The sequence below is a fragment of the Helicoverpa zea genome, chromosome 15 (genome assembly GCF_022581195.2).
Source record: "Helicoverpa zea isolate HzStark_Cry1AcR chromosome 15, ilHelZeax1.1, whole genome shotgun sequence".
Classification (NCBI taxonomy): domain Eukaryota; kingdom Metazoa; phylum Arthropoda; class Insecta; order Lepidoptera; family Noctuidae; genus Helicoverpa; species Helicoverpa zea.
The window spans coordinates 3,532,574-3,592,123 of NC_061466.1; the positions used below are offsets into that span (position 1 = coordinate 3,532,574).

A 59,550-nucleotide genomic window follows, 5' to 3' on the forward strand; every position below is an offset into this window, starting at 1 on the left:
GACACCACGGGCGCCAAGGGTCAAGAGACGACTCCCGGCCACCGTAGGCGTCGGTCTGTGGGCGGTGAGTTCGGGTGGCTCATCGTTCCACCGTCTGCATAGATAACAGACCAGTGTCAGCAGCGCGCGTTGTTCCACGGGCTCCTCAGGGAGATGTCAGCAAGCTCAGTGGGGCCCAGCAGGGCCAAGGCCTGCCGGGGCCGCGGGATTGTTCGAAAGAGTTACCGCGACCCTGGTCCATAAAACGCCTACTAAAAAACATGGGTTTTAGACAGAAAGAGTCTGTCATTTGATGATTTACCATAAAAAAGGGCTTTCACTTCAATGAAAAATATATTTTTTTACGGTAATTCTTAGCGTTTATCCCGTCTTGTGACGGGGTCGGCTTTCCGTATCTTCCTTCTTCCACTTCGCTCTATCCTCCTGAATAGACATCTTCCTCTTCGAGTTCGCAGATTTTCATGTCATTCATTACGACACTCAACCACCACGGTTTCGGCTTGCCTTTGCGCCTTTGACCGGGTATATTGAGATTGAGTATCACATTAACACTGCCGATGTCCTCAGGTGTCATTCCTTTTTACATTTTCGTACCATCGCAGCCGTTTCTCTTGCATTTTGTCGGCGACATCGCGTACGGATGGTACTGACTACTGACATGTTTTTTGTTACGGCCCACGTCACAAAAAACGTTTACCACCTTATGCTTTGCATATTTATTTAGGTTTTGCTTTAAGGCTACCCAATCTTATTGATAGGGTAAACTCACCAGTAACTGGCCACTTAAGGACAGCGAGTTGTTCATTTAAGTGCCATGGAGAAATGTGTCCAGAAATTAATATTCTTGTATCAACTTTAGTTAAAGCAAGTATCCATTTATCGTTATTAGTGAGTAAAAAATGAAACAACATAGAATTATGTAGTAATATTTTAACAGAATGAAAAAGTAGTATTTTTTAGTAGTAACTGGCCATTTAAAATTAGATATTAGCCACCATAATACCAATAACTGGCCATGCAAAAATAATATTTAAAATCAATTAAAATATATAGAATAAAGCAACTATATTAGAAATTAAAAACTTAAAAAACATAATAAAACAAATTCTAACAAGGTGGTTCTTAATTCGTAAAAAAAAACTACAACTTAGCTTAATTTAATGAGATCAGTATACCACAGTTCGTTTGCACTTAAATCATAGTATGGTAACGAGGAACTTATCATTTGTAGTTATTGACGTGCTTAAATTAATTAATTACATCATCATCATCATCATCAGATGTAGAGTAATCTCTCTCTTTGTAACAATTATGGCACAAAAAAGAATCACATTCAGCCTCAGGAATATGAATCCTGTGAGACAATGGTATTCTCATGAAATTGTTTGTTACAGAGCCTACATAGGATCACCCTTCTTGTTATTAGATTCAAACAATAGTCACAACAAGTAACACATCGGTTTTTCTTATTTTTCAACAGTTTCTTGGACTCGTCTTGACTATTTATAATTTTGTTAGTAGCAGTCTTTTTTGTTTTATACTTTAGTTTTTTATTTGGTACATCATTCTCTTTTTGACTTTTTTTCTCTTCTCGTAATCTCTTCCTTTCTTCTTTTGCGGCATCTTCTTGCTTTTTTTAATTGTTTTTCTCTTATCTTGTCAACATATTGATTGGATGTTTCGCTCAATTTGGCGCTTTCGTTGTCGTTTGGGAAAATCGGGCAACTTTTGTTTCAGGTATTCAGGTATTTTGTTTCAGGTAGGGGAAAATTTACAAGAGTATTGTCAGACCTGCTGTCTTGTATGGATCAGAGTGCTGGCCCACAAAAGCGACGAATGAAAGACAATTGCATGCGGCAGAGATGAGAATGTTAAGAGGTACATATGTGTGGTGTTACGCAAATGGATAGAGTGAGGAATGAGTATATAAGAGGAAGTTTGAAAGTAGCGCCGGTATCAGAAAAACTGCGTGGAAACCGGCTGTCATGGTATGGGCATGTGATGCGGAGGAATGAGAATCATGTTGTGAGGAACATGATGAGTATGAATGTGGACGGATATAGTGGAAAAGGAAGACCAAAGAAACGATGGATGGATTGTGTGAAAGTAGAAAGAATGTTACTTGTGAGATGACGGCAGATAGAAGAGTATGGAAGGAGAAAACATGCTGCGCCGACCCCAAATAAAATTGGGATGCAGGCAGGATTATGATTTTGTTTCAGGTATTCCGAGAAAGGTATATTTGAGACAACAGAAATTGTTTTATTTGGATTGGATACCTTCATTGTTTTCAATAAATTTGATAGCATTTTCTATTGCCTCTTTAGAGTATTGGCGTTTTTTAAAAGACATTTCAGAAAATCTGCCCAACAAAAAAAAATCCGTCAGTAACTGGCCATATAAATATCAGTAATTGGCCACCCATGCCAGTTACTGATAAACGTGTATATTTTTATCTGGATTTTTTTTACACGATAGTGTGCCTTATACTCATTCTAAATATGTTTATTTTTTCGTAAAATTCGGACATTAGCGTATAATTCAGTAACTGGCATGAGTGGCCAATAAATGAAAATACACAAAAATGAAAATCAATAACTGGCCACCCAACTAATCTCGCTTTATTATAGATACTGACAGAATAAAACCTTAAAAAACGATCGTTTACCATCTATACAATACCACAAACACAATCAACTCACGTTTACTACACGAAGTATTACAAAATTCACTTTTAAATTCAATCATTACCTTAAAAAAAATTTAAGGATTTACCGTTCACGTCGGAACTCGTACGCGTGCTGTCACAAAATGACCGATATTTTTGGCACTAGTGTTCATAGAGGAAAAAACTGTCACTATAATGAAAGCTAGTTGAGTAGGTAATACTAAAAATAAATAATAGATGGCGTTCTATGAGAATAGTTCTTAATTTATGCAGTCAAAGTGAATAGTGGCTAATAATTGAAAGTGGCCAGTTATACCTCGGTTTACCCTATCACATTTTTAAAAAATTACCGTTTTACCGGTTTACCTGTAAAAATATTTTTATTACCGAATTTTTACCGGTAATTTTTGTTTTACCGAAATTGCATGCCCTAATTGTGATTACGATCTATCTGCAGAAAAATGTAGCATGCAGTAGTAAAAAATGTAAGCTCAGGGGCCCGATTCTCCTAAGTTAATAATGTCAAAATTGAATAGAAATCGAATCGCAATATGATCGCAATAGCAGTTTTGGCTTATATCGGACATTCTGCTACTAATATAAGACCAATCGTATTCCAAGGACATTCGATTGGTCTGCTATTTTGTTGATTTTGGTCTATACCAGTGGTTCTTAACCGGTGGTCCGCGGACCACTGGTGGTCCCTGGAGGCATTCCAAGTGGTCCGCGAAGCTCAGTTTCGCGACGTTGCTATACGTTATCTAACTTAATTTTTATCGACTTATAATTGCGAGCGAGGGTTTTCGCGTGGACGTATATCGGTTGTGTCGTACCTAGTCCCCCCATTCATGAAAATGTATGTTTGGGCAAAATTTTACGTAATTTTTGTTTTAAGTCCGATAAAAATTTCGCGCTCGCTTCGCTGCGTATTCAGAAACTATATGCCCTTATTTTTGCATTTGTCAAGATATAAAAAAATAAGTGCGTTTGGGCTACATTTTACGTAATATTTGGTTTAAGTCCGTTAAAAATTTCGCGCTCGCTTCGCTCGCGCATTTGGAAACTACATAAACAAGTTTTTCTTTATTTGCATTTGCTTACCTACACAACTGCCGACATGCGTTTAGCTTTGAGTAGAACTGACCCAAAAAATCATTTTTTTTTTGATAAATAATAAAGAAATGAGTGCTAATTTATAAGTAAACCGATGAGGTGGTCCCCGGCAAGACAAACTTTAGTTAAAGTGGTCCCTCATGTCAAAAAGGTTAAGAACCACTGCGGTAGTTTGCTCTACAATCAGATTGCAATCGTAAATCATTTGCAGACAAAATGATTAATTATTGAATGACAGAAAATGATAAAAACGTTTATATCAAAGAAAAAATTGCGGAATGCCACATATGCTTCAATCGAAATCGAGTCGGGATTGGATCGCAGTCGAATGTGAATCGTATGTTTCTTAAGTAAAATTAGGAGAATCGGGCCCCAGTTATGAAGCTTTTATGAAGTTAGCATAAGCTGGGTGGGTGGCGATTTACCGGTAAAAACCACCAAAACCCATTTTTGCGGGTTTTAAATTACCGGTAAAAATAATATGAAACCGGTAATTTACCGGTTTTTACGTTTTTCTGATAAAATATAGCAATTGTTCATTTAACGTCAAATCTTTGTTATGTAGCCTGAATATAATGTAATGTTGCATACATTACGTATTATAAGAGTGTTAAAGTTGCTGTTTTTTAGGAAAGTAAACTTGTGTGTCCTTAGCTATCTCTAGGTTAGATACACATCTTCTTTCTTATCTTAATTTATAAAATCTAAACAAATTGTATTCATTCGGTTATTCTGTTTTTCCTCATAGCTGTCAGCTCATACTAGGTACAAATGTAGCTAATGCTTATTTTACCTACTCTATGACCTTACTGAGCAAGGGCTTTTACTTCACCACCATGCGGACAGCTCTGAGGACACGGTGGAGCACACAGTCCAGGTGTGCACTGCCTGGGAAGGGTACCGCCGTGTTGTCGTCGAGGCAATAAGCAGCGGCGACCTTTCGCGTCCTTCCCTGGTTCAAGCCATGGTCCGGAGCTAGAGGGAATGGGAAGCCGTCGCCTCCTTCTGCGAAGTAGTCATGCTCGAGAAGGAGACGGCGGAGCGACTGCGAGTAGCAACTCTCATCCCAGCCGCTGTAGTGGACCAGGAAGACACCACGGGCGCCAAGGGTCAAGAGACGACTCCCGGCCACCGTAGGCGTCGGTCTGTGGGCGGTGAGTTCGGGTGGCTCATCGTTCCACCGTCTGCATAGATAACAGACCAGTGTCAGCAGCGCGCGTTGTTCCACGGGCTCCTCAGGGAGATGTCAGCAAGCTCAGTGGGGCCCAGCAGGGCCAAGGCCTGCCGGGGCCGCGGGATTGTTCGAAAGAGTTACCGCGACCCTGGTCCATAAAACGCCTACTAAAAAACATGGGTTTTAGACAGAAAGAGTCTGTCATTTGATGATTTACCATAAAAAAGGGCTTTCACTTCAATGAAAAATATATTTTTTTACGGTAATTCTTAGCGTTTATCCCGTCTTGTGACGGGGTCGGCTTTCCGTATCTTCCTTCTTCCACTTCGCTCTATCCTCCAGAATAGACATCTTCCTCTTCGAGTTCGCAGATTTTCATGTCATTCATTACGACACTCAACCACCACGGTTTCGGCTTGCCTTTGCGCCTTTGACCGGGTATATTGAGATTGAGTATCACATTAACACTGCCGATGTCCTCAGGTGTCACTCCTTTTTACATTTTCGTACCATCGCAGCCGTTTCTCTTGCATTTTGTCGGCGACATCGCGTACGGATGGTACTGACTACTGACATGTTTTTTGTTACGGCCCACGTCACAAAAAACGTTTACCACCTTATGCTTTGCATATTTATTTAGGTTTTGCTTTAAGGCTACCCAATCTTATTGTTATAATATCACATTTTTTAAAAATTACCGTTTTACCGGTTTACCGGTAAAAATATTTTTATTACCGAATTTTTACCGGTAATTTTTGTTTTACCGAAATTGCATGCCCTAATTGTGATTACGATCTATCTGCAGAAAAATGTAGCATGCAGTAGTAAAAAATGTAAGCTCAGGGGCCCGATTCTCCTAAGTTAATAATGTCAAAATTGAATAGAAATCGAATCGCAATATGATCGCAATAGCAGTTTTGGCTTATATCGGACATTCTGCTACTAATATAAGACCAATCGTATTCCAAGGACATTCGATTGGTCTGCTATTTTGTTGATTTTGGTCTATACGGTAGTTTGCTCTACAATCAGATTGCAATCGTAAATCATTTGCAGACAAAATGATTAATTATTGAATGACAGAAAATGATAAAAACGTTTATATCAAAGAAAAAATTGCGGAATGCCACATATGCTTCAATCGAAATCGAGTCGGGATTGGATCGCAGTCGAATGTGAATCGTATGTTTCTTAAGTAAAATTAGGAGAATCGGGCCCCAGTTATGAAGCTTTTATGAAGTTAGCATAAGCTGGGTGGGTGGTTGATTACACGTGCAGACTAAATAACAGACGAGCGCAATTAAAAGTCATGGATCTTGGTTAGTTTGCGAAATGACCCTGACCTACTGATACAAGTTTGAGTTTTATGGAGATTCGGCTTCGGCAACCTAAAAGGTTGTCTTTAGCATTTTACCTTTACATTGAAATAACTGTTCAAGGAGCCTAAGAAACCTAACTCTTTCCTCAAGTGTCTGGAGACTCTGAAGAGATACTGAAGAGTCTGAAGGACATTATTGTACAAGTAAACTATTTCAACACACAGGCGGCCAGTGAGTTCTTTATCAGCTTAACAGTGTAGGTGTTAGTTCTCTACCTTAAATAAAGCAAGCGCTTATTACCTGCTTTGCTCGCTTTTAGCCAACAGCGGTTTATATCCCATGGGCGGGCGGGCACTAGTGCATTGGCGTATGGTTGGTGCCCTAACTGCACTCAAAAGTTGAACTCGATGGTCTCAAGTAAAATGGTTTTAGGTGCTCAGTGTAGATTTTTATTACCTTTCATTGAATTTTGCACTGAGTCAATCAAAGTCCATAGGAAACCTTTTTGCAAATGTAGGTACCTACCTAGACTTTTTGGAAACCTATACACAAACAGTAGTACCAGATGGGATAAAAATTTGACACGACCAAATTCATGGATTGACTGCAAAATAGAGCAGCATTTTTTTTTAAAGAGCTTAGTGTAACATACGAGAGTTAGTAAAAAAATGAAATGGATCAATAGTAAAGATTGATTTAGAATAAAAAATTGAGGTGAATAGCAAAAGCTGTATCCGAATAGAATACCTCAGCACCTAGATGATAAATCTAAGAGCACCTACGTAAGTACCCGCTTGCGGAATAACTGCTTTGAAGCGGATAGGTGTAGTATTAACCTGAATTAACATTTGAAACGCTATTAATGTTTTATTTACTTCTGAATATTAATAATTGAGTTGCATAATCATATCGATATGAATAAAAAGCCGTGACGGAGATGTATGAGTAAGTATAGCGAGGAGAATATAGAACGCAAGAAAAACTAAACTACTTACATATTATTATGTAGGTAGGACTTATGTACCTAGGTGTTCTTCGATAGGCTACTGGCTAGTGGAAATAATGATTGAAAGAACCTCCTGAACCTGTTTCATGTTGTTTACATAGGTACAATCATGAATAAAGACGTGACTAATTAAGATATACGACATACAAATTAATTGCAAGATCATTTCACTAGCGTGCCTCAGCGATGAAGTCAGATAGTCAGCTCATCAGCTGAACTGCCGTCAACTGGAAATTAATAATTAATGACGGTATTGTCATATGACTTGTTACGAGAACTAGACATTTTGGGTATGAATCGCAGTTTCTATTCCGTCTAGCAAGTTTTTTTCAGGATATTCTGGAACTGTAGTACCTACCTATTTACCCTATGGTGAGTAGGTAAGGTCAAGGAATAAAAACGCAAAACTTTTAATCATTGAATTTAAGCAATAACGTCTACGTAACAGAAAATCTCCTTGTGATGCTGACCACCAAACGAACACCTTTCTACAAAGTAAACTAATATCCAGGTAATCGTTAAAGTTGGTACATAAATGGTTTATTTTATTAGCCCAGAACTCGTAAACTGTTCAAATATAATAACCTTCCTACAGGGGCCCGATTCTCCTAATTTTACTTAAATAAAAGCAACATACGATTCACGTTCGACTCGATTCGACTGAGATCCGATCCCGACTCGATTACGATTGAAGCGTATGTGGCATTCCGCTATTTTTTCTTTGAAATAAACGTTTTTATCCTTTTCTGTCATTCAATAATGAATAATTTTGACTGCAAATGATTTACGATTGCAAAATGATTGTACAGCAAACTACCGTATAGACCAAAATTACCAAAATAGCAGACCAATCTTTTATTAGTAGCAGAATGCCCGATATGGTTAAAACTGCTATTATATTGCGATCCAGTTTTGACATTATTAACTTAGGAGAATCGGGCCCCTGGTTGCTTTTTCTTCAAGATAAATTCAAACGCTTATAGGTCGAGGTGAATATTACAAAACGTAAGTGTGTTCAAATGATTCGTAAGTCCATTTAGGGTGTTGGTTGTCGAGACAAAAAGGGTCAGTCGTCAAACAAACGGTTGGCGCGATGATGCGGCCGGGGATCGTCGGAACGAAGCGGATCGCTCCGGTTTCAGCCAGTTTCATGATGTCCAGCCAAGCACGATGTGCCATGCTGACGGGTAATGCACTTCTATTAACCCCAGCAATGTGGTTACACGTCACAGGCAGCCTTTTAATTGATACGAAGAGTTATAAAATTGGCAAGAAGTCTGTATGCTCCTTAATTTTGAGGTCAGACAAATTTTCTTTTTAGAATACTTTCTTTACTTTTTCTGTATATTTTACAAAGTATGTGCAAATTTTTGTACAGTGAGCAAGACAACAACACAAGAATATCGACTGCAAGAGCTGTGTTCAGGGATAGGTGTGTGTGATTCTCTATTTTGATGCGGCAATGGTCTTTTGTTGCTGATCTTACCATTTACTTATAGGGCTTTCCTATTTGCAGTAAATCGGTATACTTAATAGACCATATATTGTAAATAATGTTCACTACCTATACCATTTAGATCCTATTTATCGAGTTTAGTAAAGATTGTCTGGCTGGCTAAGTGTATTCTAAAAGTCGTAAGTGCACTTTTTATTATTTGGATTAACCCCTAATATATGTACGTATATATACGCGAGACTACAATATATGTGCGTATATATACGAGAGATTTTTAACCGACTTCCCAAAAAGGAGGAGGTTATGAATTCGGCCGGTATGTTTTTTTTTTTTTTTTTTTCTATGTATGTACATCGATTACTCCGAGGTTTATAGACCGATTTACGTGATTCTTTTTTTGTTCGACTCGGAATAGCTGCCAGTTGGTCCCATAGTCATCAGGTCAGGATCTGATGATGGAAACCCTGAGAAATCGAGGGCAACCTTCGAAAGCTGTAGGCTTACATAGGGTAAAAACTTGACACTCAGGTGTACGCCTAAAAGCACTATTCAACTGTGAAGATTTGGAGCTGATCTGATGATGGAAACCAGAGAGGGTCGAGGGAACTCGACAACTGAATATGTAAACTACCTCGTGTTTGGGCTTAAATTATTTGTATTGACAAGACCTTTGCAACAGTGAAGGTTTGGAGCTGATCTGATGATGGAGACCAGAGAAAGTAAGTCGAGGGAACTCGACAACTGAATATGTAAAATACCTCGTATTTGGACTTATATTCTTTGTATTGATGAGAACTTCTCACTTGTATGGATAGTGACAACTATTCGTATCACTGAAAAGCTTTAAATAAAAAACTTTTTTACAAAAAAATTAAACCGACTTCCCAAAACACTAAAAAGCAAAAAAAAAAAAAACTATTTTTAGGTGCATCGGCCTAGAAGTCGGTGGCAAAATTAACTTAGTAACATCCATTAGACACCGACTTCTAGGCCGATGCACCTAAAAATAGTTTTTTTTTTTTTGCTTTTTAGTGTTTTGGGAAGTCGGTTTAATTTTTTTGTAAAAAAGTTTTTTTCTATTGTTCTCTTTAGCGGCATTCAAGAGGTTAAGTAAACTGGTGACAATGATGGGGTGACTACTAGCCAAAGTGATAGACTTTTTCTCCAGCTATTCACTGACACTACCAAAATGGCGACTTATATATACATAATTCTCATAGTTCATTCATATAAATCATTTGTTGTGACTTAGAATTTGCGATTATTACAGTTGAAGCATCTCTGCAATGACGAAATGCACATTTGACCATTATTTATGAAAGACATCCTCATAGTGTGTGATAGATGAGGTGAATTTTATTTGGTGCAACTATTTAAAATATAATTAACCTGTGAAATATTAATGTAAAGGAGTCATTAATAAAAAGCAGAAATTGACACAAGATACTTTTATTGTACACTTGTGTACATTTTTTGTTTTAGACTTAAGCCTAGGTGTTGGTCAACGCACTACTTGAGTGGGATGAACCGGGAGCTGTGGGTGGCACCGATACCGGGCCTACCGTGCTTGACAGGCTTGTATGTGACTGAGAACTCGCCGAGGTAGTGGCCAATCATCTCAGGCTTGATTTCAACCTGGAAACAATATTGAGTTCTTGTTAATACAGTGATAGGATTATCAATAATACTGTCTGCTAGTATTTTTTTGTAAATTGTACTAATTTGTCTACTATTTGCGTATTTGACCATAAATAAACTTGTCTATCAGATAAGAAATAAGGAACTTGTTGCCCAGGGTTAAGGTCAAATAGGCAGTCAATTAAAATTATGTTAATTAATTTTAGTTGTGAAATTGACATACACAGAATAGCAATGGTCACTTAAAATTCACTCCACCTCCGAGGATAACCTGACCAATTTTTACTGGCTACATTTCAAAATCCCAATATTCTATTTTTAAGAAATTCTCAGTAGTTTACATCAATTAAATCACCATAAACTATCATAAACAGAGGAACTAATATACATATCCTCTTCACAAGTCAATAAAAGTTTATTATTATGTTTGTATTTATAGTCTATTTAAGTAAAGATATTTTGTATTGTATCTATTGTGATAATCTTTATATGTTTATAAGTTCATATACATATAGTATTAATAGTATTATATGGGTCATTCTAAGTTAAGAAGTACTTTCGACGGCAACAACAAAAAAATACATTTTTTTTCAATAAACTTTACAAATAACCTATTTATCACTTAAAATTAAATGTTTCCTATGTGGTCACTCAAATTTATTGCAGAAATGTACGTAATTAAGTCACAATAAGCTCTAATATAAGAAAAATGTCTCTCCCCTGGTCTGTCCCCCAACCGACTTTATTTGTAAATCAGTAATTATGAATGTATTAAAATTCAATAATTATTTTAAACTCTTTAATTTTATAGGTACAGTAAACTTAGTAATAGTATCTTACAAGTAAAAGTGCTTTTATTCCAATTCTTAAAAAAAAATATGAACACCGAAATTTGTCCACCGAGTTTCGTGTCTCGTCCCCTGGTCTTTTGTTTTCGTTCAAAAATCAGTTTTGCTCTCCTAGTCTGTAGAAGTTGTGACCTTGAATGCATAGTGTGTAACGTGAAATTAGCAGCAAACGGCGCATAAGCAACTGCGCCGCCTTTATTGTCGGCCATTTCGATCACGCTACTTGCTGGGTGCAGAAGAGTTATGTGAATGCAGTCTTTCCTCTGGTAAGTTTTACATTGCAATTTTTTGTTAAAATACTAACATATACTTCAATATTTACTATGAATAGTGTATACATTGTTATGTTTGTGTGTGAATGACGTGCGCGAAATACTTTTACGGCTATTTTAGATTTCTATCGAAAATGTATCTCCCCTGGCGTATTTCCCCTGGCTCTTTTGATGGCAGGGGAGATACTTAATGTCCAGGGGAGATACATTTTTACGCGTTTCCATTAATACTTCTAGTTTTCTCTAATCCTTTACTTGGCGTTATGCTTATTTTAGCTTTACAATACAATATTACGTTTTATTTACAGAAAAATGGCTTGAAAAGAAGAGGATAGCAAACGATTACGATATCAAAGAATTAAAAATGACCCGGATAAGTATTTCATCGTTGTACTTGTTTTTTTTGTAGCGTTGGACTGCACAGATTTAAGTGGATCTATTTCTTCCGCTTGTTTTTTTATTTTCAGGTTTCTTGCTTTTCTTGCTCGAGTGGACTTTTGCTGCACGATCTCCCGCGAAGCAGCTAGCCTACTGCCGGACTGCCACCGTGGGATCTGGAGGCGAGAGTCTTCTTGCGCCTGTACTACTGGCGCGAGGAGCTCAGGGCCGGGAGGGAACTCCGTTGCCGCGGCAAGTTGTCGAGCAGCGGGCGGAGCTCCGGCGCGATCTCATGGTAGCCTGGAGGGAACGACTGTCGCAACCCAGTGCAGGGCACGCCACCATAGTGGCGGTAAGTCCCCTCTTTGAGGAGTGGCTCGGGAGGAGTCACGGCGCCCTCACGTACCGCATGACGCAGGTCCTCACCGGACACGGTTGTTTCGAGAGGTACCTGCATCGAATCGGTCGTGAGGAGGCGCCTGGGTGTCACCACTGTGCGGACAGCCCCGAGGACACGGTGGACCATACAGTCCAGGAGTGCCCTGCGTGGGAAGGGCACCGCCGGGTCCTCGTCGAGGCTTTAGGCGGCGGCGACCTCTCGCGTCCGGCCCTGGTTCAGGCCATGGTCCGGGGCGAGAGGGAATGGGATGCCGTCGCCTCCTTCTCGAGCATGACTGCTTTGCACCTCTCATCCCGGCCGCCGCGCTGGAGCAGGTAGACACCACGGGCGCCGGGTGTCGCGAGACGACTCCCGGCCACCGTAAGCGTAGGTCTGTGAGCGGTGAGTTCGGGTGGCTCATCGCTCATGTCCATTTTTAGACAACAGACCCGTGTCGGCGGCGCGCGTTGTTCCACGCGCTCCTCAAAGAGATGTCAGCATCCCCAGCGGGGCCCAGTAGGGCCAAGGCCTGCCAGGGCTGCGGGTTGTTCAAAAGAGATACCGCGGCCCTGGCACATAAAAGGCCTGCGAATTTTGATGATTTTTGACGTCGTTAAAAAAAAAAGTTGACTTTTGCTGTGCTGCCTGCGCTCGCCTGTTTATATTTTGAGGGGGCGGTGGGCCTTCATTATCTGAACATGGTGGTGTTACAAAAGCATTACTTATATCTTGGGGTGCTAAACGTCTTCTACGAATTTTTGCTTTTTCTCTCCATATTTCAAGTTACTGTTATTCAAAACAGAATTTTTTGTTTTTGTTTCTTTTTATTATTGTTTTTCATGTTTTGTACCTAGCATAGAAGACTGCTAAGAAATGAAAAGTCTGATTATAAATAATTCATAATTAAAATAAATAAAGATGATTCTTAAAATTAACCTTGTTATATTTTTTATCTCTTCCCTGTTCATGAAGTATCTTCCCCTGTACACCTTGTCTCTCCCCTGTATTGTGTATTTCCCCTGGTCACTGATAAAACGAGATAAACCCAAAAAATTGACTGACCCCTTTGTAAACGTTTTCAACGTAGCCGTTTACATTTAAAAATGTATACTTAAGTAAAAATATATAAAAAAAAACTCGTGCCGCCATTTCATACAACGAATTACCTCTTAACTTAGAATGACCCATATACTGATTCGCCTAAAATAAAGGAATTAATAATTAATTAATAAAATAAGAACATACCTGGTTAAAAGTCTTGCCGTTGTAGATACCAACAATGGATCCAACCATCTCGGGAACAATGATCATGTTCCTCAAATGTGTCTTAACAATCTCGGGCTTCTCATTTGGCGGGGCCTCCTTCTTGGCGCGGCGCAGTTTCTTCACCAGCGCCATCGGCTTGCGCTTCAGGCCGCGGGCGAATCGCCTGCGAGCGCGGGCGTGCATCAACTCCATGAGTTGCTCACTGGAAGTGGAAGTTACATTTTGAGGTTATGTTCGATACTTGTAGTTTTCAGAAGTTTATCAGTATTATACGTAAAAATATCATAAACTGTGATAAAAATAGGTCATGTTAGGATGCCAGCATCTCAAAATTAGGGAAATAAGTAGCAAATCCACCGCTAACATGGGAGTTTCCTCACTGAACTCTCTAACTTGTAGTACAGATTCTATGCATATAATTTTTACTGGACAAATAGATACTCACTTGGGCATATCCAGAAGCTGATCAAGGTCGACACCTCGGAAGGTAAACTTCCTGAAGGTACGCTTTTTCTTGAGAGTTTCATCGACCTGTAAAACGTAAACATTGTGTCTCACTTCAGGAAAATTACACTAGGGCACAATCCTTTAATAACACCAATATATAGCACCACCACTGTAACTTAGTTTTTCTGAATGATTACGGGAATAAATGTAGATTAAATTCATAAAATAATTTACAAACCTCAGCCATGTTTCCGATTTGTTTGACAGAACCGAAAGAAAAGGAAAGAAACTAGTAGAACGCACGTCAAAGTGACAGCGAATTTTTGTTGCTATTTTAAAAAATGATAATATGAAACCTGATACAAGGCTTTTAATCTCGCTTTATGAAAAAAGAGAACACAACTGGATAATCCTTACATAATTAAAATTAAAATGAAATATGCAAATACATACAATATCTTGATGAAGTGAAAAGTAATAACTATATAATAAAATAAAGAGGGTTTTTTTTTCTTGATTTGTTGAAACTGCTGAATCGAATTGCAAAATTCTTTCACTGTTGGAAAGTTTGACTATACCCCAGAGTAGTTTAACGCAGGCGTAAACACAGGCCATTACGTTAAGAAGTTAATCCGGGGCGCTGGTAAAGCTCGGAAAACAGCTGGCTTGCAAACAATGAAAAGATAGGTGGATAAGCAGTAGGATGGGAGGAATATTAAATAAATTCTTATATGATAGAGATGTTATGCACTATATGCAGGATAAAAATAAAAAATCTAATAATGAAAAACGAGATAGGTAATTATTGGCTTTATTAAACCAAATACTTTTATTAAAAATATATTAAGTCATGCTTGTTCAGTTATTTCTTCATTTGTAGATCTTAACAATTTTGATAATCTCTTACCAATCAATTTTGGGTAAGTTTTTGTTTTGATAAGAAACTCTTTAGACTGATGAGTTACTGCTCCATTTTCTAACTGATATTTGCATAAAGCGTGCAATGGTTGCAATAATAACTCTGTGTAAATTGGATCCTTTTCTAGTTGTGATAGGGCTTCTGCGGCTGTCTCAAGGGTGCTTAAACATCCTTCTGTAGGCTGTGTCCTAATAATATAACTACTCGTATTGCTTGTCATCAATTTAACTTGTTTCAAATTATGTAGAATAGGACAGGATGCATATATTGCTTTAGCCTGAGGCCAAGTACCATCTATTAACACAAGGTTGTAACAATCAGTGTCATTTTCCAGGTCTCTTATATCTATGGCAGTTTTGCTTGGATAAAGTAGAAGTGTGTTTGGTTGCTTAAGTAATGTTTCCAAGTTTTCATGTCTGGGTTGTGGAAACTTTTTTCCTTTAAATATAAGGCACTTGTTAGCGGCTAGACCTAGTTGTAACATTGGAGCAGTTCGGAGACATCTCTTTTCTTCTGCTGGGTGTTGTAGGAGAATGACAGTGCTGCGAGGATTCAGCTTTTCAGGTGGTAATGCTGAACACCAGCAAACAACTGCTGGTCTCCTGAAAATGAATGACATTTGTTATTAATAAGATCTTCTATAGTTTAAAAAAATCTGTTTGTTGACTTGTGAATGTTGTGTAATATTAGAAATTTTCTTTTTTCAATCTCTCATTTTGGAGATTGCTTTATCAGTAATGAACAGGACAAACATTTAGTTAACATAAAATAGGCAATTATAACTATATACCATTATATAATGTTTTGTTTACTTACTTGCAATCTTCACAAAGTTTGCGCATGACGGGAGGATCTGCGGGAATATTAGACAGATCATCCCAGACATCCAGCTCTCCTAGCTCTTCCATCTTCACTACAATATGTTGAAAATTTGTCTAAAGAACACAAACAAACTCAATAATATGTTTTATCATCTATCACTTATCTTACAAATACGTTAGATTAATTATTAATTAAGAAGGAAGGCGTTCTTTAAATGGAAAGCTTCACTTCTCATTATGTTCTATATCGATTACTAATTCAAGTAATTGATAAATTCAAATAAAAATCTCTTTCCATTCATTACACCAACCAGCCCCGTCCCATATTGACACAGCTGGACAGCTGATGACAATGACAGCTTCACTTTAATGTTGTCATGTCATTGTCAAGATGACTCCGGAAGCGGTTAAAGGTGAAACCACATTTGAAACAGGATATCATACCAGTTATTCAAAATGTGTGACCTATTTTTAGTTCAACTGAAATCGTGTCGAATTCGTGGAGTAAGTTTCATGAACATACTTAAAATATGGTTGAAACTTCCTTTACCAAATCTGTGTTTTGTTTCAATACAACATAGAGTCACTTTTCTCATTCTACGACTCAATCTGTTAAGGCTGATTTACATTGAGTCAGTAACTGACGTCAGTGTAGGCGCCGAAAACTGACGCGTGCTATTTACACGAAGTCAGTGTAGTGTCAGTGTTTCGTCAGTAGTACTGTACTGACTTCAAATCAATTTACACGATGGCAGTGCCGGGTCAGCACTGACTTGTCAGTGGACTGACGTCAGTTACTGACTCAATGTAAATCAGCCATTAAGGCTGATTTACATTGAGTCAGTAACTGACGTCAGTGTAGGCGCCGAAAACTGACGCGTGCTATTTACACGAAGTCAGTGTAGTGTCAGTGCTTCGTCAGTAGTACTGTACTGACTTCAAATCAATTTACACGATGGCAGTGCCGGGTCAGCACTGACTTGTCAGTGGACTGACGTCAGTTACTGACTCAATGTAAATCAGCCATTATGGTCCACATACGTTTTTGGTTTTTGCTAGTTTTGACAAGGACTAATATGATAGACACTAATTTCTTATAAACTTTTTGTGGGCTGGGTGGTGATAAATATATATATTATTTGGTCTTAGATTTTGCATGTCTTTAGGATTCACGTTAATTACAAGGAAATCTGGTTAAATAATATCAAATTCAGTGTGGTAAAAAAATAGGTAACTATTAAAAATGCATTCTATAAATTAAGTATGAAGTTACGTGTAAAATTATTACGAACACCATGAGGCTAAAACCAAAAAATAAGCTTTCATAGCCATACTATAACTCCCTGAAAAAAGTAAATTGAAATCAAAACTTTTTTGAAGATAAGAGATGGCGCTGCCGTCAATAATTATTTCCACATTCGTATGTAGAATTCAAATTAGCTTTTATTTATCAATTTCAGTAAATACAAAACATTGTTATAGCGGTGGAAAGCTTAGGTAGTTATTGAAAGAAATGTTATCCCCTGTTTACAGTTGTAAGCTCGTTTAATATATTAATGAAAGCATTTCTTGATATTATTCGACGCCATTTTGCGCCGCATTTTTAGCTATAATGGTAATAAGTCTCATTCTTTCATACGTAACTTTCATATGAGCAAAAGAATAAGATGCAAAATTCACTGACTTTCTCTTGAGTTACGTAGGTATGTACATTTTTATACGAATGTGATTTGTAAACATGGAGGCCGAGTGTTATGCTAGTGTAAAGTAATTTCATCGTTTTGCCGTGTATTATTTGTATTACTAAGTTTTCTGATGTGGTTAGTATGTCAATTAGTTTATTATGACTCTTTATTTGAAACAATATAGTGTAACCTATCATCACTAGGTTTTTTATTTATCCAATAATGTAAACGTATGCACTTATTTGGCGCCAATGTCCTAAAAGACCGTTATGCTCGCCTATTATGATTATATCTCACTAAAATAAGTCTGTTTTTATGTAACATGTTATAATTTTACAAACATTTCTAGAAAACGTTGTGCGACGTAACTGAGTTTCATCGTGAATAAACTGGTCTTACGAGTGTCGTCAGATCTGTCATTTCTACAAATTATGTGGAGTGGAAATTAGATATTTCGCCAAAAAACGGTCCAGGACTTCCACATTGTTTGATTTCGGTGTTTTATTTCAGATTATTATAATAATATGGGCACTTTGCGACTGAAATGAAGACAATCACACTGTTGTATTTGGAAACATCTTGACCAACCTTGAAGTAAGTACCCACAACCATTTGGACCCAGCTCTGAGGCGTCATTATACTTGTTGTTTTACTCGATATTAAAATAATAACAGTGAATTTCCGTATGTATGTCCTAAAATTCGTCACAATACGTTGTAACGATCAAATTGTCGATGTAATACATAGTCCTATCAATCAAATCACTTTTCATATCTCTGTATTGCAATGTTTTTGTTGGTTTTCAAGTTCATGGTTACATAAAGATCTAAGTGAAGTAATCTTTTTTTATCTGAGTAGTAAAACGATTGTGTTCTGATACTATTTTCATGTATTTCAGAAATGGGCACAGAGTTGCCAAAAACTCATGATTCAAGTGGTGATTCGGACTCAAATAGTGATTCTGAGGTTTGTATCTTTCATTACTATATAATAAAGCAATAAATTAGCTCCTAAACTTGTTTGTTGGTTGTCTTCTTCGTTGTTATCAAGTGAGCTGCAGATATAATCACCAAACAAGCCCTAGTGTCAGAATTTTCTCAAGTCCATCTGCATATTCAAAGATACACTCATTTTTTATTGGTTGCCTCTGGCTGCCGTTCCTTTATATTACTGTTTATTGTCAATTTAGTTAGTCATTGATGTAGATATTGTTGATAAGTATTATCATAGATTTATTTTGTGTTACAGAACAGTAGCACCAGCGATTCATCAAGAAGTGAGTGGGAGTGTTCTGATTCTAAGCAAAGTGCTTCCCGAAAGGCACACTTCTCAGTTACATCCTGTGATACTGGCTTAAAACTGAAGATTGCTGCCATACCACAGAGGAAAGTATCACCAAAAAGGACCAATAAACCATCAGTAAAAAAGAAATTGACCAATAAAGGTCAGAGTAAAGATAGAACACCAGTGAAGAAAAAATCCCAGCTCTCTGATACCACTTCTAGCTCAGAATCATGTAGTAAGTGTTCATCGGATTCTTCAAGTGATGATGATCTGCCGCTAAAAGCCGTTTCAAAATCATTACCATCTAAATGCTCGGCAAAAACACCTACTAAAGTTAAAAACACCAATGCAAAAGCTGACAGTGAAGATGGCAGGAAACCATGTGAGATCAAGGAAAGTGCAGCAAAACTTAATAACAAGGAGAAACAATGTGCATCAAAGACCAACGTTAGTGTTAAAAAGACTAAAAGTGATGAATCTACACATGATGCTCCATTGAAGAGAGGAAGAGGGCGACCCAGAACAAAGGTAAGTTTAGTATACCTAAGTAGCTTGGCTCATAAACATTGATAATAATTGTTATTGAGAATATAGACTAAACACGCATTTGGTAACCAGTCACTGCTGGGATGTTTTGTCTATAAGAGTGACATGAGGTGTGAAGTATACAAGAACATAAGAAATCCACATAGGTGTGATATGATAAACTAGCTGTTTTCCCACGGTTTCACACGCGTCCCGTGGGAGCTACTGCCCGCACCGGGATAAAATATAGCCTATGTTACTCTCAGATAATATAGCTTTTTAATGGTGAAAGAATATTTAAAATTGGTCCAGTAGTTTTTGAATTTGTCCATTACAACCAAACAAACAAACAGTTTTTCTCTTTATAATATTAGTATGATAAATAACTCATCTGGGAAGTTGCACTATACCTGGATCATCTTCGAGCCTTTTTCCCAACTATATTGGGGTTGGCTTCCAGTCTAACCGGAGGCAGCTGAGTACTTGCCTATATGACATCCTCAACCTAGTTTTCTGGACTTACTGGCTTCTGATTACCCATAACAACTGCCAAGGTTGTTCAATGTTTCATACAAATAAAGATCCTTATTTCTTAATGACAGCCGGGACCCACAGTTTAACATGTCATACTAAACATAGTCATTGGTGTCCAAGATATACTTGGAAAGTACACACATACTTAGAAAATAAAATTTGCATTGATACTTGCCTGACCTGGAATCAAACCCATAATTGAGAGGTTATTTCTTTACTGGGCGACCACAACTATCCCTGGGTGTGGGGCTGTTTTTTATCATCGAAAATGTTCCTATGGGACCCTGCAAGATGCAGATTTTATGGCTATATTCACCCAGTTTCACCACTTTGTCTGGTCTTCAGCACTGCTGCAGCTTCTGTCCAGTGACCTCGGCTAGATTGATTGGCTGTCCTCGTTGTGATATAAATACAATGCCTAGGACAATGTTGGTCCTGTCTATCCTATCCAGAACCTAAGCAGATTTTTTACATGTGTAGGTAAATGTAGAGATAGCTAAAAGCTAATAGCTGTATTGTGGAATAGAGGTCTGTTTTGCATAGAACTCTTTGGCACTCTGTACTGAAACCCGATGCAGCTCAACCCATTTTGTCTAAAATCCAAACTACTGATATTTTGAAAAATAAAGGAGTAGATTTTTGGGTAGTAATATAGTTGCATGCTTTATACATAAAGTCAATATTATGGGTTTGCCCTTGCTTGCTTACACAAAAATCTGTCATGTTAAGCTTGCAGCTAGCAGATGAAAATAACTACATGCCGAAGTTTGAATTGCGTCCTGCGGAACCTATCTTTGCACAATAGGATGAAAAAACATATTTTATTGCCATATTTAATAATCCCTTTTATAGTGGAAATGTAACAAACGGTAATAATATTACTTAGAGTAACATGTACACATTGTTAATCTAATTTGGGGAAACAGCCTGGGGTTAAACAAAAGATTAGTTGACCAAAATAAACAAATTACTTTTCCTTATTTTTGTGAAATTGATACCAGCAAAGTCCGCATTTAGCCAGAAGAAAAAAGATCCGACAAATTTCCTCAACATAATTTGTTTTTATTGTGATTGTTGAGTCTTTCTATAAATAAATCAATTAATTGGCTGTAGAAAAAAAGGAAGCTTGAGATAAGAAATGAATAATATTTCCTTCAAGATTTAATGTGGATGTACCTATTAAAACTACAAAATGGATCTTGATGATTCTTGGCAGTATCATAGCCAGCTATATAAGTAGTTCTCTAGACTCTAGGGTGGTAGCTAGTATACACCTAATATCATTCGGAAAATATTAATTTAGGGCCTTTAATGTAAAGGTCCTAAAATCGTTCCTTGAGAGAGCCCTGTGGGTGCTTCGTTACCTGTTTTAGTTACAGTTAGGAAAACATCTATCCATTACGAGAAGGCAAAAAATTCTAAATGGGAATGTTACTTTGGATTCATTTTTAGTTCTCTTCAGGCCTGCTAAGTCAACTAATATGCACACAGGCATCAGAATTCCAGCATAAATTCATCTACTGAGAAACGTAAAAGAATATCCTATATGAACAAATATTGATTGGATATTTGGAGTCAGCTCGCGAAAATTTCACGGCTCGTTCCGATTACAGACATTGTTTTCCAAATGCTCTGCTGTCAATTAACCCTTTGGCGGTTATCTATTCTTATTCCTTCCAGCAGGCTCAAAAACATTGGCATTAAGGGATTGTTATAATAATCGTTAAGAATTGCGCAATTATTTTTTATTGTGGGTATGTTAACTTCAGTCTTCTAAAAACCGTAATCATGTAAATAATTTCACGGTAATACAGTCCGTTCCTATAACATTCTTAATATAAACTTAAATAACGCATTGGTCTGAAAAAGAACATAAGGCTTTTATTTATAGACGCTAGTTTTTGTGAACTGTAAAAAGCTGTGTTTTTCCTCGTCATGACAACACTTTTGCAACAAAAAAGAGCAAGCTTGAAATGGTTTTTGTGTTGTTTTGAATACGCCAAACCAATTTAGATTGTCGTGTATTCTGTATAAGGTATTCTGCATAATTCATGATAATCGGATTAAACAGATTGTTCACCCTCCTTTGTGGGCATAATAACTACTTGGCTGAGGGGTAACCTGGTCGTTTGGGATAGTGACGTCTTATTGAGTTTATTAATTTCGCCACTTGGCTTGTCTATGAAATAATGATCCCCTTTTCCGCCGGCAATGGCATATACGGCTTTATACATAGTGTCTTTTCTAATGAAGAGACACACGAACCACTGCTTTGTTTTTTTTTCATATGAAGGTACTTTGATTTGATGGCTTTTCTCAACATTTATCTGCTTGCTTTCACTCTCCAAAGAAAGAAAATAAGGGATTCATAATTATAACGCACAATTACGTTACACAAAAGGACGGACCAAAAATGGTTATAAGTATTATTATATTATTTAAACAGTTAATAAAATGAAAAATGTGTTGGCAACTGTTTAACTTGTTTGCGTGTCGTCGTAGTAGGGTCCTAAAAAGTTTTAATTCTTAGGGGAGCTTTTAATGTATGGATGAATTACTATTGAAATATAAAAGAACCCTTTGTGGCGCCTTAATCTGGGGCAGTTTTTCTTAACGTTTTATTATTCTTGTTTACCACATGAGCACATTCTGTGTATGAGAAGGTACCAGTGGCTTGAGCAATAATTCCCCCCTTTAAACATACTTTGCCGACACAGATGTGTCATGAGATCTTATTCTTTCTTGTATTTTAATAGCCATGTTGAATTATGTATGTATGTAAGAAATTAATAATTTCGTCTGCTTCAGATAAAGTTATTGTAATAGTTCTACATCGTGACTTGTGAATTGCGTTTTTCAGCATTACATGATCGTGTTGGTTATTTATGTAACACGATATTTATTTGAATGTCATTGTTTTTTACTGCCTGTATAGGTGCATTTAAATCTGTTGCCTCGATAAGTGTTTGAAGTTATTTTTGTTGAAGAGCTGACTGTTAGAATCTTTTCATACGAAAATAATCAAGTATTTATTTTGAGCATTCGTAGTATGAATAATAAAAAGCACTACTGCATTCATACAAGTAAAATTTTTCTTGGCAATCGTCCAGTAACGTTCTGCACTTCAAAACCATTTAGAGAGTTTTTCTGCCTAGAATTCAAATACCTGACTTGATTGATTTTAATTCGTCGTTGTTGTCGACGTAAAAACATATTTAGCGGGCGGAAAATAAAAGAATGCATAGTTTTTCAAGTGATACATTGCAGCGTGAATCATTGTGATGTAGTGGATGCGTGAAACTATCTAGATCGATGTTCACATCATAATACCGAGCCTGAACAGCGGGTATTCACTCGTGACCGAATTCATTTCTAAAATAATAATTGCTGAACATTATCGCTTTTCTCACGATTGATAGTTAACACAGAGGCGTACCTTTATATCGTTTTGATTTCATAAATGTTCAAGATATGAAAAGTTCTGATGTTTCTTTGATTGCTAGTGTAAATAAAAAAGTAAGTTGTGATAGTAATAGAAATGGTAGCTGGTGCATAGGGGCAGTGACGCTACGAAGGGGTAGGTGTGCAGCGTGCAGCATTTAATTAAGGCGGTGGGTGCGCTTGGCTCGCGTGCCGGCCGCGGTGCACTTCCGGCTCGCCCCCGGGGGCGCTGCGCTTTTTCCTCGTGGCTGGGGGAGGCCGCGCCGTGCGAGGAAAGCGCGACCGGTCGTCACCCGCGCTGAGGAATTAAAATTTTTCACGTAAACTGGTTTGATAGCGCGTACGGTGGCGGAGTGGGGGTCGCGAATACGCGCCACGCCGGTCATTAGCTGGATCGCGGCGAGACGCGCGCGCGCGTTCCGACCTCTTGCGTACGCGGTGCTTCGTACGCGCGACGCCGCACACAAACGTCACATGTGTACACACGCGCGATGTCGTCTCCGATTGATTGGCTGATGTGATCATGTGTTTTAGTGTGAAACCAACGCTCATAAAATAAATATTGTAATTATAAAACTTAGTGTCTACAAGAATTAAGTGTTTGTGTTGTGTGGTTTGGCAAAAATCTTCGCTGTTCTTGGGATTAAAATTTCGAATTTGAAAAGATTATAAGGACGATATAAATAAAAGTTACATACGTTTTAATTTGTTTATTCACAAGTAGAAAAAATTAAAATCTCGGCTAGGCTAAAATGTTTTTATCCTATGTTTACTTAGAAAATCTCTGATCATAATTTTGGTAGCATAATAAAAATGTATACACTCAAATATCAATTTAATGTAAAGTTAAATAATCCTGTAGCTAAAAATCATCTTTAAAATTCGTTATCACTAAGCAACAGTTCGTTAATTCGTGATCATGTCACCGTATTATAATGTGGACCGCGACACTAATTTCATGCAAAACAAACACAGCGTGCGATAAGCGGTCGCGAGAGGCGCGGGGGCGGTCGCCGAATTTCCCTTATCAAACGTTTAGCGCAGCTCAAGGTCACGCGTTATCACCGGCTCGCGCGTCGCCGCTCAATTCGTTCCGTGATTGCGCGCATCGCTGCACTAATCATATCGGTGCATTTGTGATTTTTGGACCATAAATGCTATTATTATAAACTGGCTTTATGAAAGTGGTTACAGCTAATTAAGCACTGCCTTTTTATTTTACTTAGCAACCATAAATTGCCTTTTGTTAAGTGATACCAATCAAAATAGGGGTGCCCTTAAAATGCATTCATAAATCTATCTGATCGTCGACGTAAACCAGGATCTGGTTCTGAGACGGAAAAAATAATTCATCCCTAACAATGTCGTAGGTTTATCTGGAAAATAAACTGCGTGAGGTATCGATTTTAATCCCAAGAACAAGCAAGAATTTTATTATGGGTAATTGTTTACAATAAGGTGTGCTAAGGCTCGTACCGACGTAAATCTGTTTCAGCGTGTGTGATGTAGATCGCGACCTAGTTGCGCGTGATTGAGGATAAAACAATATAAATAGCTCGTCAACGCTAGTGGACGTGAGCGGCGAGAACTAACCGGCCGCGTAACACTAACTAGTGCGTTACGGACAGTGTTCGTGCCAGTAAAGTGCTTACAAAACATTGGATTAGTACATTGGTACGCAAGATTAGGAGGTGGCGCGTAATGCGGGCATGATGCGGCACGTGGCTAACGCGACATCGGCGTGGACGGCGCCCGGCGAGGTCTGGGAGTACGTCAGCCAGCTCGTCAGCTCCTACCACGACCAACATGATTGCCAGGTGCTCTACCCCTCTAGCAAACGCGCCCATGCATAAGCACTAGAGCGCATCGATAATAACACAACACACGTGTGACTCACGGCTCTAGTCGCCTATTAACGCCTCTTGTAATTCACATGTTAGCATTATACATGCACAAGACCTAGTTAGCGTCATGGCTGATAGACAATTTGTAATTGAGTAGTTTTTTCTTCTTTAAACGCAAAAAACTGATATGAATAATGGCGAAGAAGTATCAACTAATGTTAGAACTTGTCAAATTATGATCATTTATTTGTTAACACGTTAGATACTAATTGCTTAAAATGTTAGGTTGAATCAAAATAGCAGATTGTTAAACGCATTATCTACTAAAAATTCAAAATCTTGCAGGTTTTTATTACACTCAAAATATAGTAGAACGCTCATACACAACATACTGTTAAAATAATTTAAAGGTGATAAAGTAGCGTAACATCACAACGGATTTTGGCGAAATTCTTTCCAGTATATTTATAATCATTTAAAAGTAACACGACAGTTAAACAGTCATTTCGGCTTCTGTTCGTTGAACTTGTTTGTTCAAATGGAAGCAATAAAGTGCCACGTAATAGACAAATCAAACTCGGTCTATTTGACCGTGAAATTGTGATCGACCGAGCGTGACCACTTCGCGTACTTTAATACGGTATGGACCGCACTCACATCATTGGCCGCTTTTATCAGACATACTTAACAGATTCTCATTATAACTAAATAATTTGATTTAAGTATACACTTATCCGTATTTTCATCGTTATATTTTTCCCACGAAATGATACTTTTAAATTAGATAGCTAAAACAAAACATAACGATTCCAATTCCAAAGCATTGATTAATTTCCCACAAGAACCTGTTTATTTTATAGGTATTTCGCAAGAATATGCAAATGTCCAATAAATAATACTGATGTTATTTAATAAGTATAAAATTCTTTGGCTATCTTACACGATCTCCGATAGAAAAACAAGAAACACGATAAAAACTTTCTGACCGCGACCAAGGTCGACTTACTAATTTATTACAAGCTTTTAGAGTAAGTATTCGTCTAATATAGGCCTATGCTTATTATGCTGCCAGAGTAGAAAATGATGTCAAAATGTAAGCAGTAACTGTTTAATATCACAGTGGAGGCAATCCTGATTGATGTCGTTCGCCGTTAAAGCCCTGCTTGATCTTATCTTACCTATCTAATGGGTTTAACGAGATTACGGTACCCATCGAAGAATTTACATAATATTTCCTTGATCGTTGTGCACCTGGTCATATTACTGTTGACAGGAAAATCAACAAATATTGGTAAACTGGTCTTATTTACGAAATAAACAGTCTAGGCGAATACCTGCGTAATGTAACACAGATTTTCAATAATTTCTAACTAGTTTTGCAAAGCGGGCCCTCGGATTGCCAGGCCATAGATGTAGAGTATGCAACTCGTTGCGTTATACACCAGGCACTACATGTTGAGTCTCTATTATGCATACTTCAATGTTCTTTTGTTCTATGGAGTCGTTGTTTGTCATTGGGAGCGATTCCTCCGTTATTATAACGATGTGCTATAATGACCGATTACGCAACGTATACAGTTTCATCTAATGCAGGCGATGATTCAATGCAGTTTGTCCAAGTGTATATTGCTTGCATTTTCTTGCGACGTTTATTGCATAATTATCTACCTATTAAACCCATCTAATGTTGATACAATTAAGAGAATCTAGATAATTGAAACGTAATTTTCTCATTTGGATTTATAGGACTGCTTTGGTGTTTACTTCATAATTCCGAATAAAATCAAAAACTTATCGCAGATTCACTCAAGATTCTTCCCGAGATTATAATTAACCCCTGAATGTCATCTAAGATAATATCATTTAATCTTATCACAGTTAATTATAAACAAATTGAGTTTGTTTTATAATGCAACTGTACAAATGATGACAACACGAGCGCAAATATGATTAGGCCGACAGATTATATTGGCGACATTTCGTCAAAGGATGGTTGCATTAATGCCGCAACGACATAGCGGTAGTACTGCATTTTGCGGTATTTGACGAGTGTTGAATTTGCAGACGCGCTTATGACGAAGGCGGGAGGCGGCGGTAACGCAAACCGGTTGGACACCTTTGTCGCCGCGCAACCACCGGCTTTTGGTGATATCCGCAAAAAGTGCGCAATGGCATGTGAAGTGAGTTTGGTTGGTTCTTAATCGATGCGCAGATACCACAGTTAACGACCAACAGTCGCTTGCTATACTCGATCTCATTATACGAGGCATTGATTTGCTGGAATTGCTATTTGAACCGGTTGGATCCCGTCTATTCCATGCAGTTATGTAGACAAACGCGTTGTATTTCCACTTTCCGCCAAACGCACTGTATACTGATTGGATAGGAATGAAATTTTCCTGATAAATTCCTAAAATTTAGAATTAACGAATACAAAAGTATTCGAATCTAATCGATTCGTTACAGAATATTTAATCGAACAAAAACTTAATATTTCTGTTTATACTTAAACATTTTATTACGACTTGACGTAGACACAACACCTTGAATTTTTATGGTAAATTCAAGGACAGTAATGATGTTATTGGTTTTTTGCTATTGTTTTGAGAACTTAATTAGTAATGCGAACATGTATGTCGTAAGCAAACTGGAATAAAAATCATACGATGATGGATGAATTAATAGGGATTGTTGATTGGGCCGCTGCGTTCGTGAGACGTCACGTGTTGCTCTGAGCTCGGTCACATCGATTATATGCACCATCGCTGCATACTCATATTCAATCGGCCTCTTTATAAATAATTCGCCGACCCTCATAGGGGCCTGTTGTATTAATAATAAACGCGTTCAATCAGGCTCGTCCTCATGTGCCAATTAAATATTTATAAGAACATTCTTCACTGTTTCTTCTGACCGTTCATCTGAGATGTTTATGATTTTGTAAGTCGCCATGAGAATACTTTCTCTTATTGCTTGTCTATCTGTTTCTTAATAATATTCTTAGTTTACAACTATTAAAATTAAAGAATAATCATTTTAATGGGTGATAGAATAATAAATAAATCTCTGATTCATGTTATATCATTTATAAAATGTGTTAGAAAATAATAAAAATATGCCGACATATACAGAGGATATTAATAGCTGTCATTGCACAAAACTTGTTTCTATGCGATTAGATAAATAAACAAGTATTAAACAAGCATTGCGTATTGAGAACAGTGAGAAGGGTGCACTGAGAATCGGGATAAGCCGGTCCAACGGCCGTCTTACCATGGCATCGTCGTTTAATAAAGCCCCCGCGACAACTGCATGCTTCAGCAGGGCTGTCTTGTAGCCAACCTCATGACGGCGACCATGAAGTCAAACCTTTATAGAAAGTGAGCTTTGATCAATGCTTTTGATATGACACAAAACATTCACACGATCCCCAAGAAATATGTCATCCTCAACTGAATGTTGTAAGATTCAAAGGGAAGTTAATAATAATAATTATTGAATATATTCCAATGTAATTTATGCAATAAAAGCACCTGCAATACGGAGCTTTGTGACGGTGATCCAACCCTGGCTTCCGATCGGGTAATGCAAAACGAGGCTCGGGAATAAATCGTTTACATGGTTGTCGGCGTAAACTGGTCCCGCTGGTCGCAGCGCGACTCGGCGCGATACCACACGGACGTAGGAAATCACACTTGATTACCAATACTCATCTCAGAAATACTACTTGTGATGAAATTATTATAACTGGATAGTACTTAAAGTCGCTTAATGCTTTGAGAAACTTACTTAATTGCATTGGCATTAATCTAACAGTCTGTGAGAACGTTAAAGGTTCAAATAGGGCTTTGAAATTATAATCCAACGATCGATCAAACCGGAAAGTAGCCCACCGTGAATATTATGCCACATCTGAATTTTGCGTACGCACAACGTTGGAATACATTTGTGTGGTCGGTACGGCATGTATCCGCGGCAGTGGCGGTCTTATCTCGCCATTAGAGTTATTACCGGCTGGTATCTCGCCCATCGCACCGCTTCGATTGTTTCTGAACGCGCCATAGAGCCGGGCGCTACCACCGTAATTGACCACTGTTTACTTCCACGACAAGGTCTTATTTTATACATTATTTTGCGGTTTTTGTTGGCTTTAAGTTATTCCAAGCTAATAGGGAAGTATTGTTAAAGAGTCTCGCGTTTATCTTTGGTTTTCATTGCGGTTAACTATTCAGATTTATCCGCATTTAATGCTAGACTTGTAGTTGTGTACTTCGAAGAGCTTATATCTGAAATCTTTTTATTTCTCATGGTTACCGATGGATGAAATGTTTTCAACACAATTTCGAAGTTCATTTTCAATCACGAAGTATTTACCGAATACGGAGAAAAAGATACAATGAATTTGTTTCCATTGGGTAATTTTGTTTTGGCTTAGCATCAAGTCAATTACATCGAGTCGGAGGGGAGCAATGATATCGATAGCATCAGATAATCGTCGCCCACGCAACATTTTGCCGATTGCCGCTGTCTCGTTACTTATGATCAAGAAAACAATGAGATGTTTTTATTTATGTCATACGGCTATTTCTTCGTTTTCACGAGCTTTGAATTTCGACGAGCTTCATTGTCGTGAGGGTATTAAAAATGTCTTCGTTTTAAACATTTTGTAACATTGTCTTGACACGTGTTACACGAAGTTTATTTTTACTAAAGAAACTGTAAACATATTACCGTGGAACTAGCATCTGTTACGCTTGTTACCCCACCTTGTCATCTCTTCATTGAGATGAGTGTTGCTTGTTCAACTTCTTTAAATATTTACTCACTTATCGGACGCGGTTGAACATTGTTATTTTCAGTTTGTTGCCCTTTCTTCTAATGTGTGAAGTAAATGAAAAGAGTGAATAAGTTTCATATGTTCGGATCGTCTTAAGATTATAAATTGTAAGCTATATTTTAACGTCAAATAAAATCTGTGCTAGTATATCGGATTCCTAATAATCCAGATGATCTTGTTACCGACATAGGTCGGTTATGTGTCCTTGGTAGTCGCGCATAGCATCGTCTACTCAATTAGTGCGGGCGGTGATCGGAACCGGCGTATCCGCGTGTGTCGGTCTGTATGCGTGGGAATGCCTCAACAGCATTACTCCACACCCTTTTTACACACCACAAACGGGCCGTTGCGAAGAACCTTTATGACTCCATTTGTACAACAGTAGGAGTCGTAAACAAAAGGTTAAAGGTCCAGAACGTACAAATCCGTCTTGGTAACATATGCTTGTTGAATAATTTTTATTTTTCAGCCATTGTAAGGTTTTACAATGTTTTTTGAATTTAGACAAGACCGAAATTGTAGAGGGCGAATTGTTCTTGACAACTTCACTTCAAATGACAAACAACATACTTTATCATCCTTCTCCGTAAATAAAAAAATAATTAGGTAAGTAGTAGATAATTTGGTTGAGTCTCATTTTTTAAAATGCAGCCTTCCGAGTTTATTCAAAGACTTCATTACAACTACATCATCAAATCCTTCATTATAATATTACTGTGCATATTATGCCCATCACTGAAAGCGTAGCGTTGTTTACTAAATCAAAATGCTAAATCAAAAGCATAACTCTTAAACAGTGTAACCTTCTTCTCGTTTGTGTACACGTGTTAAAATTCTCAAAGAATTTGGGATCCTTGCCAAATATTCTTTAGGAATTTGTTGTGCTATTTTCAATTTTAAAAATTAGTACTTATCGCTTTTTGATGAGAGTCGCAAATTTTTGAGGTTGACTTATTTCTGTAGTGGCATGATTTGTCTTCTTTTTATCATGTTAATCATTTTAATTTTCTCCTTCCTATGAACTATTGTATACAAAATAAAATTGGTAAGTTTTTTTTAATATGTAAGTGATTAAGGGCTCTCATTGTAATTAGGAAACAATAAGATTGTTAGTTCTTGTGATTTCTATTTAGATGCGTCTAATCAATAAACTTGTTGTCCAGAATGTCGTGCGAACAAAGTTAAGTCCACAAGTTGATAATGAAATGTTCGTGTAATGTCAAGTTAAAGCTGAACTCAGTGAAAGCCGCCGAAGACTGGCGGCGCTAAGTTAGGGCAGGTCGGGTATTCTTATGGCTTCGCGCTGATTGTAGGTGTAACTTTATGATCGCACGCTTCTTGCGCGCTACTATTGTTCTAATGGGCCCTCAGCCTTCGATCCCGGCTTTCATACTAACACCCGTCTCGTTACTTGACTTAAGGTCACGCGTTCAACTTGATCTTGCCGATTTTCTACGCTTATATGGGAATTGTTTGAACGCTACTTTGCCGGTTGTTTTATGCGGGCTCGTATTTTTATTCTTATACATATTTAATATGGTTTGCAATTGCAGCATCGTGCAGGAGAAAATTCATTCTTTACAATATCAAACTCGGAAAGAAATGTGCCGATATTCTTACATGCCTTGGCTGGCTGTACAGCTACTAGGTGTCTAATATCCTTTGGATATTATAGATACAATAGCATGAAATCAGGAGAGATCCCAGAACCTTTAATAAATCATAAAAGTTTTGTGTGGTGTGTATGTTAATCTTAAAGCAAGGCGTGTCGTCGACCTTAATCGTGATGCAGCTATCGCACTCAATTAATCTTGCACTTCTGTGACTTTTGACGTGCCGTCCTGATTCCGTGTTGCAGTGACGAGGCACGGCAATATTTTACACATGATTAGAGCGGCGCACACTGGCACTGTATGGGTAAGCAAATTGCGGCGACGCGACGCGCAGTCACGATCTGAACCTCGCGGGAACCCGGGAGAGTTTCTAGAGAATTCCAACGTAAATGCTACACAGATATTAATGGCGGTATCTCCACCGATACACACTGGCTCGACTGTTTTAACGACTCGACATTTCCATGACTTGATTCCCTTTTATGAACTTTCTAATCAAGAATTAAATAAAAGTTATGCTGTCGACTTAACATTGCCTATTTAAAATTCATATTTATTATCCATTAATTAAATTCTCACTGCGTTTATAATGAGTCTTCCTATGGGGTTATTTTTTTTCTTCAAGGATGTCAGTTATTTTCTTAGGTAATAAATGCAGGTCGGTAGTTATTCAAATGAGACGTCGTTCTTAAACAGATTGTATCGCATAACGGATAAGGAAGTCGCGGGCTGCTATCATGTCATCGACAAGTATGCTGCCACTGCCTTCGGGTAGCAAATAAACTGCTGTTGGGTAAAATGTAAAAATACGTACACTCTTTGTTTGTATATGATAATAATTATAAATTATAACTTTAGATATAATAATTAAAATAATTTATAGGTATTTTAATTGAAGCCTCTTCCCATCCAGGATTTACGTTAATCTCAACTCCAATTAAAGTAACATGAAATCAGCTCATGGATTAGAAACTTGCTCTGCAAATCCGAAGCGCAATAAACTTTAATGTAATTACGATTTCCTCGCGGAGCTTATCACTGTTCCGTTATTGAGTAGGTAGTCTCATGTAAAATAGGAATGTAGTGTTTTACATAAACGAGAATTAACATCGTCCTAGTCTCGGTTTATAGTCCGACACGCGTCAAATAATAATGAAAGTTTATTAAAACAGCCTTCTTGACTCTGAATCGCACACTGAAGCATAACAAACACGCCTTCGGCTAATGCACGAATGTTATTAAATGTTGGGGTATTATTACATGAGGTTTTCCGTTCGTTTCGCACCCTAAATGTGTATGCGTTAATTAAGTGCGGTCGGGATCCGTGGCGGTAGATTGTGATTGCAGGTATGGTAATAGTGCGCCTAATTCCGAGTCACGGGCGGATCGGCGCCGGCGCGGCTCGCACCGCGTGCTGTGTCATGTGCGCCCGTCTGGAACGACCCAACCCTCGGATTATCCTACAAAAAAACTAAAACAAAGCCACAAACCCACGTGGGTCATAACAATAAACTTGGCTGTTTATTGGACTTTATCAATACGCCATTAATAAAATCGCTCTAACCCACCGAGGAATTGTATTTGGACACGGTACGCTGTGTAGTACTAGTGAGTTCAGTTGATTCGTCGATCCTTGTGTTATGTCGGTTAATTGAGTTGGCGCTTTATAATGCATGCAATTAGGGCTTTAAAAATGTATATGTAGAACGAATAGTAACAATGAAAGAAGTCCAGCACCAGCAGGCTACCAAAGATAAGTTTCTCTCTGACACCCTTGCCAATTTAAATGATTTATCAAAGAATATTTTTTCGCAGCATTGACTCCTTTTGAAAAAAATGTGAAAATTCGTTAGTTACTCACTTATATTTTTACGAAAAGGAAATTCTAAAAATACCTAGTAGGAACGTTGAATTCGTAACGTAGGTATACAGCAAAATCAGTTTATGAATGAGGACCTACTCAGAACTTAATTTTCCTGTTTTGATCTTCCTTAATTCTTTTGCTCATTTTATTGCATTAATTTAGAAGTATCCGATAAACCCACAAACACAATCATGTTTTTATTTTGGCGCAGACTCCAAGCACTTGTGTGCCCGACGTGACAAAGCGAATGAGTGACATCACGTCTCACGAATGCCTGTCGTCGATGACTGACTAAAATGTACATTGTTTTATTAGCGATTATATAAACCAAAGATGATATGACCTCTACTGAGGATTTAGAGGATCCTTTGCTAGAATCCATAATAAACTTTGATTGTTTCAATTACTTAATTCACTGTCAAGCCTTGAGCTCAACACAACCCACGCTTGGATGTAACATTTTTCTGGACTTGCTTTACGACGGCACTAAATAATGATCCAATAAATCTTATTCAAACAGGCGTATCAGTGTTTGTGTTATTGTTTTTATTTAGGTTTGTAATAGATTTTGATCCTGGATTGGCTGCTAACGCCACCTCTGACACGGGAATGTTCCCGCCCGGGAGCGTGATTTATTTGATAGCTTCTGACCGCACACATTTGCCAGCCCCATTAAATTAATCTCTTTATTCCGGTCGCTAGGTCAACGATACATTTCAGATGTTCAACACATGTTCCCGAATGTGCTACTGCAAGTAATCATTTTAGCATTACGATTTAGGATTGAATAATCAAAAGACAAGATTGGATAAGCTTTGTCATGAGGTCGTGGCACAGGGTTTATGGATACAGTCCTTATGCAATTTTCAGAACACAATTTCGTCGTTTCTTCAGAATAGGTTTAAATGACATTATTTTTCTTTATAAGTTAATACTACAATAATAGGCAATATAATACCCTTAATAAATACGTACTCCATACATGTACTTGCATGATTTTGTGTCATGAACTGTTGCGTTCACATCGCATTGAATTAATTTTGCGGTTTCTTCACTTGGCACACCATGCAACGCAAATGTCTGTGTCGATATTAAACTCTGTAGGTACCTACTTAATCAAGCGATCTCTGAAAAATAATGATGTCATTATTCGATGCGTCCCGTCAGAAATCCAGTGAGTCGTGTAAATGACCTTCACGCTAAACGGCACATGTGGTCGGTATATAATAATACTTTTTTTCTCAGTCGATAATGTTGAGAACGTCTAATTTTATCAACATGATGATACCATTTCAATAAAATTAAAAGCCCGATTAACATTGACATCAATTTGACTTTTTATTACCCTATTATAATCTTGACCGTTGCCTTTATAAATGAGGCCATTGACTGACAAGATACCATGTAATAGATAAGTTCTACAGATAATGGATTACACTGAATCGATTAACGATTTATCAGCCTCAGGAAGCCAAATTGATTAATTGGCTACAATATTAGAGAAGCGTTAAATTGTGATTTGAACACACGTAACGTACGTTTTTAAAGTCATATCATTATCATAGAATCGCCTTAGATGTTCGCCTTAGATGTATAGCTTCATGTTTGTGTAGCCATTAATTTAGACGGATAGCTAGGAAGTTCTGATGGAGCTAATGCCGTAATAAAACTCCTACGTTACGTGTGTGTGTCCGGGTTTCAATAACACGAAATTCGCGTTTAATGTAAGCAGCAGATGGACACCTATAAATTATTGCTTCTGTGCAGACGCCTGGCTAACTGATGAAAGTTGGAAACGTGTCGCTCATTTCAATGAGCGGAAACTTTCAGTATCAATTAATTTGATATAAGTCCCTTCATAATATTTTAAATGACTACGAACATCGCCACCGTGATTAATTACACTTTGAATATTTGGGGTGCATTTGGGGTGCCACCGTGCGGTCATGCTAAAGAAGGTTGTTGGGTCGAATCAATTATTTTCTTTACTCATCATTCTTGGAGATATCCGGTACACATTTAAGTGGTCGTAATTGTGGTGGTATTTATTTTTATACATATCGCGTGGGTTCCTTGTTGAATTATATGGCGTATGCAAGTGCACTGCAAATTACTCTTATTTACTTACGCTGGTTTACCAGGACGTATCCATTAACCGCGCCGGTACGTCAGCGTCATCTTGTTTGTAAAATGTACACGTATACCGTTGATACGATATGTTATTGTAAATGTTTTCAGTATTGTCAGGGAATTTATCAATTCCGAAGTTTATTAGACCATTTGTTTTTTTACGAAAACGCTTATCCGGTTGGTCAAAACCTTACCTAATTAATTTAATATTTTGAGGAATCTCCTGACGATTAGGTATAAGATGGATGGTCGGTTATTTTTGCATACCAATTATTTTTCTAACTAACTGGAAACTCTGTTTAATTTAGGTATAGTGTAAAGATAGGTGCAATTACTACTTATGTACTATTTTCAAATCTTTGAAATGATTTACAGCCTCTTCCCATGAAAAATCATTTAGAATTAATGCAAATTAATTAGCTATGCAAAGGAATAATAAATGCAGTATTTTTATGAGAAACTGGTAGCACAGTCTACGACTACCATACTAACCTAATAACTGAGTAAACTCCTAGTAACGGATAACGAGCAGCTGATGCATACCATTTTTTACGGCTTCATCTGTATTTTATGAAAAGGTTTTCTATACACAATACTTCTGATCATTTAATTAAAACCTCACACATGTCCATATCCTGAGTAAATAAATTAAGCGCATAAAGATAAAATAATATTTTAATTATACACTGTGTCGATATAGTTTGCTGATAAAATAAATAATAAACAAAAAATGGTTTTATCTGGTTGGATCCGTGGACATACAAACCTTACTTACGATTTGTTTGGTAGTCCTTTTGTCCTTCTGTTATGCTCGTTTTATTTTTTGGGTCTGCGAGCAATGCGCTTTGTTGACGTGATGTGTATTTGCATATACCCTTGACTCGTCGACTGACTTGTCAAATGTAACTGCAGTGTTCACATGATGATATGTTCATAAACAAATCTTTGCCAAGCTTTAACAAAGTCTAAGAGACAACTAAGTTCTAGTCAATATTTTTACAAATACCCATCTTGTTATTTCCGTGAACTAGCCATATGCCACAAAAAATAGAAGCAGACAATGAGGTTCGCACATTCGAAAATATTGAGGTGACTGAACCCGTGAACAGTACGTAGTCAATAGTTTTTGTTGATTTGCAAAAACTACTTTAAATAAATTGCCCTGAGCAATGAGATATATCTCAACAAGTGCTCGTTTGTTTGTACTCGATATCATACGAACTCAAATAGGTGGCTAATGGCATCGAAGTAGCAGCCGTTAATTACAGTGATTTTACATCTGCTACGTCATACGTTATTACGTGGACGTTCTATGTATGATGTTGATTTAACTTTTTTGCTGCGATCTTAACGCATTAAATATTTGATTTGTATTTTAACTAAGTAGTTTGATGTTCGGTCAGATGATGAATTTTATTTCGTGGTCTATTTTTTTCCAAAGCTCATAAAATATGTACGACCACAAAATACAAAACAATGTATGTCTGTTGAGTTGCTAACGACGCCTAAGATTAACAAGATCTATCTATAGCAGTAGTAGTCTAACGAATATTCAAGTATTTCGTTCGATAGATTTCCATCAGAGGCGAATGGAAATATTTTAATTTATAGAGATAACCGTCGATACGTATCATGAATATAAATGAGTCAAGACAAAAACAAGATGTGTCTGAGGAGAAATAATAAGAGGCGTTCGACAGCCACGATCGTCTAGCCGCCATCGTCCTTGAGTGCAGAAATCCTTGATGAGTACAATCAACCGCCACCGGATAGTCGTCTGCGTTCAGGGCTGCCAATTAATATTTTAACTACATGTAAGGCGAGTTGCGGAGTCTATTTCAATTCAACTTGTTGCGTAAACTAGTTATGTTTATCTATTAGTCATTATGACTTGCTTTCCTGACGAGGTTTTGCGGCGTCTCTCAATATAGCAGTACTACTTACTATTCTATCATAATATCTTAAAACAAGGACAGTATTCAAGAAATCCTAGGCATTTAGAGCAGCCCTAGATTATCGACAATGTGTAGGTGCTAGCAAGTGTGAGGACAAAAACTAAAACTGAAAATAAATGGGTGCGAAACGCCTATTAGCGCTGTGGTCGATACATGCTCAAATGCGGACCACTAGCCGTATTTGTAAATAGATGATTATACGCACCTCGGTGGCGTTATGGTCTTGAAATATCTTAACTGTGTTCTATACGTGTTTTAGTTAAAAAGTTTTATTATAGGTGGTAACTTTGTATTGGAAACTCTTTAAGTTCCTATCTTCAAATACATTTTATTGTTTGGTATCAAAAACATATTACATTATTAAATATAATTTATTTCAGTATAGATAACGGCTGCCGAGATTTCCGGTAGTCAGTATTTATCTCCCCATACATCCAGCCATCTATGTAATATGTTTTAATCGAAACGAGTACGTAAACATGTCACGTGTAAAATCCAACCACAGCTTAAATTGAATTTAACTCGAGCCACGACCTGTCAACTTATCGAATATAAATTCTCTTAATAATCGTTACCAATTACGTGAGCGTTCGGCCTCGTACCGCACTATCAATCTTTGCAGAAATGCTGTAACGAGCGATTACTACGAAGGATTAAGATCTTTTTGCGGTGGCATGTAAGGGAGAAAATGAATTGTCGAATGGGACTTTGATTGGTCTTTTTGGTTCGTAGCAGCTTGGTCGTGAGGCGCGCCGGCGAGTCGGCCGCGCCGGCACCGCGAGAAATGTTGGACGTTATGAAACCATCGCTGACAAACTGCAAATAAGAGTGGCCCTAACTCTAAACACTAGACAAGCTCGCCAGTCTTTGTCGCCAACTGCATAAATATGTACTAATGTAACGAAATGGAATTTAAATCAACCGCACAATCGAGCTATAAACAGGAGTTTGTCCGCGCTAGTAATAATTTTATCGTTTTTGTTTGTCTTGGCTCTTGTTGTAGTTATAGTTCGGCCATTCAGAGAATGCGTTCCTGACACGTCGCGATTGAACTGACGACGTAACTACATTCATTGATTATTGATATAATAATGTTGTTTTAATGCTCCTCAATTGTTAAAACGGTAAACAACCAGCAAAAATATTTTTATCGTAACTGCAACGCCATTGCAAAGTTACGTCGTCAGTTCAATCGCGACGTGTCAGGAACGCATTCTCTGAATGGCCGAACTATAGTTGCTGAAATTGTTCCATTTTTAGCAGCAGTTTTTTCAGTTGAAAAATTCTAATAAAACTCATTCTTCCAAAAATTGTGAAGCGCCACTATCTAGCGTTGACATTTTTTATAAATGAGTTTTTTTTGTGGCATGTTAAGACATGGTATGCTAATATTCTATCGACTTTAATCACTATTAACGAAATGAACATGATAGATGACCAATTCAGCATTGTCATTTGATTAATATTTAAAAAAAATCGCCAATGACATCACTCTCAGCTTTGCATTTTTAAGAAGTCGACGGCTTTGTTTCCCTCATTTCCATTATTTGTATGTAACTTACCTACATATTTGCTGGTTGTTGGTAACATTCTTCTCTCCCTCCCATTGGCAATGAGTAAGCTGATTTCATCGAAATATCGCGTTTACTCTCGCCCCGCGACATATCTGACATCGACAGCGGAGGCGCGACGCTCGAAAGTCTGTCACAGTCAAGTTCACGGCCTCCTCGGCCAACGTTCCGCAACATTTCCTCGTTCTGTCTCGTTACTCTTTATTTATCATCGCAATATATTCAATCGAAAGCATTGCAATTGATAGCCTTGTCTCGTCGGCGCAGCTTACTTACGACACTCAATTACTTTATTGTACTTTTATTGTTTTCAGATCTCCTTCAATTACACTAGGTAATTTATATGTATGAGTAAAGCCACTTTACAGTTCCTTGTTACTATTGTAGCAATATTCTTCATCACGGAATACTTGACAAAGAAGTTCTTTTTTATGTCTCTAATAAATTATAGTCGATTTAATTTGAGGTACGGTCGAAGTGATATAACCATTTTGCGCTACACGTGTATTGTTCTCGACATTAGGCGAGGGGTCGACGACCATATCTCGCAATGTGTGCTGATATTATTGTAAAAATGGTATTGACATCAAGTTTTGAGATAAATTCTAAAAAAAAGAACAGTGTTATGTTAATGTGAATTCTTTAATAGTTATTATGTATTATAAAATATCTGTAAATGAAGCTTGAAAATCTGTAGATATATAAAACTTTCAATCAATTATAGTAAATATACAAAACATTATGGACGCCAAACAGCCAACGCCAAACAAACGGACAATGTGGTACCACATTGTCCGTTTGTTTGGCGTTGGCTGTCAGATATAAATCTCCGTAGATCACGAGGTCGTTAATGTGATATTGGTGTCGGCGCCGTCTCAGATCGGTACTGTTATCCCATTGTCGATTCAAATGTTCTGCGCTTTCATATTTGTCTATGTACAGCTATTGTACGTTTTAGTTCCGTGCAAGTCAACAGATCAATATCTCTCCAATACATGTACTTATAGGTAGCATTACGAAGCTTTTATCCGTATTTGAATACTTGTGTGATCCCAATCTTAAATAGATCTTAAGAGGACGAATTGGAATTTTTGGCGCCAAGGATGTCAATTTTTCTCAGTAAATACAAAACGGATCAAAATACAACTTGGTTACCTGAAAGTTCATGATATAAGCCTTATTTTGTTAGTTGTAGAAACATGATTAGGTAACTTTTATAACAGAGAAAAATATATCAAACATACCTCTTTTTAAAAAGAGATTCACATATTATGGGCAAACGGGACCGATTTAAGCCTCTTAACTTTTTTAGTAGTTGAGTATATACATACTCTTTAAAATGGTAGTAGGAATTTTTATTAAATTATCATTTCTAAATATTAAAATTACAAAACCATTTTGTCGCTTACGACTTTTAGTTATAAGCTAGCGCGCGTATTGTTATCCTCGCCCCGCTCAGACGCTCCGACCCCTTTTGGCGCCTTAGATGCGCGTGCCGGTTATGGAATTATTGTTGACCACTTCCTCGCCTTAACGCGATAGTGCGAGTTTATCTGAACCGATTACTATCTACCTATATGTTTTATATTGAAACAATTATTGTTAATTGTCTTTAATCAACCACATGACCATGACTCACTATTAGGAGCATGAGCTGTTGTAGTTAGGTAACAGTATTTTTCACATGTATGAACAGTTGTTAATTTATAATGTTATTTTTGTTTGAAGTCCGTATAAATACTTAGGGTTAATTCTTGGCTGTGTTGTCTACTCGGACTGGTGGACTTAGGGTCGCTACTGGGTAGTTTCCGCTGTATTTGATATGCTAGCCGTGATAAGGCCGGCGGCCACGCGACACTTGCTCAACCCCTTCCAGTGTCGAGGGTTGGTCGCCCTTCCGCCTTATTGATTAGCACCCTCAGGAATTAACTTAATGGTAAAACAACACACACGTCGTCATACCTGTAACAATACATTTGTATATTTAACCAGAATATATTGACGCCAGTTATATTAAGTACCTTTAACTTTGTGAAGATACAAATTCTATTCAAATCCACGTCAGAATTCGTTTGAGAAACTCAACAAAGGTAACACTTGTTGGTCTTCTTTGGTTAGTATATTTTTGCTACAGAAACCAAAATGTTCATGTTTCTCAAAAGTTTCAACAACTTTGTATGAAAGTTCATAACAGTCTTCATAAGGAAAATTATGAAATAACCACCGGTTCATTAGACTCTAACGGATTCAAATGCTTATTGAATTTCTGCGAACCGAGTAAATGCTGTTTGATAGAGATAGGGCCATTCCCTATTATTAGTTTATAGTAAACCGTGCGAGCGCGAACCAGTTACACCGATCGAGCCGTGTTAGTTAAGTTAAATAATACGAGTGTGTTGTAAATCCCTTGCTTTCATTGTACTATCGAGAATCGTGAGTTGTACATTCATTCTTGAAAAGGCAATCTGGGAATAGAAGGACAAATACATGCACGGTCCACATAATCGTTGCTGCATGCCTATGGCTCAACTCCAGACTAATTAAGTGTATTACAGGCCAGAGTCACGTTTATATTACTGAATACGTCAAATTAAAGTTAAGTTTACAAATGTACGTATTTATAAGGCTCGATTGGTGATCGTAAAATTTTATGCAGCTGTGTATGAGATCTGAATGGGTACTTACGAGTGTTAAGGTGTGTATTGCGGTCAGCGAGGAACTTACTCGCAGTGTTGCGTCACTTTACTGTTGGTACTGGTTGCGCCAAATCAATCTCGAGCGCTAATCGCTCCTCTCGCCGTCCCGTTGAAATACTTGCAATATGAAACTACCACAATTACGTTCGATTCAACCAAAACAAGTATAACTAAGTGCGTAATATATAATTGAAATAATTTCGTGATTAGGCTATTTGATTACATGAACCAATATGTAGTAGCAAATTAAAGATGGATTTGATTTGAACATGACTGCGCAACAAGATTCTATTTATTCTTCTGAAATAAAACCCAACTTGCTCAGAAACTAGAAACTGTTCAACATATCACAAGCATCTCTAAGCATAGTTTCCCTTTGTTTTAGTTCGCATCGGGTGCGGCGGAGAGCGTGGCTTGTGGAACTAGTTCGTCATCATCAAGCTCTTCGTCGTCATCGTCATCATCATCTTCGTCATCATCGTCTTCGGACTCTGACACCGCGGATGCCGCAGGCGGCTCCGCACATGCTTCGCCAGATGACTCCAATGCTGCACTGGCCGCGGACTGTCAACTACAGGTAAACATTTGCATTTGACGTTGTTTATAATTGATCTGATTTAAGGACTAACTCTCCATTTTAAAAATATCGTTATAAAACATCTTTAGTGTTGCATAGGTCGTCAGACATGACCTGTGCTCGTTAAAACTACATAGATAGCTCTACAGCAGTCTGTGTTTACTGTGTCTATTTGGAGCACTACACTGAAATATATTTTGCAGCTCATCGACGATGCAGACCTTGCGGAACTATTTCCAGAACAAACATCGAGCGCGCCGGCGCAACAGCCCAATTTCTCGACCTTTACTGTCCACAACGCGGCGCCGGATAACGACGACAAGTCCATTGCTGATAATGGTAAGCTTTTACTACGATTAACTCTCTAGTTATCGCACAATATTGTAATTGTATCCCAAGTTTTATCAAGGCGTAAATATTTCAGGTGATGGATCCAGTAGTGAAATGGAACTTACGCCTCAGCTGGTGACAGCTGCTATACAAAGGGCGACCGCCGATTCATCAGGATCGGAAAATGAGTGTTCCAACTCGGACACGGGGCATCAGAACACCACGCACTACGCTTCCAGCTTGCTTCAGCAATTTGTTGCACAAACTCAACTGCTGAGCAGTACGGCGCCTTTAACATCCATCAATACGGCAGCGTCATCTTCACTATCGTGTGGTTTAAATCCATCATCGATAGACGGCGTCGGGACAATCAGCGATTGTGTACTTGGCCAAATAAATACTTTGCCAGAAATAACTCCCATCGCGCCAAACTTTTTATCATCGAGCCAACATTTGAGTCCGCAGCAGACAGAAGAGCTTTCACAAAATTATAAAGACCTCGAAGAGATTGCTTCTGTTGCGGATTCTGTGGATATATCAATGACAAATCCACCTAGTCTCGAAGATTGTGTCGATAATAATGACTTCATGACATTAGATATCACTCAAGGAGGCTCCGAACTAGGAAGTGCTAATGATTTGTTAAAAAGTTCGCCTATAACTCTAGCTGGTACAGATTTAAATCACCTAAGTCAAATTGATTCTCAAAAGTTAGACACAATCAGCACGAACTCAATTGAATCTCAGGAAGATGTTAAAAATGTTATCGTAGAGTCTAGAAGAAAAAGGGGCAGGCCTCGGAAAGTTCGAAAAGCTGACGAATTTGACAACAACGGTACTGAATCTCATAAAGAAGCAAAATCTGTAGTAAACGTAATCAATTTTCATAATAATAATGACCCTCCGAATGTTTCTCCAGATTCTGGAATACTCTCGAATCACAACTCCCCCACGCATTCTCCGCTGAGACGTCACGATGTTGACGAAAGCCACAGTAGACTAGGTAGGAAATCTATTCAAAAGGAAAACACAACGAGAAGAGCCATGAGATCAAAATCCAAAAGCAGGAGCCTCGCTCAGAACAGATCAGATTCTAGTGAATGTGATTACCAGAAAAAGAGAATTGAAACTGAAATTAAACAAATCAAAACAGAAGCTCCATCTCCAGTTCCACTTAAACAGGAACAAAATAAATTTGAAAAGAATAAGAAGGTTGACCATAAACTTGATATAGCTGCATTAGATAGAATGTTATATGCAACAGACAGGGTATTGTATCCTCCTAGAAAAAAGGTTGGGCGTAAACCGCAAAATAAAACGAAGTCTGCTAAAAACACGCCTAAAACTTTAAAAGACAAAAATCAGTATGACTCTGGTGATAGTGACGATGATTCTGTAACTACCAACCGGTCTGTGTTGTCAGGTGTGTACGCAAAACGTAAAGAACTAAATAGCAAGCTCGCTAACTTACCTAAAAAGAATAATAAATCGTTTGCTAACAACACCTGGCGAGATAATCAAAGTGAGAATGAAGCAGCTGCAGATGACCCATTAGACCCAACTTGGAAACAAATCGATCTGAATCCTAAATATAAAGACATCTTATCGGGTTATAAAAGTGACCATGAATTTAAACCCTATAAAAGCTGTAGTCGTCTGATAGAGTCGGGCTATAAGAGCGATTACGGCTGTAGATCTGGATATAAAAGTGATTACTACCGTTCGGGCTATAAAAGTGACCACAAGTCGGGTTACAAGAGCGATAAATCGGGATATAAAACAGACAACAGTGTAAGGAGTATGCGGAGACGCATGAGGAAACTAAAGAAGACTAGGTCAGTAAGAGATAGGTCGTATTACAAAAACCAGAAACATTTTGTATCAGATCAAGAGATACTTGTCTTGACAAATAAAACATTCAGCAGCCTAACTTTAGGTCACAGCTCAAGTGATTCGGAGTGTGAAAGCTACTTGCGAAAACCCAGTGCGAGTCCTAAGTATGTAAGTGTTTGCACAAAATATCCGCTAGCATCAAAGTACGACTTCGGGTTTTCAAAGATGAGCCAAAAGCACGTGTTAAGACTGAACTCATCAGATCCTTTCGCTCCAGGCCCAGTGTTTAGTGGTTTACAGCGGCCCGTAACAACTTGTAATATATTCAAAGTGAGTAACAACAACAATAACAATACTATGCTGAAGTCTCCAAACAAAGCCACATACATCGGCAATTCTTTGCCAGCACTAAAACCTGCATTTACTCATAAATTTGGATCGTCACCGATTTGCATAGCTGCTAAAGTTTCAGGACCGAAGAAGGAAAATGATAGTAGTTTTAAATACTTTTCGAGAACATTGTCCCCTAAGAACCGCAAACAATTAAAAAACGGAAATACTTCGTTTTCGAGCTCGTCGAAAAAAGATGCTCCGCCTAAGCCGCTTCCTAGTATTTTCGAAAAAGCTAAAAATAGTTATGTTCCGAACAAATCCTTATCGAGGAATGTTTTTCTAAATTTTAAGAAGCCACATATAAAGCCTTCGTACCACATCAAGAAACATAGACGTACAGTGGTTTTAGCACCTCCTAAAATAAATCTAAAACCCACGGAGAGGCTTTCGAGGGTAACAGTTAAGACAGAGAATAAACATCATCGACATAGAAGTAAAAGACGGCATCGATCTAGATCTGTTTCTAAATGCAGGGAAACATATACAAAAGCTGTAGACCTCGTTGATCAAAGGTTTAGTCAAGATATGGACAACTTGATATCAAATTTTATTAAATTGTGTCAAATAGCACCAAAATTAATTACAAATGTCACACAAAATCCGCCTAAAACTACAGAAAAGACATCCACGGAAGCAGCTCCTACTAAAGTAGTTAAAAGAGGATCGAAGAAACGCAAAACTTCGGATAATCAAGAAATTGCTACACCTACGTCTAAACGGAGACACAAAAAACAGCTAGCAGAATCTCAGAATAAAGGTGGAAAAGATACTAATGAGCATAAATTGCCCCTCAAAAAGCGGCATTATCACATTAACTCTTCTACAGGTAACTCATTGAGTCTTAGCTTAGTTACATCAGAATTTGACGAGAATTCTAAGAATGGAAATAGTCCTGAAAAGTTCTTATGCACCGAGACTGATTGTACTGGTGATGTCCAAAGTAATACACCCGAAGATTCGCCCAAACTAAAACTATCGGCAGAAAAAGGAAAAAAGAACTGTGATAATGTAAAAACTTCCCAAGTCTCCAACAATCAAGACATCAAAAGTCTTAATAATGAAGTTGCATCGAAAAGTACAAAAGCAAATAACAACGCATCTGCAGATAATATTTCCGTTAAAATAAATGAAAACAATAGCACACCCACTAAGAACCATTCTCCGAATTCCCAAACTGATGATGAACTATCTATCAAGAAACCGACGTCGGAGCAATCGGAACTTTCTAAGAAGATATACGAAACCTCCGAAAAGTTGAAGGCGGTTCATAAAATGGTGCATGATTTAGAAAAATCTTTACCTAAATCTAAAGACCAGGAAGTGAAACCAGAGTCAAATAAACAAGAAACAAATAAAGTTTCTTCACCAAGATCCGAAAATAAATCTTCGCCTACACGACATTCCGCACCTATTGTAACACCGAAGAAGCGACATAGACTTGAAGCAGATAAGGTTATATCACATTCGAGTCTAGATCAAGTAGTACAGTCTTTATCCAAGAAGCTATCTGAAGAAAAATCGATTACATCTTCAGATGCGAAAGAAACCAAGGATGTTAATCAAAATAATTCCAAGGAAGATTCTAAAGAGGCTGAAAAGTCTGATACTGCAATGTCTAATAGTAATACAACATCGCCAAACAACGCGAATATAGATCCGTTGAAGAGTATGTCTGCTCGATCCTTATATAAAAGTTCAATCCCACCCGCTCAGAAGTCTGAAATAATGACGCGTAAAAAGAATAGATTGGAAGGTTTAACAAGTAATCTAGTTTCTAAAATAAATCCAAGTGCAGCTACTAAGGTTTTAGATACACTATTAAATAATAATATACGTAAATCTATAGAATCTCGTATTTTAGAAAAAGAGAAAAATAGTTCAGAACCTTCTGGTAAGGCGACTGATGAAAAGATTAAAAACAAAGAAATATCTCAAATTAGCACAAGAGCAACAGTAATTAAGTCTCCAGTCTCGAAAGGCAAAGTTTTGGACACTAAAAAGTCCAAGGCATCAGAACCTCATGTTGAACAAACGCTTGTTGTGAATGTCGACAAACCAACTGGTATATTTGAACCATCAATTGATTTGGAAGATCAGATTCCCAAGTCTTCCATTTGTGTCAGTAATGTTTTGGCTGATGCTAATAAAGCCAAATCTAAAGCTAAAACGAATGACGCCAAAGCGGCAAATTCTCTACTGGCTCCTATTGACACCGAATCCGAGATACCTTTGGCATTAATATCAGAAACACCTGACCCAATTATAAGGCCAAAACGAGGAGAATCAATAGCTGCAGTCATATCAGATAAACTTCAAGAAACAACTGGTGGTCATAATTTACGACAAACAAAAAGAAATTTGAATACAGACACTGAAGAGCCAAACGATAATAAGAAAAAGAAGAAGGCTAATAATATTCTCAGAGAGAGTAAACTGGTTTTGCCTGCCAGGGTTTTAGTTCCAAAAGTACAAGCGGAACGTCTAGCCATCGCAGATTCCGCTAAGAAGATCAGCTTGACTACTAAAAAGTCCGAAGCTAATGATTCCAGTGACAATAAAACGGTGGAAACATCAAAAAAGAAAACTAGAAGGCGCAAGGCGATTAATAGAACTGGCTTCCCAAATATTAAAAGAAAGAAGAAGAAGATCGAAAGTAGCAACATCACCTCGGATAGTCATTTTACCTCCGATACAGATAATAATTCTGCATTTGAGCGCGTGCCTAAAGATGGTGAAGCTATGAGTAGTTTCTTAGAACGTACTACTAGTAAGAAGCCCGAGCTTAAAGTTGTGCTGAATAAGGACGAATGTCCCAAACAAGGCAGATTGACTGTTGTAGCTCTTGAGAAATTACAAGGCAAAGATGTCCCAAGTGATAACAATAACAAAGTTTCTAAAACTGCTGATACTGTTGCAACTGAGAAAAAGACTAGTTCATCTATTTTAAGAGCACCAGCCCTTCAGCTTAAGAGTAAGACTGAGAAAGAGGTTAAAAATCATATAAATAAATGGGAAGTTCTAAGTGAAACAGATAGTATCCCATCTCTGGCCAGTTCCCTTAGTAATGATCCCGAAGACAGCATACCATTGAGCCTTTTGAATTTAAAATCCGATAGACCAGTTAGTCGTCTAGATAATTTGGAGAGGCTAAAACGCAAAACAAGGGCCGTGTCACCATCTCCTGAAATTGAAGAAATATTTTCTAAGAGAAAAGTTGTCGAGAGGAATTGTAAAATCGGCTTGAGACCAAAATCTAGTCTTGCAGTGTTATGTCCAAGCGAAAGAAGGCAGACTAGAAGTTCAGATAATACCACTGAAGAACCGAAAGTAACTAAAACAAAGAAACCGGAAATCAAGAAAGCAGTAGTTGAAACTGAGAAGGTAACTAAACCAGTTGCTATTGCTAATAGAAGAAAATCACGGTCTTGTCAAATGAACAAGAAACGAGAAGTCCAATCGAGTTCTCGAGAGAGTTCTTTAGACACCGTTGTAAGTCGCAAGTTTGATTCGAAGTCTAGAGAGCCCTCGTTAGATACTCTCGAAAATGATCCTCTGCCGCTAAATGAGAAAGAGATCGATTTTGAAAAGAGTATCGATGTATTATCGAAAAATATCATTTGTAAGAAGCGAGTGGCGTCATCTCGTGACGACAGTCCAGCAAGTAGTGTCGACAATAGGGACAAACCTGTAATATCGAAGAGGAATCCGCGCCTGCGCAAGAAGTTCTTAGCTGCTGGTTTATTCTCCGACTATTACAAGGAAGAGTAAGTTGATTTATCATTCTTATACATGTAATATATGTTTCGTATTTTATGTTGTCTGTGTATTTATTTATACTTATTTTACGTTCCAGTCCCAAACCGGAGGGTAAAGGCAAGAATCTAGTGACCCAAACGGAGTTCCCGCCTGGGTTGTTAGCTCCTCCGCCGTATTGTGAACGTTGGGTGCGCCGAAGGCTGCAACATTTCTCACTGCCTTATGACATATGGTGGCAACAGCATTATAACCAGCCTGTACCATCGTGGAACTATAAGAAGATACGCACAAGTAAGTCTATATATTAAAATATCCCTTTATATCCCTTTATACAATTTTTTATGACCGACATACAAGTAGTTTTTCTGAGAGTGTTTCTGGCTATTGCTTAAATTATTATTTATCTTTTCAGATGTTTATTACGATGTGAAACCATCAGCGGAAGAATGTGAAAGCGTTGCGTGTAACTGTGCCCCAGCATCAGGATGCAATGAAGACTGCATCAACAGATTGGTTTATTCCGAATGTTCCCCACAACTGTGTCCTTGCGGGTAAATAAATATTTAATTTAATATTTCACTAATAATATTAAATTAATATTTTTATTTATATATGTTCAATAAAATATTCCCGAACGGTATAAAATTATTGTTTGTTAATTGCAGTGATAGGTGTAAGAATCAACGTATTCAGCGGCATGAATGGGCTTCGGGCTTGGAGAAGTTTATGACTGAGAACAAAGGTTGGGGCGTACGGACTAAACACAGGATCACTTCGGGAGATTTTATCCTGGAGTATGTTGGAGAGGTCGTTTCTGATAAGGAGTTTAAGGTAAGGAATTAACTATTTAATCTATTTTTTGAGTAATGGCTTCCACCAGAGCATTCACCCTCTTGGCTGTTTCGTAAGGGAACTACTTACTCCCGGACTCAAATATTAAATAACCTACATGTTTACTGATCTATAAGCTTATATTACTGCCAAGCTTCATCCTAATTCGTTCAACCGATTGCAGGTGAAGAAATAACAAACATACCCACATACTTTCGCTTCTATAATATTTTTGTTTAAATTCTAGGAGCGGATGGCGACTCGATATGCTCGAGATACGCATCATTACTGCCTACACCTAGACGGCGGTCTGGTTATAGACGGACACCGGATGGGAGGCGACGGACGATTCGTTAACCACTCCTGCAGGCCCAACTGTGAGATGCAGAAGTGGACCTCCAATGGTTTGTTGACCTACTGTATTATTTTGGCAGTTAATTGAACACATCCGTAAAATATACATTATAATAAAATAAACAGTAGTAAGTATTATAAAGTATAATTAGTAGTAAGAATATAAAGTATATAGTAGAAAGCTTTATTACTGATGAAATGTTTCTATTCTTTCAGGCACCTTTAGAATGGCTCTCTTTGCCTTACGAGACATCGATCCTGGTGAGGAACTTACCTATGATTATAACTTCTCGCTGTTCAATCCTGCTGTGGGTCAGGTATGTAAAAAATCATAGACACATACTTAGTCTTAATATTTTCGGAATGATGTATTTAATTATACATTAATTGAATCAATACATTAATCGAATTATTAAGTAAATATTAATTACTATTATTCGTCAATTTTTGTAGCCCTGCAAGTGCGATTCTGAGGACTGTCGTGGAGTTATTGGAGGCAAATCTCAAAGGATCACGAAACAACCAGTGAAAACTCAATCGCGGACTCCATCGAACGCGTCGAATCAGTCTCAGAGTTCAAACGGCCATCAGCCGCGGGTCGGTCGGCCGCGCAAAGCGGTCAAATGTAACAAGAAATCTGAACAGCAAGCTGTGAACACGTGCGATATCAAGACTATGACCATACTCAAGTACCAACAACATCTGAATAAGCTGTGGCAGGAACCTCAGATGAAACCGCTCACGGCCAAGGAAAAGAACATCGTTAAAGAACGACATTGCTTCCTTCTGAGAAACTTGGATAATGTAAGTTTAGTTTTTAATTGTAATAACATGTTACACACGGTCGTAAGTGAAAAAAATATAGTAAAAAATCTGTTAGTCCGCCTTCTAGATCAGCAAAAAATATTTCATAGAACAGTAAATATATCAATTTGAGAAGGCGTCATGCGTATATCATGAACATTTTTTTTATCTGCTTTGGACACATTTGTACAATCCCTTTAATCTTCTCTCGTATCTTTCCCAGGTACGGCGTATCCGCGACCGCATCAACCTCGCTATCCCGGGCTCTCCTCCACCGGCCACCACAGCCGCCCCTCCCTCGGCCCCCGCACTCCCCGCACCGGCCCCCGCGGTCCCAGTAGCCCCCACTGCATCCTGCACAGTGGACCCACTGGCCCCGGCCCGCAGTGTGGACGAGGCCGGAGCACTGGCTAGATTGCGGGCGCTGCGTGACGTCACACGACCGCCGCGACCGAAGGACGATCCTACACTGCCGAAGGAACAGCGGTTGAATGTTGTGCTGAAGGCTATTTGTCGCGCGCTGAAGGAAGTTAAGGGTGAGTTACCTTCAAAGCTTTAGTACAGTTCACTTCCAACAACTCTTCCTCCTTTGAGGTTGGCTATTAGTGACAGTCAATAGGCATAATGTGCGGACAAAAAAAACGAATTGAAAACTTGTGTAGAGGAAGTCTGTTAAAGTCACAAGTCATCAAGTTTCAATGATGCAAGGCGATCTGATCCAACTATTATATACAAATTTTACCCTACATTTCCTACGTTGAAAACTACGTAAAACATTATGTAAAACTATACCTATTTTTTTCGCAGACGAAAAAGACAGGCCACTGTATACACAACTAGTGCGAGCTAAAGCCGAGCGTGGCAAAGCCCCGGAAGGTGGTCCAGCTGACTTAGCAGCCATTGAAACAGAATTAGAAGCCGGACATTGCGACACATTGGCCAAGTTCGATTCTGATGTGTCATCGCTATTGAGTTCCATCTTACGGGAACATGGTCGCCTGTCGACTATGGGAGCTGCTGCCGCACAAATTAAAAAGGTAAAATAGTTACCACATAAAGTCAAATCATTTATTTTATTTAAAGTTTACAAGCACTTATGAACGTCAAAAATATAAATAAGATTGATTCTAGTTGCCCATTCCAAAAGTAACTTCCTATGGAGAAGAATGGACAAGAAACTCCATATTTTTTCTCATTATATTCCTCTAATATTATTCATTAACCCCCTTACTTATAAAATCTCTAATCACCTACTAAGCAACATTTTAACTAATCACTACTTAATGTATTAAGTAGTGATTAAATGTTAGTTAAGACAAGCTTAAGCCACGTTTATAAGTAAGAATTTTCTTAAACAGCCCTTAAGTATAACTTATATTTAATTCACGTTTATAAGTAAGGCTGTTATTCTTTAAAATCACTATCTACCACTAATGGTTTAACTTTACCTAATGTGATAGTTAAGACACAAGAATTATTTATTTAATGTTGTGTTTTGTTGCAGGTTTATAATTCAGTGAAGACGGATTATGCTGATATGCTGACTAAAATACTTGGGCCTGAAGAACCCTTGCCTCCTGGGTTCTTGCAGAAAACTAAGACTGGTGAGTTGAATATGTATCATAACAGATATAAATTGTTAGAATATGTATGGTTCACGTATTTACAAAATTATGGCGGAAAACCTAACATTACAAACCTTTTTACAAATTAGTTACCCGATTTCGTTAGAGATGTTATTTCACGCTGTTAAGATTTATTCTGAGTAAATAATGTTGATGAATGAAGTGCTCGTGCGTTCTGTACTGCAATATATTCTCGTCCAGCACGCCCCTTCACCTAGTTAGAGGCCCAGTAGTCGCACGACCCGACGACATTGCGGCTTTTTATATTCACCGAATGTCCGTGGTCATATCACCACGGTAGCATCCCACTCTTTGAGACATTCATTAGTGATTTTGTTGTAATATGTCGATTCGCACATTGTTCGTTCATCATCGTCCACCGTTGAACGTACGCCTTCTGAAACCGCGATTCCACTGTTGATCGATAACTTTGTAATATTGGTACAGAGGAGGTGATCATGTGCATCTGTGGTCTGCACGTGGAAGAAGGCCTGATGGTGCAGTGCGGCGGCGCGGGCTGCGGCGTGTGGCAGCACGCCAGGTGTATGCGCGTCACCGACACCAGCGTGCCGCACTACTGCCACCACTGCCAGAACACCAAGGTACTGTTCTACTAATATTCCATGTCCTTCCGAAACTAAGGGTGCATCTACACGGCGCATGTAGCGTGCGCATGTTGAGGCATATGCGCAGGTGACAGACATTTTAAAAAGGTGCGCGTGCAGCGACTCGCGCATGTAGCAAAGCAAAATATCCACCCTACCCTACCTATTTAGCTCCAACTCCTGTACTCCCTCATACGTTAGATTTTAGAACCTTCTCCTTCTCTTCTCTTCACCGTGTCAGAAAGGATGCCATAGCACAAACAAAAACAAAAAATCGTATTCGTAGAATCAGATGGAATCTACCGCTGCCACCTTCGGCATTTTATGTATCAAATTGACATAAAAAATTATATTTATTTATTTCGAAAACATTTTCTACACAGGTGGACCGTGAAATACCTTTGGACGAATACACGGAGGAAGGTCATCAGTTCTACCTGTCGCTGATGCGGGGCGAGTTACAAGTGCGACAAGGCGACACAGTCTACGTGTTGCGCGACATTCCTATTGATGAGAAGAACCCGGATGTCAGCCAGAAAAATGGCGACAAAGCGGATAAACCCGACTCGCCTAAAACTAAACGCGTTGATAGGAAGAAGGTTAAGAATATTGCGAAAAATAAAGATAAGACTGAAGAAACTGCGCAGAATAAGGTTAGTTGCTATTTTAAAATCATTTTCTACCACATTTGATTGGGCCTGCGCCACTATTACCTAAAACCTCCTCCTTTTTTGGATAAGCAAGGGTATTAAATTCTACAGAATTTCACTAATACATTTGTTGTTATTAAAAATGTTGTCTTATCGTGTGTATGAAACATGGTTCCAGTATAAGAAAAATAATGAACCAGGCCATGCGATTCCATATTGCTTAGAATTCATGGAAGTTTATATCTTCATGTAAAATATTATTTAATTCTAGGAGGGTGAAGTTCGCAAGCACACGTACCAGACCATCGGCGAGATTTCCGTATCAGAGCTGGACATATTCCGCGTGGAGCGTCTGTGGAAGCACAAGGACACGCAGGAGCGATACGTGTACGGACACCACTATCTGAGGCCGCACGAGACCTTCCACGAGCCCACTAGGAAGTAAGTATATGTTTATAGTGGGTTTTATTCATCTACGCTAAATTAATAAAATTAGTTCGTCTGTATGTCGAAATGCAAAACCGATTTGAACAGGTTTCTCCTGTAAACTATCTCCGAGTAAAATAGACTATAGTTTGTCTGGCTACAGGAAGAAATTCCCCCGGGACGCGGTTGAAATCGCAGGGCAACGGCTAATTTGTATGCAGTATGAGTTTATAATGAAATGGAATGACGCATTCTTGAGCTAAACACAAAATAAAATTTTCAATTCCAAGGAAGAGCTCGTTTGTTCAAATTCGATTTTGCTTATAAGGAGTATCAACATCTACGAGTTTTTAGGTAGATTTTCAACGCATTTCGCGTTTTTTGTCTAGCACAGTGGTTCTTAACCTTTTCGTCATGAGGGACCACTTTACCAAAAGTTTGGCTTGCCAAGGGTTCTTTGATAAAGAATACAAGCACACTTTATAATTAGCACCCCTTTCTTTATTATTTAACAAAAAACTAAAAGCTACAGATTTTATTTTAATGAGATTTTTGTGACTGCATTCTCTTTACTAACTTCTGAATTCTTGGATCAGCACTACTTACAAATGAGCGAGCGAAGCGAGCGCGAATTTTTTTTTCGGACTCGTACGGACGTAAAATGTATCCCAAACATACTTAACTTTTTGTTTGTTGACAAATGCAAAAACGAGTGCCTATCGTTTCTGAATACGCGAGCGAAGCGAGCGGGAAATTGTAATTATTTTTTAAGACTCAGAACCAAAATTACGTAAAAGGGCTACATTTCAAACCTTAATTTTTTTCTGTTGGCCAAGTAAGATGGATAGCAACGTTGCGAAGCAAAGCTTCGCGGACCACTTGGAATGCCTCCAGGGACCACCAGTGGTCCGCGGACCACCGGTTAAGAACCACTGGTCTAGCAGATGTGATTAATGATTTTGTTTACAGGTTCTTCCACAATGAGGTGATGAGAGTGCCACTATATGAAGCAGTGCCTATCGAACTTGTGATGTCGCAGTGTTGGGTCATGGACCTCAATACTTATTGCAAGGTAAATAACATTGATATATCTATTTTGAAAGGCAACTGTTTGATCACCAAGGATACGACAGTTGTAACCTATCTTATAAATTGGCTACATCCAACCAGTTCTACAATCTAGCCCGTATAACTTTATAAGATATAACTGTTTGTTAACCACCATCTGCCTAGCTTTTTTCCACCAATTTGAGGATCAGCTTCCAGTCTATCTGGAAGCAGTTGAGTACCAGTGTTCCAACTCGTCAATTTAACTCGCTTTCTGAAACACGGAGGAACTGGTCATGATAGGATGAAGACCGCTTTACGAATATATCGCAACTTAACATTATGATCGATCGATTCGTGTGGCTGTTACTTAGCCCAGAGAAACACAAGTGGTTAGCACTTGTATTTAAGCCCCTTCATCATCTATTGTAATATTATGGAATGCTAATAAATATATGAATATATCATTCATTCATTTCATCATTAATTTAAATTATTTCATTACTTTAACACTTATATTATTTCATTCCCTCAGGGTCGCCCAGTAGGTGCTTTGGAGCCGCACGTGTACATCTGCGAGCTGCGCGTGGACCGCGGCGCCCGCCTGTTCACGCGCTCGTCCCGCCACAAGTACCCCGTCTGCACCAGACCATACGCCTTCGACCACTTCCCGCACAGACTCAAGATTACTAGGACTTATGCGGTATGTGTTACTTTATTTTTAGTTGTACAGTGGATACTCCATCACAGTCACTGTAGACGGGCTAGGGCCCCGAAAGAGATGGCTGGACGACTTGTGGACGACTATAAACTCGATTGGTGGGACTCGGGGGAAAAATAGGGGTCGAACTATCGCTTTGCCCAACAGAGGTACAGTTCCTTTAAAATATTTAATAAAATATAGCTGTTTCCTCGAATAAATTGCTTTAGAAGGAATGTAATTACCTTTATGAATCAGACCGTAAAGATAGTAAAAATCTTTTATCGGATGTGAAAATTAGTTCCGTAGTACAAATGAAATCGCATCTTGAAGTATTGATAAATTAAAATAAAATAATTGTTACAGCCTCACGAAGTGTCTCCTGAATATCTGAAAGGAAAAGCAGCTAAGAACGCTGCCGCTACTGATAAGAACAAAACTGCATCTAAAGATGTGAAAAAGAAAACAACTGCGCCAGCAATTACGGATGCAGGAAAGGTGAGTTTTTCGAACGGCCTCTAAATAAAACTGATAAACATTGAATTTTAAGATTTCTGTGAATTGATAGCGTTTCATACTCATGAAGCTAACTGTGCAAAGAATACGTTTCTCCGCAGCGAATTTGTAACATTTTAGTTACATCTTTGTAGCAAATTGATTTAAAATTCTTTGACTCGTAAAACGTCACATGTGATGATCCATGTGTCTCACGGGTGCGACATGGCGGGGGATGCTGTCTCGGGGTGGGGTCGTCTCGGCGGTGTCTCTGGACATCGCCGACGCACATCATTGCCACGTGAATAACAGCATAATGTTACTTCCAGAGTTGTGTGAGCCCCGGCGGCGGCAGGTCGGCTGCGCAGAGTCGCTGGGCGCGTGCGGAGCGCGTGAACGGTCTGGCGCGGCGGCTGCTGGCGCGGCTGGGCGGGCGCGGCGCGGCGCTGGACGCCAGCTACCTGCTGGCGCCGCGCCGCGCCCGCCGCTCCGTGTCCTGACGCTGCCTCTGCTGCGCGCCCGCGCCGCCGTCGCCCGCCCCCAGCCGCGCCAAGGCACCGTGAGGCGAAGAGCTCACGTCATCTGCATCAGCCGAGCCTTCTCCCGATCGGCGGGCAGGCAAGCTCTAGTGTAACCGGATCCAGCTGAGTACCAGTGTGCCACATGGAACAACTGCCTGATGTGTTAAGGCTACTCGCCCACATAAAACTTTTTGTAAGGCAAATAATAATTATCGAACCGATTTTTTGTAGTACTATCTGACTGGAGTTTTGTGCGTTAAACTATTTCTATCAGTGTTTTCTACAAAAAATCTGTCACCGATATTACCAGGGATAAGTGAGCAGCCTAAGCTGACACAGGCCGGGATGTCATGCCAGAGGATTTTAATCACCGGTTACTGATTATATAGACATCTTAACATTTCTGCTGGTAACAAAAAACTTTTTGAAATCCCGCTGCGTTATACTCTCCAATAATGCCGTGTCAAGAAATCCTTTTCGATGCCACGTCGTCAATTTAATACATTAAAATTTATGTTGTATTCTTACAAGTTAAGTTTCAATATACTTTGGTTAAAATTTAAATCCTTTGGCATTCCGTCGTAATGATGTGTGTAAACGATAATTGCCAGTGTTGAACGCTGTATTATTATTTTTTCTAAGATTTGTCCCATGATCTTTACGCGGTCACCCGATTAGTACATGAACATTGATGATGTAACACTATCGGCTCCGCTGAGGAGATCAGGCTTTCTCGGATATTATCTTCTGAATATGTTATGATTGTAAGTAATTTGTTTATTAAGTTTCGTGCTCAGTCGCGATGTTGTAGTGCAGCATAATTTACTTATGGGCCCCGATTCCCCGACTTAGACTTAGGAGTACTGCGAATAGTTATATTTTTACATAAGAGGAAAGTGCGGAGTATTGTTGTAGTTATTTATACATGTAACGTGTACGAGATAAATTGTAGGTTAATAAAATTATTAGTTAACGACCACTGGTGCGAACTGATGTTGAACGTTGAAGAGTTTTAATAGAGGTTAGATACAGAAGTGTTGTTTGGGAGGTTGTTAATTTAATATTAGTGATTAATTATTATTATTCCTTTTTCTAATCATCTTCCGCTAGAATAAGAGTTAGAGGAAGTAGATTATGTTTCAATCGTCTGGTCATTTATATACGTGCTAGCAGCAGGAAGGCAGGATGCACTCATGCCTTACGTCACGCACTAAAATCTCTCTAATTTTTATACATTTGGTTAAAATAAGTTGTACATAATGTTAGTGTTTAAGGTGGTTGGTTGTTTTATGTTTAAATCAAGATGATAATATATTGCTTACTGTACGGACCGTATGTTAGTCCTCTAAGAAGTGTCTGCTTGTTTATCCGACGCCTGTCGGACACTGTATGCACGTCTCTCACGCTACGCCTTCAAATTGTGATCATGGAGAACAAAGTTGTTTTTGTTTCTAATTTATTTGTAAATTACTGTTAGTTTTTATTCTTTCTTAGTAACTTAACATTTCAGTGATTTTTTTTGTATATTTTTAAGAAACCATTTATAGTATTTCGTCTTTACTGGTTTACATTTATTAATCTTTTTGCTTATAACAGCATGTGTTGAGATCGTTTGGTCCCAAAATCTAGTACAAATATCCATCATAATCATTCTTATACACTTTGAGATCTAAAGCTTGATGACAACATCGAAATGTATTTACTGTTATGTATTCAACAATGGTATAGTGACTTACTGCTACAGTTCTATTTTATTTAGAATCAAAATAGAAAGCACTATCTTAGATCAGTAAACACGAAATCCCAATACTTACAGTATATACTTTTTTTTGTCGCTCGCACTTGCACTTTTGAAATCAGATGTTTTCTTCGCCTTATGGTTAAGTAATAATCAGTCTACCATTTGTACCACAGATAGACATATTCCCGTTAAAATATCCATGAATTTATCTATAGTGACAGTTAGTTAATTCAGGAATTCAGATATGTACTTAAATAGTGAATTAAATAGTTTACAATAGTCAATAATAGTTTAGATATAAGATTTACATTTGATTGCCTACTTTGTGTTATATACTACACATAGACTATGGTCGGATGATTAGTGTCCGATCATAGACAAACCCTGAGCCACCTTCAATTAATCGAATTTTGGGATCAAAATAATTTTTGCTTTTCTGATTGACATCAAAATTTATATTTTCTCTTATGCAAGTGTAAATAGTTTGATATTTGTGAATTTATTAATGAGTTTAGATTTCTTATTTTTCGTGTCTTTTCTTTTAAAAGGACATGAATTTTTTTCTAAATCAATTTTCATGCGATGTTGCGACAATGCGTTTTTTGAAATCGATTCAAACTATTTACACATATCAGGGATATTGAAGTGTTATAATAAATTACTTTTTTGATATAACGAGCAGCTTTACTATTTATATGTTTTAAGATGCCATTTGTTGTAACTCATGTTTTAATAATAAATTAAATTGGATCAGAATTGTTCTTTTAATTCTGTATATATACTTTGTCCTATAGGTCTTACAGTTTCTATTTTTTTGTTGTGATAGGAACTGTAAGGCTAGCTATGCACGGACTGCTCGAGCAGTTAGCAAACAGAAGAGAAAAGTGATCAACCTACCAACCGCTCTTGCAGTCGTAGTCAACGGTCCTGATGACGTCTGGAGTATTGGTCGATGCGTGCGGCCGTTATTGCAACGATGTTTCCGAGCTGATATGTGTGGACCACCATTTCTTAGGCAGGAGCTATTTTGGTAACCAGTTCGTCTGCATATCGTCGTTTTAGCCAAAATATGTCCACTGAAAGATGACACGACAAAGACCTTATGTAGCCACATCCTATCTTCACAACCTACCCTTTGAAGGCTATTTGGATGTTGACCTCTAACTAAGGCACGTAGGT

General features: G+C 38.2%; 3 protein-coding genes across 6 annotated transcripts; 1 reads left to right on the forward strand and 2 right to left on the reverse strand.

Annotated features, from left to right (window-relative positions):
• Positions 1-10,169: 10,169 nt before the first annotated feature.
• LOC124636953 (40S ribosomal protein S15) lies at positions 10,170-14,354 on the reverse strand. The gene is made up of 4 exons (XM_047173246.1): positions 14,203-14,354; positions 13,963-14,048; positions 13,497-13,719; positions 10,170-10,371 (listed from the first exon to the last, which is right to left on the reverse strand). Exons 1-4 carry the CDS (start codon positions 14,209-14,211, stop codon positions 10,246-10,248), a joined length of 444 nt encoding a protein of 147 aa, XP_047029202.1. The 5' UTR covers positions 14,212-14,354; the 3' UTR covers positions 10,170-10,245.
• Positions 14,355-14,759: 405 nt separating this feature from the next.
• LOC124636952 (tRNA-uridine aminocarboxypropyltransferase 2) lies at positions 14,760-16,055 on the reverse strand. Its single transcript, XM_047173245.1, has 2 exons — positions 15,700-16,055; positions 14,760-15,485 (listed from the first exon to the last, which is right to left on the reverse strand). Exons 1-2 carry the CDS (start codon positions 15,789-15,791, stop codon positions 14,813-14,815), a joined length of 765 nt encoding a protein of 254 aa, XP_047029201.1. The 5' UTR covers positions 15,792-16,055; the 3' UTR covers positions 14,760-14,812.
• A 1,134-nt stretch (positions 16,056-17,189) lies between these two features.
• Positions 17,190-59,127, forward strand: LOC124636763 (histone-lysine N-methyltransferase ash1). 4 transcript variants are annotated; one of them, XM_047172897.1, is made up of 23 exons: positions 17,190-17,407; positions 17,900-17,983; positions 18,288-18,355; positions 18,638-19,201; positions 42,069-42,260; positions 42,464-42,599; positions 42,685-48,580; positions 48,670-48,863; positions 48,985-49,123; positions 49,238-49,403; positions 49,651-49,807; positions 49,974-50,074; positions 50,211-50,561; positions 50,785-51,097; positions 51,369-51,598; positions 52,066-52,165; positions 52,634-52,788; positions 53,175-53,444; positions 53,713-53,882; positions 54,837-54,939; positions 55,450-55,617; positions 55,981-56,112; positions 56,439-59,127. In XM_047172897.1, exons 3-23 carry the CDS (start codon positions 18,290-18,292, stop codon positions 56,607-56,609), a joined length of 9,774 nt encoding a protein of 3,257 aa, XP_047028853.1. In that variant the 5' UTR covers positions 17,190-17,407; positions 17,900-17,983; positions 18,288-18,289; the 3' UTR covers positions 56,610-59,127. The 4 variants fall into 4 exon arrangements, with proteins under 4 accessions (XP_047028853.1, XP_047028852.1, XP_047028854.1 ...); XM_047172896.1 differs by lacking the exon at positions 17,190-17,407 and adding an exon at positions 17,416-17,524; XM_047172898.1 differs by lacking the exon at positions 17,190-17,407 and adding an exon at positions 17,416-17,524 and having other exon boundaries at positions 49,244-49,403.
• The last annotated feature ends 423 nt before the right edge of the window (positions 59,128-59,550 follow it).

What these genes read in the sequence shown, in the direction of transcription:
- LOC124636953 (XM_047173246.1), bottom strand. An exon ending in CAGCTTCTGGATATGCCCAA is followed by an intron (nt 13,720 to 13,962) that starts GTGAGTATCTAT and finishes TTCCACTTCCAG; the next exon opens with TGAGCAACTCATGGAGTTGA. An exon ending in ACGGCAAGACTTTTAACCAG is followed by an intron (nt 10,372 to 13,496) that starts GTATGTTCTTAT and finishes TATTGTTTCCAG; the next exon opens with GTTGAAATCAAGCCTGAGAT.
- LOC124636952 (XM_047173245.1), bottom strand. Translation starts at nt 15,791, where the DNA reads ATGGAAGAGCTAGGAGAGCTGGATGTCTGGGATGATCTGTCTAATATT. An exon ending in AAACTTTGTGAAGATTGCAA is followed by an intron (nt 15,486 to 15,699) that starts GTAAGTAAACAA and finishes ATTCATTTTCAG; the next exon opens with GAGACCAGCAGTTGTTTGCT.
- LOC124636763 (XM_047172897.1), top strand. Translation starts at nt 18,290, where the DNA reads ATGGGCACAGAGTTGCCAAAAACTCATGATTCAAGTGGTGATTCGGAC. An exon ending in TCAATCCTGCTGTGGGTCAG is followed by an intron (nt 50,075 to 50,210) that starts GTATGTAAAAAA and finishes CAATTTTTGTAG; the next exon opens with CCCTGCAAGTGCGATTCTGA. An exon ending in ACCACTGCCAGAACACCAAG is followed by an intron (nt 52,789 to 53,174) that starts GTACTGTTCTAC and finishes TTTTCTACACAG; the next exon opens with GTGGACCGTGAAATACCTTT.